Source organism: Ctenopharyngodon idella, chromosome 3 (assembly GCF_019924925.1).
Source record: "Ctenopharyngodon idella isolate HZGC_01 chromosome 3, HZGC01, whole genome shotgun sequence".
Classification (NCBI taxonomy): Eukaryota; Metazoa; Chordata; class Actinopteri; order Cypriniformes; family Xenocyprididae; genus Ctenopharyngodon; species Ctenopharyngodon idella.
Genome location: NC_067222.1, coordinates 9,878,237 through 9,950,325, shown reverse-complemented (window position 1 = coordinate 9,950,325; position 72,089 = coordinate 9,878,237). Strand labels below are relative to the sequence as shown.

Below are 72,089 nucleotides of genomic sequence, written 5' to 3'. Positions count from 1 at the left end.
TCTGAATGATGTCACATCCTGTCACATGATATTGACTGCATGACTCCAAATGACATCAATGAAATTCATTTTTCTGGCCATTCTTTGTCTTAACAAAGCAACGACTTCTACACATAATTTTAATACCATTTTGCACTATGTTGATATATGATGTTATAAAATCATGCCAGAATAAAAAATATATACATTTATTACATTTTAAGATATTTTAATCACAAATGAAATGGCTGTATTGGCCTTTGGACAGTTAAACCAAATGACTTAGTGACTTTGAGACTTCAAAATCTTTAAAATACCTTTATATGTAGTAAAATATAATTAAAACCTTTTGGATTCAATAAAAGTGATCTAGTTGTACTACCTTACATACTTTGGATGTCATATCTTTGGTTTTAATTATTATTGAGGCCTTTGGACAAAAAATGACCTGTCACATCATTGACCCTATACTTGTTTCAGAACGTTCAGAGAACATTCAAAAGTAACGTTCCCATAAAATGGAATGTTCCCTTAACATTTGAAACAATGTTTTAAACGAACGTTCTATTAACGTTACTGAAAGAACGTTTTTTCGTAACTTTGAAAAACCTTGTTAGAACGTTCTGACAACGTTCCCTGTTAGCTGGGATTCAACCAATATGTATCTGAATACGTTCACCCTAGGTCTTCGCTCATTTTATTTGATTGTTTTACATGTTAAGTGTGTTGCACATCATTATAATGGTTTTGTGTTGGACTCGTCCAGCGTTTAAAAGGGAATGAGGTTTAATGCAGTGGAATATTTGAGGAAAAGCACTTTGAACTTTACTGTGAAACTCTGAACTCGAAGAGATGGACATGGCGACATAAGCTGATGTAGCGGGATAAAACGCTCAAGTCTTTAATGTATAAACTAGATTGTCAATCAGTCGTTCCCCCAGACGCTTTTCCTCTGATCGTGCTTGTTTTTCTGGGTGAATCTGATGTGTGTAAATATATAAAGCTGCTGCTGCATGATGGGAATCTTTTACGATCCTTTTCTAAGCGCGTCTTCCCGTTTGAAAATCTTCCAGATGATGTTCTGATGGAGAAACTTTTACTTGAAAGTCCTGAAATGCACTTTATCTTGTCGTGTTGCACCTTCTAATGTCATACTGAAATAAATAAATCTTTATACTGCACTATGTTTGGATGTCTAAGCCCATATTAAACACACCAGCAGATTTTTACTCGAACGGCGACCTCTGGTCGGTAATCACATGACCTCCACGCTTCAGTTAATCATTTGTCTAAAACTCAATTCCTGAAACATGCAAACACACACACTCCTGGAAAATGACCGGATACAACTGCACAGCTGTTCACTGGATCAGCCTGTGATTTACATAAAACTGCTGAACAATATAGAGCTTGAGTCAGAACATCAGCTGAACATTTTAAACAACATCAACTACTATAAACTACACATACACACTCACACAGTGACTGCAGTTCTGTAATCTCACCAGCAGATGGCGCTCAACACTAACTTGTTATGCAAAAAACCTGACACTCTAGCGCCCTCTGCTGCTCAGTGATGCTTTCTACAAATACGCACAAGCATAGATTAAAAAGAATTAAATAGTATAAAACAAGGTAATAATTATAAAGTACTCATATATAGCACCTTTTAAAAGAAAATTAACAGAAAATTAATATTGATAGAAATAGTAATTTAGCACATTTTAAAAGTTTACAGAGAACAATATAATAATGACAACAATAAATATATTAAAAATTAACACACAAATATTAAGCACATTATAAAAGTTTACTGAGAATAATAATGATGATGATAAATGATAAAAATAATACAGAAATTAAAAATAATAAATGCAAATAAATAAATAATATTTAGCACCGTTTAAAAGTTTACAGAGAATAATGATAAAAATAATAAAAAAACAAAAAAAAACAAACAAATAATATTTAAGCAAAATTTACAGAGAATAATAATGGAAAAAAGTAAAAATAATAAATACTAATGAATAAATACGTTAATAATAAGAAACTTTCCTGAGAAAAATAATAATAATAAAGAATTAATTTTTTTTAATAATATTAATAATGTCACCTTTCAACAGTTTACAGAGAATAATGATAATAAAATAATAATTTTAAATAATATAACAAATAAATAATATTTTTACCACCTTTTAAAAGTTTCAAGAGAATAATAATGACAATAATAAATAAATAAATAAAAAGAATAAATACCAATGAATAAATAAGTTAATAACAACAATAATAATAAGAAGAAACTTTCCAGAGAAAAATAATGGTAATAATAAAGAATTAATATTTTTTAAATAATAATTATAATAATAATAATGATAATAATTGTATCACCTTTTAAAAGTTTAAAGAGAATAATGATAAAATAATAACAAAAAAATATAACAAATAAATAATATTTTAGCACCTTTTAAATGTTTACAGAGAATAATAATGATAAATAAAAAGAATAAATACCAATGAATAAATAAGTTAATAATAATAATGAGAAACTTTCCAGAGATAAATAATGATAATAAAGAATTTAAAAAAAAAATTAAATAATAATAATTGTATCACCTTTTAAACTTCATCTCACAACCATCAACCACCGCATGTCATCATAGTTAATTCACTGGCATTAAGATCACTGCTCTGTAAAATAGCAGCCTGTAATGCTGGTCTGAGATCAGTTTCTAATGCCATAAACCAACCGCAACCTTATTATCAGTGAGACTGAACGCAGCCTCCAGATCAGCAGTGACGGGTGGCTGGCTTTAACTTCTGAAATCATTATAGGTCAAAACAATGAACATCAGCGTTAAACTTGAGTTTATCAACGTTTCATTCATCTCCACATATTAACCTGTTTATTACACCTGCTTCCACTAATTAACATCAATCAGTCCATTAGTAGGTTGAACGTCTCAGACAGCAGCAGAAGAGAGAAAGAGCAGCAGTTAAACAAGAGATAATCAGTCTTACTTCTCAATATTTTGTTTTTATGCAACTGACTTAAATTTAAAAAAAATTGACCGGTCTTGAAGGTAAAAAAATGAGACGACTAACATGTAATGTCTAAGCAGGTTATGCAGCAGACCCCTGAACTCTTGCCCCTAACCCTGACCTTTGAACTCAAGGTTTAGGAAAAAGATTGAGAGACAATAACGTTTCTTCATTGTTTTTCTTTCTTTAATTGAAATGTTTCAATCTAAATGTGTTTTCTTGTGAATATTCTTTTTCATTTACACGTTTTCCCACTTTCCATCCCGCTAGCCTTTTGTAAGGCTGCTTTAACTGTTTCTTAATAACATCAGGCACAGGAAGTGACATCATTTGATGTTTTCTATAGGTAGTTTGTCACTGAAAACCAGTGACTAACTTCAGCTGTTTATGAACATCCATTTTCTGCTCATGTAAATAATCAAGTCAAGGTTAAGTTGTCTGAAACTAAAACTAAAACCATAAAAAAAATGTTTCTTGAAATAAAATAAACATTAAGTGAAATAAAATGTACAAACCTCAAACATATTTTATTTCAGCTAGTTGACAAAGAAACGTTTCTCATTATTATTTAGTATAACTTGATGTACTACAATTACTAAAACTTATAAAAAAAAAAAAAAACCCTACTTATAAAAATGAGGAAAAACAACACGATAGACATTTCCGGGTTTCTCAGAAGCGGAAGTTGTCATAGTTGGGTAAACTGTTTTAGCGGTAAATGAGAGACTTAGATAAATATATGTTTTGTGTTTCCATTTGCATAAATAGCAAAATAAAAACTCCACAATAATGTTTTCATGACTTTCAAAAAGATGAAAAAAATAGAGAGCGATTGATAACAGAAGTCAAAAGACTTTTTTTTTTTTTTTGTAATTTGATGCAAAGGTAATATAATACAATGTATAGTGTTATAAATCTACATACCTTTATTTAAAATGAAAATATAAAAAACTTTGCAGGATCTACGATATTGATGACCGTTAAAACGCGCCATCACAGTCTGTGAAAAGGGTCTGTCAGGCTACTGTAACTTTATAATTAAAAAATAAAAATATTAAAAATTTTAAAATATTAATAAAAACTATAGGGCTAATAAGATCTCACTTATACTACAATACTAAAACTGAAATAAAAATGAACAAATAACTATATCTACAAAAACTAAAACTTTTAATTTAGGCCTAGTAAATTAATATTAAAATATAAAAATTAAAACATTCAAAAATGATAAAATATGAATAAAAACTATAACATTACCTCAATTATAGGAGGATAATCAAGTAAGCTAGCTAGTTATGCCGAACTATCGGTATTAGGCTATTAAACGGTAGAATCCGTTGAATTTACTGTCCGAAATTAAATAAAGCGCCACCCTGACTAATATCAATTAATAATGTTTAGTAGTGACCAGAGTAGATTTTTAATATACACTTTTATTGAAATATATCCCACTAAATGACAACACTTTATTTTTTAACGTTAACGAGGTAAAAAGGCAGAGCGGGAACGATATGGACAAAAACCTGTCTGATCATCATCACAGACGGTCGATTAACCTCTGCAGAACTTCTGACGGAGAAGGTTCTGGGAGAGAGAGAAGTTTGTGAATACATGCCTGAGGGAGACAGAGCTTATTACTGAGTAAAAGAGAGAGAGAGACAGGCAGAGTGAGACAGGCGTGATGAAACTGATAGTGCAGTATTGTGTGGGTCAGTAACAGAGGCTCATTGTCAGCGTTTACTGCCCCCTGCACTGCTAATTATGAGCTGTTCCCCTCACCCGCGTCTCTCCGTCCATCCATCTCTCTTTCCTTCATCCCCATTCTCCCGAACGCTCCTTCCTGTGTCTGTAGATCATCTCTTTCTCTTCCTGTAGATGTAAACATGCGTCGCTAAATCCGAAGCTCTCCTCTATAGCTAACGATTTAAGTTTTGATAAACGTTCTAGTTCTGTGAGATTATAGGGAACTCCACACCACAGCTAAATCAATAAAGACACAGAAGAAATATATCTTTGAAATCATTTTCAGAGCGTTTTTTTTTAGCTGACAAACGGTTAAAAACATTGACAGCCAATCAGAATCCATCCTGCTTTAAAGCGCGCGAGGATTTAAAGCGGCAGACGCGCTTTTAATAAGGTCCGTTATGGTCCGTTGGTGTGAATGCTAATATTGTTTTTTACATATTAGCATTCTTAGTGTATGTAGTGTATCATTCCCCCCATCATTTTTGGGTGAACTATCCCTTTAATAGCCTACATTTTGTATTACTTGATAGCTGGTGTGGGTCAGAACCGCTTCAGCGGCGCCATCTGCCTCCAGAACACTGGAACTACAGCACAAACGGGACATTTATTCATTTATCCAAAGCGACTCACAAATGAGTAACGACTACCACAACACAACTCATCTGAACTGAAATTTGATTGAAATTACTGAATACTGATTGAACAATTTTGCAATGTTGACGCTGCTTTTTTTTTTTTTTACTACAGTGAATCTGTAGCCTATTGTTAAAAACGCATTTTTTTTTTCTCTGTGTCTTTGTCTTGTTTTACAGTACATTCTTAGGCTTAAATCAAGATTTATCATAAATAAGATAAGAAAAAGTCTTGTTTTCTGAGAAAATGTATCAAAAAGAAGTGAGTTTAAACATAATTCAAAAAGAACATGGTGTGTTTTTGGCTCCATTGGCAGATATTTGATCTTGTTTTAAACAAAAACTATCAGTTTAATATTCAAGACAATTCATACTAAAATTGGATTATGAAAAAAACAAAAAAAAACAATCAACAACATCCAAACAGTAACATATTTGGGACTTAAACACGAATAAAAGTGATTACTATAATAGATAAGCCACACAGTTTTGACACTAAATGACAGACTATACTGGACAGAAATGAGACACGTTTGTTGTTCTATCTGTTATGAGGAGATTCTTTGTGTCACTGGAACTAAACACACACACACACACAATAACAATCATGACAATGCATCTATAACGCGTTACTCTGAGTGTCTGACGTGTGTGTGACGTAGATCTGGTTTAGTGTCAGTGCTTCTGAAGGTTAAAGGTCATCAGTTATGAGATACCAATGTTCTGCGATCACATTTCACTGCAAATAATCATCTTCACCCAGAACTATATGAAATAAAGCCACTGGAGGACAGTCGTGCGTTCATTTACACACTGGTCTATGGTGAAACACAGCTGCCGAAGCTGCTCCAACAATTCAATTCATTTGTGTAGCGCTCTTCAGAAAATGTTTGTTTCAGTGTTATAGTCTAAGGGAAGTATTCTGTTACAGTCTTAAACTCATAAACCTGATTCCCATGTGAAAAAGAAGTACACTTCAGCATACTTTTACTTAAAAAGAATATAGTGAACCTAGATGCTTTCGGACACTTGATTGCATGTTATTTGCAATGAAATGAAAATGTATTACAGTTTAAATTCATATTAAATCCATTAGCTGAACTTAAGTACATCTTGTAATCCATTATTTATTGTCTTTGAAATAGTTAATTAATGTACTGACATTTATGGTAAACTTGATGTCATTTCTGTTTACATTTACATTCATGCATTTTATGCACAAAGCAAATTATAAAACAGGAACAAAGAGTAAAAAACATTTGTAATATATCTGTTGAAACTTGCATGTCATGTATTTAAATATATTTGTCATTTTGCAGTGATAAAGTTGCAATTTAGTTCATTTTAAATGTATTAACTTTAGATATAATATCAAATAACACATTACAGTAAAAATTAGAGCTATAATCAAGTATTTTACATGTGCTTTAGTATGCTATCAACACATCAAAACAAGTGTACTTCTTTAAAGCATGACAGAAGGTTATTAAAACAATGATTTAAAATGTGCTTTGGTAACTTTACAACAAGATTTCATTAGTTAGCATTAGTTAATGTATTAATGAACATTATCTAACAATGAGCAATACATTATTTGTTACAGTATTTGTTAACGTTAGTTAATAAAAATCCAGCTGTTCATTGTTTGTTAGTTCACAACTAATGTTAACAAATACAACTTTTGATTTTAATAATGAATTAGTAAATGTTGAAATTAACAAAGATTAATCAATGCTGTAGAAGTATTGTTCACTCTTAGTTCATGTTAACTAATGAAACCTTAATCTAAAGTGCTACCTTACAAAGTATTAAAACTTTTAATTTGACATTATTACTTTCTAAATGTGTGTTAAGAAAGTGCACTCTCTTTAAGTAGCCTTTTATTTCATTAATATTTTTTATTTCATTAATATTATCTGCAAATACAATTTTATTTAAAAAAAAAATACACTTTAAAGATTTTAAGTGCACTTAAAGTACACTATATCAAAAACAACACATTTGACAACAGTAAGGTTAGATTTTATGAATCTTTCACATCATGTGTGTGTGTGTGTGTGTGTTTGTCACAGTGATTTCTCATCCTCTCTGTCTTTCATCTCTCTCTCTCTCTCTCTCTCTCTCTCTCTTTCATCTGTCCATCCCGTCACCAACAACGACTCCTTTCATTCGGGCATCTCCGCCTCTCCACCGCTGTAATTCAATGTTCCCAGAAAAACACATGATTGGAAAGTCAGTCACTCTTTACTGCCTCACACTCTTCCTCTCGGCCCTTCCACAGTCTTCCTCAAACACACACACACACGCACACACTAACACACAAACATGAAGAAACATCAGGAAACATGCTGTACTAATAACTGTAATTTATGTCATTTTCTTGTTAATTTATTATTATTATTATTTTATTCAATTATTGTGTTTATATTTGTACATATGCTGTAGGCCTATGTATATATGTTTAGGTATATGTATATGTCTTATTATTATTATTATTATTATTATTTAATTTATATTTTTATTTGTTTAAAAGTTTAGTTCACCTATTACTTCACTTCAGAATTCAAATTTCCTGATAATGTACTCGCCCCCATGTCATCCAAGATGTTTATGTCTTTCTTTGTTTGGTCAAAAAGAAATTAAGGTTTTTGAGGAAAACATTCCAGGATTTTTCTCCATATAGTGGACTTCACTGTGCAGCTTCAAAGGGCTCTACATGATCCCAGGCGAGGAATAAGGGTCTTATCTAGAGAAACGATTGGTCATTTTCTTAAAAAAAAAAAAAATCTATAATTTTTAACCACAAATACTCGTCTTGCACTGCTCTGCGATGCACCATGCATTATGTAATCACGTTGGAAAGGTCACGTGTGACGCAGGCGTAAGTACCGATACAGTGTTTACAAAGTGAACGTGCAAAGACTAAGTCAAAAAAGGTAAAACAACGATATAAGACGATTTTGAAGTTGGAGGAGAAAATGAGATTGAGTTTTTCACCCTACCGCGGTACTTCCGCCTCCGTCACGCATGACCTTTCCAACGTGATATACGTAATGCTTGGTGCATCACAGAGCAGTGCAAGACGAGCATTTGTGGTTAAAACGTATATAAATGTTTAATTTTCTTTAGAAAATGACCGATTGTTTTGCTAGATTAGACCCTTATTTCTCATCTGGGATCGTGTAGAGCCCTTTGAAGCTGCACTGAAACTACAATTTGGACCTTCAACCCATTGAACCCTGTTAAAGTCCACTATATGAAGAAAAATCCTGGAATGTTTTCATCAAAAACCTTAATTTCTTTTCAACTGAAGAAAGAAAGACATGAATATCTGGGATGACATGGGGGTGTGTAAATTATCAGGACATTTTAATTCTGAAGTGAACCAATCTTTTAAAATAAGAAGAAACATCAGGAACATGTAACTGCAATGAGATCAGCATCATGAGAAAGAAACGAAACACTAATGAGATCTCTATCATCACTGCCAAAATATCAGTCGAAACTCTGAGATCTCAATGTGAACTCAAAGATTTCAGGAGAAACATGTTCTTAGATTAAATGTAGCGAATCAGATTGTCTCTGAAATGAGCGCTTTAATCTGTGTGAAGTTTCAGACCGAGACACAAACATCCATCAAGCCCCAATCATTAAGAGACCCTGATGATCATGAGGTTACAGGTTCATTCTGAAGTCAAAAGCTAGTTAGTTACTAAACTTCATGAACTTCACGACATGTCATTCAAACAGGTGCCTCTCCATTGTGAAAGATTTCAAACAATGAACAAAGAACCTAGCAGTTCACTTTCTGAATGGATGATAGGGCTGGGTAAAAAGTATCCAATTCTCTATTTTAATTGATTTTCATTTTTTATGAACAGATATTAATTCTTAAATCCCAAGAATCAATATTTCAGGCTATTCTGTTTTCAGCAAATTTTCATAGCACGCCTCCCATCCAAACAAATCGCAATAAGCTTTGTGTTACGTTTGTCTCAGATTTCAAAATTATGAAATTCAAACAATAAATACAGTTTTTGCGCTCTTTAAAGTGGCATGACAGATCGCTGTTTAGGTGCCTCAGATCAAGCGAAGCGCACATGAACTGATCATCTCGTCCTCTTTACTAGTTATAGCACCAAATAAACATGAACATAAGAAGGTATGTTGAAACAAACAGTACAACCTACTAAAATGAATTATGTCTCATGTAATTGCTCAGTCAGTGTTTCAACTGCGGAAAGATGTCAATAAAACAGCTTGAGAACAATATGTCACTTAACATCACATTTACCTCAGAAAAGCCATTCAGTGACCATAACTTGTTAGTTAGCCAGAAAACTAACTCTAGAGAGGAGCATTTTGCTAAATATATGCACCATATTCATTCATTTGGCTTGAGAAAGCCAACTTGCTGAAATGCTAATAAACTTCTTCTTCTTCTGACCCTAAATTTCTGACTCTAACTCTTCCTAGAGCTTTTAAGCTAGATCCTCCAAACTCAAGTCAGACCTTCAGACTGTTTTGACTGTAATATATATTTTCTAACTGATCCGACTTATGGTTTTCCTAAAAATTAAAATTAAAAATCATAAAAATCCAATAGACTTACATTGACTGTTTGATCTCCAACTGTCAAAATTTCAAATTTAAACTGCCAGAAGCCCTTGATACTCATTTAAGCTTTAAGACATCTATCTATCTATCTATCTATCTATCTATCTATCTATCTGTTTTCTGATAGACTGTATTGCCTTCAAGCTTTACGAATCTTTTGTTTTGAATACGTGGTTCGGAGCATGTATCAAACTGCCAAAGTCACGCCCCCCAGTGGTGAACCATTGAAATTTCGAAACACTTATGACACTTATGAAATCACATGACTTTGGCAGTTTGATACACGCTCCGAACCACTGATTCGAAACAAAAGATTCGTAAAGCTTCAAAGCTTCATGAAGCAGTGTTTTGAAATCGCCCATCACTAGATATTGTTGAATAAAGTCAATATTTTGTTTTTTTGCCGCATAAAAAGTATTCTCGTCACTTCATAACGTTAAGGTTGAACCACTGTAGTCACATGAACTGTTTTAAATATGTATTTAGTAGCTTTCTGGGCATCTGGAAGTGTTAATTATCTTGCTGTCAATGGAGGCCTCACCAAGCCATCGAATTTCATCAAAAATATCTTAATTTGCATTCTGAAGATGAACGAAGGTCTTACAGGTGTGGAACGACATGAGGGTGAGTAATTAATGACAGAATTTTCATTTTTGGGTGAACTAACCCTTTAAAGTCACTGTTTGCTCATCTGTAAATGAGGAACACAAAGGCACCTGTTTGGTTAAACGACCCGCATACAGTTTCTGAGACTTTCGATCTCAGGTTTCTACTGAACTACTTTAGCTGCATTCATGCAAGGGGGTTTAAAGTATAAGGAGGCGAGAGAAACATGTTGTTCCCGCAGGCCTGTGAATGATGTGAGGTCACATGATCAGAGAGGCCTGGTCATGAGCGCTTGACAGCCGCCGTCTGTTTGATCTCACAGAGAAACACAGTGATCTGCACAATCACTTTAAAGATCTGCCTCATTATGAGTCGTGTTCACTTATCAGTCATCACTAGTGCTCATACCGATCAAACCTTCAGTCTTAAAGTTCAGTGTGTTTGTTGTCCTGCTGCTCAAATAAAGTGTGTTTATGTGTTTATGAGGAGAGTGCGCTGCTACTCAGTGATCAGATGCACCATTTTCACCTGCTGGACCAGAAAACAGCTGAAAAAATCCCACCGGGACAAATATACAGATAGCATCACCCTAGCAACCACCCAGAACACCCTAGAAACTGTATAGCAGCAACATCCTAGCAATGGCATTACAAATTCTTGCCAAAATTCTTTGTGTTAGATTTTTTATTATAATATCTCTGCTGGTGAAGGAAAGACTGACAGCTCCAGATCAGATCTTCATGTTTATCAATCCATGAGGTGATTTCAGTGAAGTTCTGTAATAAAACTCATTTGACAGAGTCACAGTTTGACGATTTCTGCTCTCATCACAGAAACCGATCAGCAGGAACGGGGCATGAGAAACCGACAGCAGAGTCTGAGAAACTTCTGCATCCTAGCTGAAGCTTCTCAATCCGCCGTGACCTCAGAAATCAAGAGGAGCGTCACGAGGCCCGCAGCAGCCCGAGGGCAGAGGGGTTTACGAGCCCGTCCTGAGAACGGAGAGACACACACAGAAAGAGTCTTTTGTCGTCTGAATTCTTCTGCATCGTTTTCTGCATTTCATCAGCTGTGACTCAAACTCACCCACAAATCTCATTCCTTCCCTCTCCATCCATCTATCCATCCATCACTGACTATGTGTGTGTGTATGTGTGTGTGATGTTTGTTCACCACAATAACACACAAACATACATAAAAACAAAAACATTTTATCAGGTAAACTAAAATGTGCTTCAAGCGGAAACAAATATCAACAGGTTTTATACAACGACTGGATCAACCTGACTGCATTAAGTTAAAGGGATCTGAAAGAAGTATGCTAATGAATGAAAGAAAACACAATGCAAATAGAAAAACACAAGCAAATTAAGAAAACATAATCAGTTTGACAACACATGTGCCGCAAATATTTACAATGCAACAAAATACAGAAATGTGCTGCAAATACTCACAATGCAACCAAATACAGAAACACACTGCAAATACTCACAACACAACCAAACATGCTGCTCATACTCACAATGCAACCAAATACAGAAACACACTGCAAATACTCACAACACAACTAAATACAGAAACGCACTGCAAGTACTAAACACAAAGAAATCAAGAAACGCACTGCAAATACACACAATTAAATACAGAAACGCGCCTGCAAATACTCACAACGCAACCAAACAGAAACACGCTGTAAATACTCATAACACAACCAAACATGCTGCAAATACTCACAATGCAACCAAATACAGAAACATGCTACAAATACTCACAACACAACTAAATACAGAAACGTGCTGCAAATACTCAACGGAAAGAAATCAAGAAATGCGTTGCAAATACTCACAACACAACTAAATACAGAAACGTGCTGCAAATACTCAACGGAAAGAAATCAAGAAATGCGTTGCAAATACTCACAACTAAATACAGAAATGCGCTGCAAATACTCACAACGCAGCCAAACAGAAACACGCTGTAAATACTCATAACACAACCAAACATGCTGCAAATACTCACAATGCAACTAAATACAGAAACATGCTGCAAATACTCACAACACAACTAAATACAGAAATGCGCTTCAAATACTCAACGCAAAGAAATCAAGAAATGCGCTGCAAATACTCATAACGCAAAGAAATCAAGAAACGCGCTGCGAATACCAAACAGAAACACGCTGTAAATACTCACAACGCAACCAAATACAGAAACACACTGCAAATAATCACAATGCAACCAAATACAGAAACACGCTGCAAATACTCATAACACAACCAAATACAGAAACATGCTTCAAATACTCACAACACAACCAAATACAGAAACACATTGCAAATAGCACAGATCACAACAAAATTTTTTTAAGGGGACCACAACAAGTGATGAACCTGGCTGGGACATGCTTATTGTTCAATGTCTACTTGTCAGTGGTGTTTTGTCGATGACCTGAAAGGTGAGTTTTTTTGTATATTTTATCATCCTGCTTGTATGTTTGTTGTATTTGCAGCACGTGTTGTCAAACTGATTAAGATGTTTTCTTAATTTGCTGGTGTTTTTTCTATTTGCATTTTTTTTTCAGTTGTAGCAAGCCACCATAGATATCATATATATACAGTATCTCACAGAAGTGAATACACCCTTCACATTTTTGTAAATATTTTATTATATCTTTTTTCTACACTGAAGAAATGACACTTTGCTACAATGTAATGCAGTGAGTGTACAGCTTGTATAACAGTGTAATTTTGCTGTCACCTCAAAATAACTCAACACACAGCCATTAATGTCTAAACCGCTGGCCACAAAAGTGAGTACACCCCTAAGTGAAAATGTCCAAATTGGGCCCAAAGTGTCAATATTTTGTGTGGCCACCATTATTTTCCAGCACTGCCTTAACCCTCTTGGGCATGGAGTTCAGCTGGTGGATGTTAGAGACCTTGCGCTCCTCCACCTTCCGTTTTAAGGATGCCCCACAGATGCTCAATAGGGTTTAGGTACCCTCAGCTTCTTTAGAAAGGCAGTGGTCGTCTTGGAGGTGTGTTTGGGGTCTTTATCATGTTGGAATACTGCCCTGCAGCCCAGTCTCCGAAGGGAGGGGATCATGCTCTGCTTCAGTATGTCACAGTACATGTTGGCATTCATGGTTCCCTCAATGAACTGTAGCTCCCCAGCTCGCCCAATTAGCCTTTTTTTCTCCCCGGTGTCATGTGACTCGTTAGTGTTACAAGGTCTCAGGTGTGAATAGGGAGCAGGTGTGTTAAATTTGGTGTTATCACTCTCACTCTCTCATACTGGTCACTGGAAGTTCAACATGGCACCTCATGGCAAAGAACTCTCTGAGGATCTGAAAAAAAGAATTGCTACTCTACATAAAGATGGTGTAGGCTATAAGAAGATTGCCAAGACCCTGAAACTGAGCTGCAGCACAGTGGCCAAGATCATACAGCAGTTTAACAGGACAGGTTCCACTCAGAACAGGCCTCGCCATGGTCGACCAAAGAAGTTGAGTGCACATGCTCAGCGTCGTATCCAGAGGTTGTGTTTGGGAAATAGACATATGAGTGTCCCCAACATTTCTGCAGAGGTTGAAGGGGTGGGGTGTCAGCCTGTCAGTGCTAAGACCATACACCACACACTGCATCAAATTGGTCTGCATGGCTGTCCCAGAAGGAAGCCTCTTCTAAAGATGATGCACAAGAAAGCCCGCAAACAGTTTGCTGAAGACAAGCAGATTAAGGACATGGATTACTGGAACCATGTCTTGTGGTCTGATGAGACCAAGATAAACTTATTTGGTTCAGATGGTGTCAAGCGTGTGTGGCGGCAACCAGGTGAGGAGTACAAAGACAAGTGTGTCTTGCCTACAGTCAAGCATGGTGGTGGCAGTGTCATGGCCTGGGGCTGCATGAGTGCTGCCGGCACTGAGGAGCTACAGTTCATTGAGGGAACCATGAATGCTAACATGTACTGTGACATACTGAAGCAGAGCATGATCCCCTCCCTTCGGAGACTGGGCCACAGGGCAGAACTCCAACATGATAACGACCCCAAAGATGACCACTCCAAGATGGACACCTCCAAGATGACCACTGCCTTGCTAAAGAAGCTGAGGGTACCTAAACCTTATTGAGCATCTGTGGGGCATCCTCAAACGGAAGGTGGAGGAGCGCAAGGTCTCTAACATCCACCAGCTCCTTGATGTCGTCATGGAGGAGTGGAAGAGGACTCCAGTGGCAACCTGTGAAGCTCTGGTGAACTCCATGCCCAAGAGGGTTAAGGCAGTGCTGGAAAATAATGGTGGCCACACAAAATATTGACACTTTGGGCCCAATTTGGACATTTTCACTTAGGGGTGTACTCACTTTTGTGGCCAGCGGTTTAGACATTAATGGCTGTGTGTTGAGTTATTTTGAGGGGACAGCAAACTTACACTGTTATACAAACTGTACACTCACTACTTTACATTATAGCAAAGTGTCATTTCTTCAGTGTTGTCACATGAAAAGATATAATAAAATATTTTAAAAAATGTGAGGGGTGTACTCACTTCTGTGAGATACTATATATATATATATATATATATATATATATATAATCACCAAAAAATTATGTCTTAATGCATGTATTCACATGGGAATCATGATCTCAGGAAACAATGTATCAAACTCAAATGTCACATTTATTATTGACTAGAATCATGAGGAATCAAACTTTCCTTCATCTTTTGAAACTACAGAGTTTGGTGAGCTCTGCTTTGGATTTATTGGATAAAACTGTCTCATAAATCAATAAATGTAAATGTACTACGTAAAATGCTGTAACATTAAATCCAAACTCCAAACTCAAATTGAATCCACCCAGAACATTTAATGAATCTTATAGACGAGTCCTACTCGAAAGAAGTTGATAATGTCAACAGGTGTGTGTTTCCAAACCTGTATGACTTATTTCTTCAATGAAACACAAAGGTCTGTGAGAAAGTGAGCAAAAATTTCAATGAATCCTCTCTGTTGTAGCTCTTCAATTTCATTTTCATTCAGTTCAGATATTTTGTGTCAAGACACATCTTGGCAGGTTTGCTGTCAATCATCATTTCCCATGTTAATACACTGGAAGAAACACCAGCTGTGGTTTTGCATTTTGCAAGTTAAGCATTTTTAAACTGAATTAAATTTAAAAAGACACGATAATATCACTCACATGACACATAATGAGGTCATGTGACAACAATACAGCGGGATGCTAATTGAAGCGTTTAGCACGGAGTAATTCTCACTGCACCGTGACTCACACTTTTTGCTAAACGTCAACAGAACAATGCCATATTTGATTAGTGAAATATATCTTGTTGAGTTGTTTATATGGCGAGCACACCCAGCTAAGACAAAAATATACTCTAAGAACGTTTTGCTACCATTCCCATAAAGTTATAAAAAAGTTATTTCTGAATGTTCTCTGAATGTTTCTGAATCAAGTGATACAATGTTCTAAGAACATTTTGTTAACATTTTGAGAACATTATTAAAGACCAGATAACATTGAACGAACGTTCTATTGACGTTGCTGGAAGAAAGTTTGTTCAGAACTTTGCCAGAACGTTTTTAGAATGTTCTCTACTAGCAGAGATATTGCTTGAGAAGGATTTACGCATACCTGGAAACCAGGTAACCAATTCTCTCTCTCTCTCACCCTCCTCCTCCACCCCAAACCCCCATTAAACCCTCTGAAACCCCATATCAGCTTCCTTTAGATGTTTCTCCAACACAATTGGGGTAACTGGACTCTTGGCGGAGGCAGTCGGTGCAGATATGAAGTGACCACACAATGGTGCATTCATGCTGCCCTCTCTCTCTCTCTCTCCATCCATTCTTCCCCAGCTGCAGAGGAATCCTGTCCAACTTTTTGCCCCCCACCACACAACTGCCACCCGTCCACCAGCAGAAAGAGAGAAAACACAAAAGCAGGATTCATCCCATAGAGACGGGGAGCCATTTAAGCGTTACGCAGCTGCATCGATTTATTAAAAGATGGGTGGAGAGGGAGAGATAGAGGGGGGTCAGCAGGGGTCACGGACCCCCAGACTCTGAAGATGATGATGACATGTTAATGAGCGTCAAGCATTAATATTCAGCAGAGAGTGGGAGAATGTACAGAATGGAGGGATTGATGAGAAAAAGAGAGAAAAATTTCAAACAGCTCATACGATGAATTAAAGTTAGTATGTGTATTTCAGTCCATGTTTATTTGTATAGCACTTTCATCACATATAGATTTGAAGCAGAAGTGCACGTTTTAAATGTTACGTTCAAGATGCGTGTTGATTGTAACATTTGAAATATGATTGTAACATCTGAAATGTCTTGATTCTTTTCATGTATTATGTTTACATTCATTCATTTCGCAAATGTGTTTGTCCAGAAATCTAATGCAGCTAAATAAAGGAACAACTGCAAATGTAAACAAAGGCCTTTCTACATTTACTGTATTTCGTATGTCCGTAATGACCAAATGATCAACACACCTGTGTGTGTGTGTCTCTCTCTCTTTCTCTCACACACACACACACACACACACACACACACACACACACACACACACACACACACACAGTCTTTGTAACAGTATTTCTACACCTGGAGGATCTGAGTGCAGGTGCAGATGATTCACACAGAGAATGTCTACAAACACACTTTAATCATAATCAATCATCTAGAGAAATATGTCATATAAATATCTAAATGAAGAAATCCATTGCCAGCATTCAAACACACTGAATCACAGCCTATAGCTGATCTTCAACAACTGCCAATTTTTTTTTTTACCTCTTTCCATAATCATAGTAATAAAAAAATAATGAATTAATTAAAATATTGTTTTAATTCCGATTTTTTAATAATATGATTAATATAATTTAATTTTGATTAATTAAAAATGTAAAAATAAAAATTAATTATTAATAATTTATTTATTATTCATTTACTTTTATGATAAATAAATAAATGTAAAAAAGTAATTAATTAAAAAGTAAATTTTATATATATATATATATATATATATATATATATATATATATAATTTACTTTTATAATAGTCATAGCCAGAAGAAAGTTATAAATAGATTAATTAAGGCGAGACACTACAGGTGAATAGGGATTTTTTTTAAATTAGAAGATATCACTGTGAAACTTCTCCAGTTTATTACTGGCATAAACATAAGAAAAAAATGTATTACAAGTTTTGAATAAATTTATGTTTTAATATGCAAATGAGGCCTTATATACTTAAATATATGCTAATTTGCATACATTTCCAAAAACAAAATCTGGAAATTGGAAAGGTCCAGGTTTAAAATTCTTGGTTCTATTTGTTGACATGTTAAATGAAAGGGCTTTTACAGAGGGGATTCTGGATATCTTATTTTGTGCTTTAGTAAATTAGAGAATACTGACAATAGCCTTAAAAAATCTATTTTCGCCATGTTTTTTTTGAGTAAAAGGACCTATAACTCAGGATAGGAATGATATATCAACAAATCCCTCTGTAAAAGCCTTCAGAATATAGATAGGAATAAAACTGTAAAGTTTGGTGTATATAAGTTCTGCTGAAGTGGAGATTTCGGACTCAGAGCAGGAGAAAAAACTCATTTTGAGAAAACGGCCTTTAAAGATATTTACTGTAATTGAAATCTATAGACGCAAATAGATAAAGTGCTATAAGATATACACTTAAAAATGTATTTTGGATGTTTTCTTTCCACCAGTCTGAAAAAACACTTTATGAAAAGCCAAAAAGTGCAAAATCTCAAAATTGACAGGTGCCTGAAAAAACAGTGTTTTTGCCTGTAGTGTCTCCCCTTAATTAAATGTTAATTAAAATGTAAATAAAATGTAAATTATATATATTACTTTTGTCAGTCATAGTAATAAAACACATTAATAGAAAAATGAATTAATTCATTGATTAGAATTCATTATTTAAAAATGTAAAAAATAAATTAATAAAATAAATAAATTATTAATTAATATATATATATATATATATACACATATGTACATATATATATATATATATATATATATATATATATTATTAATAATTTATTTATTGTATATTATATATTTACTTTTATGATAGTCATAGCCAGGAAAAGTAATAATAAATAATAAATAGATAGAAATAGAAATAGAAATAAATAGATTCATTCATCAAATATTAATTAAAAATGTAAATATGTTTTATATATATATATATATATATATATATATATATATATATATATTACTTTTATCATATTCATAGTAATAAAATAAATTATAGAACAAATTAATTAAAAAAGATTATTTAAAATAGTAAATATTTAAGATAATAAAAATAAAATAAATGAAAATTTTAAATTTAAAAAGTAAAATTATTATTATTATTATTTGTTACACACACATGAATTAATTTCATTATTAATTAAAAGGTAAATCTCTCTCTCTCTCTGTATGTATGTATGCATGTATGTGTGTGTGTGTGTATATATATATATATATATATATAATGAATAAGGCAATCCTGTTTGCAGCTGTTTGTTAATAGAAAAATGGAAGTGAACCGAACCCTGACTATATGTACAACACACTGCAGCATGAAAGTGTCTGAAGTTCAGCACATATGAAAGATGAAGCACAAGCATCCAGTAAACGTGTGTGTTTCTGTGCCAGAGTCGTTTCTCAGGCCCTTCAGAGTGTAAAGTGTCAGACAGGTGAGTCTCGTACAGGTGAAGACGAGGCTCCGCCCACAGGAACTCAGATCCATGGGGATTTTCACCAGTTCCACCTCGACCAGCGAGGAAAACAACAACCCTGGATGCATGAGATCATCCCATCAGTGTCTGACCTTTCCTGAAGAACAACTTCATCCGCATGCAGGAATTCCCCCAGGAATCTTCGCCATCATTACCAAAACGGACAAAAGGGCAAAACCTTTCGTTCTCAGAGGGAAAATGATAAATGCTCCGCCCACTCTTGCTCTCTCTCCGTGGCTTTTGTTCGCTTCACTTCCTGTTGTGCCAGAAACTCGCACACATGCAAAATGCCATCAGGTGTGTGTGTGTGTGTGTGTGTGTGTGTGGAAGCCGGTCATGAGACAATCATGTACTCATATTGACCTTTTGACCTCTGCTCTCACAATCATCTTCTCCTGACATCCCAGCCACCATCTCCAACGGCAACCAGCACATCATCACTGTCACATGCTGCATGACTGCACTAACACACACAAACATACAATCACATACACACACATTAACCAATTAACTGTGCTCAGAATTAAATAACAGCCAGAAATGTGTTAGTTTGCTGAGAACATCAGTTTCACCCAGAATGAACAGTTGAAAACACTGAATCTGTTCATTCACTTCAGTTTGGGGCTCATTTAAAAAATGCTGTTGTATGACAGATTATTAATTGCTGCATACATAACGTTTTCACAAATATGGATTGATCCAAATCATTATTTAGTTTGGTTACTCAGCGTAAATCATTCACGCGCGCGCAATTTTAATGGTTCTCAGACTAAAACATTCACGCGCGCGCAATTTTAACGGATATTTATTCTCGCAGTAATGCGAATTATAATAAAACTCGTGATTAAATAACTAATGATATTATCGCGCGAATTAATAATAAACCAGCGATTCATTCTGACAATATCCTGCTTAGAAATTATTTCTGTTTGTCTTGATGCAGATGAGGTTTTATAAAATGTAGAAACGAAGTGAAACAAATTCAGCTAATTTGAACAAACGTTAATAAAATCGTGAGTCGAAGAGAGAGTGAAAAAAAAAACTAAAATAATAATAATAACAATAAGAAGAATTATTACTACCATTGGATGTTTAGTAAGAATTTGAAATGGAAAAACAGGATAATTGTAATATTATACATATTATTCGATAACAATTTTGTCCATATTTTAGCTATAATTTGTAAGAAACCCGAATGCAAGAAAAGCAAGGCGCGCGTTAATTATTAATAATTAGCCCAGGTAGCCTAATGACAAACGTCTCGCGCACTTTAGCTTATTTCGAATGAATAACTGATAATATATAATAAATTCAATTTCTGAACTATGACAATTAATTAATTATTATTACTAATCGATCTGTTTCTTATTTACAATTAAAACAAGTCCTTGCTGAGCACGACTGTATAACAGTAAACTGCTCATTTATGATCATGTAAAATTATTACGTGAAACAAAACAATCGACGTTAGCGCAAATTAATTTATAGAAGCAAAAGCCGTAAAGAAGTGTCAATTTAACACGATACAGAAACGCAGAACAAACCCGTCCTGTTTTCAATCACGATCATCAAAAATAACAAATCACTCGCTTAATCAAGCACGATGAAGACGAATAACAAAACAGTTTAACAGCTACACTTCAATTCAATTGAATACAATTTCCTTTGAAACGTTCCTTGAGGATAAACACATCTCCAGCTCTGCGCGTTCATGTTTTAAACGCTTGGAGACAGTCATATTTCTCTAAACGCGTTGGTCTGTCTCCTCGCTTCCCAAACTTTCCCTAAGAGCAACAGGGAGAAACTCACATCAAAGTGTGGCGCAGGCCTCAGATCCGCGCGCGTCCGCCCGCCCGCCCGCGTACATCCACAGAGCCGCGCGAGGCTTTCCCTCTATATGTGTACGTTTGAAGGGACACGGAGAAAAAGACGCTCTAAAGGGAGACACACGTCTTTTCTCTTTTCTTTTCTTTTTTTATATACACAGAACTGCTTTTTGTTCCTTCATTTTTTCATTTAAGAGGGTAATGGAAGGGGGGTGTTCGTTTGATCACATGATTACAATTCACCTGAGATAAAACAAAGGACGCAAAGAAAGGAGCGGGAGCGCCGGAGACCGAGACAGAGAGATGCTCTCATGGTCAGGATCCCCTTATCAGAGTCAACATTCATGGATAATGAAAAAGGCAATGATTTTTTGGCTTGGGTGGGGGGGCGTCGCGAGATGGAAATACAAGAGGTTATTGTTGACCAGAACAGCGCGCGTGTTTGTGTGCGTTTGGCCCGCCGTTTGCCTCGCTTCTCGTCTTGCTATATTTTCTGTTTAAACGTGTTAAATGCGCTCTCTGTGTGTTTATGTGACGGGCCGCTGATGCAATTATAAAACTAACGCATAGCACGACATGATGCTGCAGGAGCTCATTCCAGCGCTGCGCGCGCGCGCGCGCGGGTCAAGACTGCAGGCCTGCGCGCGCACCATACCACATATACAATTAACTATTCTACAATATTAAAATATACATGAATAAAACTAAGGCTTAGTGCTGTATAAAATTAGCTCACAGAGGAAATCTTTATTGTTTTAGGCTATTTTAAAGATATTTTTACCATTTTAGCCATCCAAATAAAGGTTCTTTATTGGCATCTATAGTGAAGAACATACACTCTAAAAAATGCTGGGGTAAAAACAACCCAAGTTGGGTTGAAAATGGAAAAACGCAGCAATTGGGTTGTTTTAACCCAGCGGTTGGGTTACATGTTTGTCCAACATGCTGGGTAGTTTCATCTCAACTATTATTTAAAAAATCCTATATGGCTGGCTTAAAATGAACCCAAAATATGTTGGAAATTAAAAATCAGATACACTTTTTAGAGGCAACAATAATAATCAAAAGGTGAACATTTATTAATAAGAAATGTAATACATGTTTATTGTTTAATTATCCATTAAACTTAATAAATGTTAATTTATTAAACATTAATAAATGTTCATTCCCAACACACTTTGGGTTCATTTTAAACAAGCAATACAGTACTTTTTAAACAATAGTTGAGTTAAATAAAACAACCCAGCAGGTTGGGCAAACATTTAACCCAACCGCTGGGTTTGTCCATTTTGGGTTGTTTTTTTTTTAGAGTGTAAAATAAAGGGGGTTTTCTCAGTGATGCCACAAAAGAACCATTTTTGGTTCCCCAAAGAACATTTCAGTCATCAGTTCCAATAAGAACCATTTTTTCTTAACGTGGAGAACATTTTAATATTCTAAAGAACGTTTAGAACCTTTTCCCCCTACAATAAAGATCCTTTTGTGGTTCCATGGATGTAAACGGTTCTTCATGGAACCATCGATGCCAATAAAGAACCTTTAATTTTAGAGGAAAGATGTTTAAATGTTCTTCACACTAAGAAATAACTGTTCTTTGGGGAACCAAAAATGACTATTATTTGGCATCTTATTGAAGCCTTTATTTTTTGTGGGTTCCATGTAGCTACCTATATTATTACACGAATGTATAAGGGTGAATTCAGGTTTATTGGGACATCTTTTGCCATTGAGGTGAGTGAGAAAAAGTGTCCTAATTAACCCGAATTCACCTCTACATATTTTGAAGGGGTACCGCCACCGGTGGCAACAAGTACATGAATTTGACGTACATGAAAATCATAATAGATCGGCTATTCTGCACAACCCTTGACCGCGCCTCGCGCTGAAGTAAGAAGGAAGACGTTATTGCGCACAGCAGGTGCGCAGAATCCCGTCAGGCTAATGGTGCGCGAGCTGCTGACGGGACCGGTGGCGCGCGGCGGGGTGGAAGGACCTCTGATTCACCCTGAGGCACAACCAGGCCAACAAACAGGGCAGTGTGATCGGAAAGAGGTGAAAGAGAAACCCTACAACCCCCGGGACACGGCGACACTAATGAACGACCACCTGTGAAAGTCGTTTAAAATCACGAAACTGCATCAAATATAGACTAACGTAATGGCATTGAAATATTACAAATTAGTATAACTAATGTGAGAACTAGGCTACTTATACTATTGCGGTGCTTCCCAAACAACTTTGAGCTAAAATATTTTTGACGCCTCCTTGAAATTGTAAGTTAATATTTCAATAATTGAACATGTTCGCGGTTCTCTAATGACGTTAATGCTCACGTGAGATGCAGATAAACAAATAAAATAGGCTAGTATTTTTTCATAGGCCTAAGAGTTTTATTTTGATTGTTTTTTTATCAATTAGTTATTTATTTTAATTTCACCTTTTCCAACTAGAATTTGGTTTATTATATAATGACAAAGACATACAAAACTAAATCAAGAATATGAAGTTTTAAATATATAGATGCATGTATATATATATATATATATATATATATATATATATATAAAAAAGTTTAAAATCACAAATAAAAGAGGCCGAATATTACTGCCGTTGATTTGCAGCAGAAATCGCCGCCCTCTGCTGAGAAACTTAAGGGCGAAATCCGGCAGCCAATCAGAGAAGGACCCGATGGGCCTCTGCTGCTCCTTTAAGAGATTTTTTTCCATGAATTGATTTTTTTCTCGCTCTTCACACAACGAGGCTCTTTAAGCCCCGGCGCGCGACACAGAGCAGGCATTCAGAGCGCGAGCGAGGGGGCTGAACCGACGGACTCTCGCGCTGGGCGGGCGACCTGCTTTCAGTGCAGTAAGACGCTTGACATTATTACCTCTCTCTGTCTATCACTTACTCTGTGTGCATGGGAATATACTGCATTGCAATGTCTAAACGGAGAAATTCTTCTACTTATTACTATTATTACTAACAATAAATATACATCGAATTGAACTTATTCGCTGTATACTCATTTGAATTCGTTTTCTGTTCGGTTTATGTATGCTGTAGTTTGAGTTATAATTGTAAAAAAAGAAAGTTTCTCATCGAAATGGATTAAAATGCATGCGATTATTTAACAAACACTTTAAAACTAAGTTGGTGTCACGGGGTGTACATTTCGAGATTTGCGTGAATGTGTAGATCAGTGTTGGGTTAATCTGTCTTAACTTGGAAAAACGGCTTAATCTATCCTATTCGAAATATACACTTCGATATTTTAGTAAAGTTACAGCTGGATTTGAATACTTTGATTTGATACGTGTGCATAATATGTAGCCTATTTTATGTATTTGCAGTTATGTTATCAATGTTTTGTTTTTTGTTTTTTTGAATATTGTATATATTCTGTTTTACTTGCGTGTTTGTGAGCAATAATTGCTATCTTTGGCCAAAATGCTCGTAATACAAGCACTTAAGTACAAAATCCGTTAAATCTGGTATATTCCTGTAACAATATACTTCTGAAAATATACTTCAATGTTTTGAAGAAAACACGTATATTGATCAAACGATTCCGTAAACGAATCAAATCAATGGCGTTTCACATTAGTGGAAGTTCGAATCAATTTTTTTTTTGTCACATTTGTTTAATTGTGCCATTTAGGAAATGTTTTGGCATGAGTGAATTAGGGGCAAATTATTGCCAAACCAGGCGTTATGATCCGCCCTACTCTAGGCAAAGACGAACTGAATCAAATTTGAGCAAATAAGTGGGGGAAATAAAAACGAGCTGCAGTAAATAGTTGCGAGTGGTTAAAATTAATGAACAGAAAGTTTATTAAGTTCTCTGACTTTGTACGAGAAATGTGTTGAATGGAAAACAGCAAACTCAGAAGCGCAATTAGCCTGCTATGAAATGGACCGTGTTGCTAAAAACAAATTGCTTTATATTTTTGTCCCACGAAACTACTTCACACAAAAGTAAATAGGACACAAATGATTAAACATTTGTATTCCCGTGACCCTAACAAATGGGACTGAATATTAAATCAATCTGGTTCTGTTGAAGTTAAGTCACCTGTGTCTGATCTTAATTAATACTGGTGTCGGATGGTTTGTTCTTGTGTTCTTGTGAGATTCGATCCGCAGTAATTCAAGCTCAGCTCTGGCTACAGACTTTTTGCCGTATATAAATCAATATCTGGTGTTGATCTTCAGTAATTAGACCTAGTAGCCTAAGCCATAGACGCAAAATGAATTATTTCGCGTATATTCACTGTGCCGGTTGCTTGAGTTTTCATAAACACACTGCTATGACTTTCTGTATTTTCCTGCTGGTTATGAGTCGTCGCTTGTGCTTTCACCAACAAACACTGTGTAATTCAGCTGCCCACAGCAGCGCCGCTCCGTGTTTATCCAGCAGCAGGGCGGAATGAAGCCGGTATTATTCCAGCACTCTCTCTCCCGGGAGCTTGAACAAACCGCCAAACCTTCAACAGTAGCTTGTTAGCAGGAGTGAAGCTAAAATAACACACACGCAGACCGAGGCGAACTGACGCCACCGTATGATTGGCCTGGAAAAAAGACGAATTCTAAATAAAGTCAAAGCCTTAGTGTTTGTAGCCGTTTTTCCTGAACAGGTTTGTGTTGTCCGCGAGGCGTTTGAGTGAACAGCGAAGAGGTTGTGCGGTAGGGAACGTTCCCACAACTTTCAGTAATGTTTTGTAAATGTTAAAGTAAAACGTTCAATAAATAACATATTTAGAACGTTTTCATAATGTTCTTAGAAAAACGTTCTTGGAACGTCTTTATGATGAACGTTCTCATAAGTTGAGAAAATATTTTTCTTTGTTATTTGTACATAATGAATGCTGACCTTTACATTCTTGGAATATTACAGATAAATATTCATAAAATAAAAATAATTGTGAGTAAAACTAAGTTATAGGACGATGTAGGCTACTAACATTAAAGTAACCTTTTACATAACGTTCTAATCACGACAAGAAAACTGGACGTTTAAGAAACATTGCAAATCATTGTTCCCACAACGTTTTTAGAACATAAATTTATTAGCTGGGATATAGCCTATATTAAAACGCGAAAATAATAGCCTATTATTGTACACTGAGAAGAAATGCTTTACAGAAACATGCAAATGTAACATAAAAACTCCAGACCACCTATAATATTGAATAAAATTACCTTTGTGTCTACTTTTTTGCAGGTTTTTCAGCAGATCTATATCCTGAGGAAGACGGCGGATGGATTCATTCTGACAGAACATATGAACGTATGAAAAGAAACGTGTTAAAGTTTCACTTGATGACCTATGATATAATTTTAAAAAACACTGGCAATTGTTTTAGTGAAAATAAAATAGTTTTTAGAGAACAAAGAGGTCCTTTGAGGAAAAACTAGACCTACCGAAGACACCTGTGGCCGAAGAGCAAGAGCATCGATGTCGGCGGAGGAGCACAGTATGTCGGAGGTGGAAATGAGTCCCGGGGTCTCGGAGGACGGTCACTCTATGTCCCCCGGACATTCGTCCGGAGCTCCCGGAGGGCCGGACTCCCCTCTTCCCGGTCAGCCGTCTCAGATGCCCGGCGTCGGTGATGATGGAGCCGGAGTCTCTGCAGGTGTCTCGGTGAAGTCCGACGACGACGACGACCGGTTTCCCATCGGCATCCGCGAGGCGGTCAGTCAGGTGCTCAACGGCTACGACTGGACTCTCGTGCCCATGCCCGTGCGCGTGAACTCTGGCAGTAAGAGCAAGCCGCACGTGAAGCGGCCGATGAACGCGTTCATGGTGTGGGCGCAGGCCGCGCGCAGGAAACTGGCGGATCAATATCCGCACCTGCACAACGCCGAGCTCAGTAAAACACTCGGAAAACTCTGGAGGTGAGAGCAAAAAATGAATTTAACGTGTACTGGCGCCACCAGTTGTGCATATCAGATGCCATGGCACTACAAATTTGCCATGTCATGGTCTAATTAATATCATATAGTCACAGATAGGCCAGGGTAAGGCAAAGCTTTGTTTATAGGCTACAGAATAGAAGAAAAAGCAGAATAATAAAAACTATTGTGCATCTCCATTAAACCATGGTGATCAAACTGTCCATCTGAACATTCCCAACCATAACCCACTCAAGAAACAGCCACCATCAATTCATTACTTTAATTCTATCGGTTAATAACTGATGCTCCAGTTTAATTTGTTTTGCTGTAGATCTAGTCAAATCTGATGGCCACACCTCACTGTAACCCTCATATTAACTGCACACTGCTAACTCGGCCTCTGGCTTTGAGTTTCTCAAGGGCTTTAGCTCAGAATAATCATTCCTTCAACATGCCAGATTAGAGGGACAAATCCCTTCAGGAGCTGCTGTGGAAAAGACATGCTGTAAACAGCGCCATTAACCTGAGCTAGTATGCCAACGGCAGTTATTACGTAGTGCATTTATCTAAAATGGTTTATTTTCATGAGGGAGTGAGTGTTTGGTTCTGCTGGGTTTCTAGATGCTCAACTAAACTAATAAAAACGTCTCGCTCTACAGATGACAGCATATATAACAGGTGGAGAGTCAAACCGCAGAGTTGGTTCATACACCAGCTGGAAACTGATCGTCTGCTCGTGTTAAACTCTCAGAGGAGAAATCTGAGCCAGTCTCAGTATTTAACAATTCAATAATCATAGTTCATTCGACACTTAACTTGATAGTCTGTAGATATTCTCTTGATTTAAATAAGATTGTTGTCATTCGAGTGAGGTTATTGTGATGGTATGTTTATTTGTCCAGTTATCAGGTTACAGGACCTATTTCTCTCTGTCACATTTTGGTATTTTGCACGTTTTTAAATGTTTTTGTGCAGAAGGTTATATTTTTTGCATGTGTATTTCAGGCTGCTGAACGAGACGGATAAGAGGCCGTTCATCGAGGAAGCCGAGCGCTTGAGGAAGCAGCATAAGAAAGACTATCCCGAGTACAAATACCAGCCACGTCGACGCAAGAACGGCAAACCGGGATCCAACTCTGAGGCCGACGCCCACTCCGAGGGCGAGGTCAGTCACAGCCAATCACATTACAAGAGCCTGCACCTGGAGGTGGCGCACGGCGGGGCCGCGGGATCGCCATTGGCCGACGGACACCACCCTCACGCTACAGGTGAGTTACACCTGCCTACACTAAGAATTTATTTAGAAAGAAATGAATGTTTATTCAGTGAGGACAGGATTCATCTGAAGTCATTTACAAAGATTTCATTTTCAAATAAATTCTTGAACTTTCTATTCATCAAGGAATCCTTGATAAACCAAATTTAACACTGTTTACACAAAAATACGAAGTACAGCTGTTTTCAACACGTTTCAAACGTTTTTTGAGAAGCAAATCATTATTTTAGAATGATTTCTGAAGGATCATGTGACACTGAAGACTGCTAAAAATTCAGCTTTGCCATCACAGAAATGATTTCCATTTTAAAGTATATGCACATGGAAAACAGCTATTTTAAATTATAATAATATTTCACTATTTTTACTGCATATTTGGTCAAATAAACGCAGCCATGGTGAGCATAAGAGACTTCTTTTTAAAAAATGACCTCAAATGTCCTCTAAAACGCTTCCATTTGTTCCTTCAGGTCAGAGTCACAGTCCTCCGACGCCCCCTACCACTCCTAAGACGGAACTACAGGGGGGGAAATCCGGGGAGGGGAAGCGTGAGGGCGGAGCCTCCAGGAGCGGTTTGGGGGTGGGAGCAGATGGAAGCTCCGCCTCCTCCTCCGCCAGCGGTAAACCGCACATCGACTTCGGTAACGTGGACATTGGCGAGATCAGCCATGATGTAATGGCCAACATGGAGCCGTTCGACGTGAACGAGTTCGACCAGTACCTTCCGCCCAACGGGCACCCGCAGGCGTCGGGCGGCGCAAGTGCCGGGTCTTCGGCTTCTCCGTACGCTTACGGCATCTCCAGCGCTCTGGCGGCCGCTAGTGGTCACTCAACCGCCTGGCTGTCCAAGCAACAGCTGCCGTCCCAGCAGCACTTGGGCTCGGATGGCGGGAAAACGCAGATTAAGAGTGAAACGCACTTCTCCAGCGACGCGGCCGCTGCGGCTAGCGGGTCACATGTCACGTACACGCCTCTCAGCCTGCCGCACTACAGCTCCGCCTTCCCCTCGCTGGCGTCACGCGCACAGTTCGCAGAATACGCCGAGCACCAGGCGTCCGGCTCGTACTACGCCCACTCCAGCCAAACCTCTGGCCTCTACTCCGCCTTCTCCTACATGGGCCCCTCGCAGAGGCCCCTGTACACAGCCATTCCGGATCCCGGTTCTGTGCCGCAGTCGCACAGCCCGACTCACTGGGAGCAGCCCGTCTACACCACCTTATCTCGACCGTGACACGCGTTACGGAGGTGACGCGACGCTCTCGTTTCATTTCCAGTCACTGAAGGTCCAAACTAAAGTGTGTATGTGACCGAAAATCATCAAAACACTCGCCTGCACCACAATCTACACAGACATAAATCTGCGAGAAAGGGTGTGTGGAGATCTGCAGGGAAAATATTCTCACGTTGCCTCTCAGGCTGATAAAACCATCGCGACCCGTTTCACAGAGATCTGCTCGTCCGCCAATTTGACACCAGTGGTATTTCATGAGACTTATTACCAAAGTACTGAGACCAAAACATTAAAATGAGCAAAATGGGCGTAGTTTCTGAACTCTGTATGGTTTGGCAGTGTATCAGATCACAAACTTCTTCCAACACATTCACACAAACTTACACCTGATGCTATTACCCGTACATCCACATGTTTTTTTTTGTTTTTTTTTGTATGTATGAATAATCTCTTTTTATTAACCAAAATAAGGCCATATTGTTTTTATCTTGGAAAAATAATGACGTGTTTTTATTGTTGTAATCTTTTCTATTGTTGTTACTCTTGTGTTGCCATAACTACACTGAAAAGTCTTCACCACTGTCTAGTGTTTGTTAATGACATTTGTGTTTTATGACTTTCAGCGTGTGTAAATATCAGTGCCAGGGCGCAATAAATGCGTCTTATTACTCCAAACACACAAACGGAGTACTGTAATGCAATATGTTTCCGTCACATCGGAATTAACGTAATTATGAGTTTCTGGTATAAAATGACCTTTTTTTATTGTTTTAGCTAACACCGCTAGTGCCTCAGTCCAACGAAAACGGTTCGTAATCGCTGATAAATTCAAATTAAATCACGTGAACTCTTTTCAGGGCGCGAACTTTCAGCCGTTTGCCAATTCGAATTTTATGCCCAACATATGCGAGTTTGAAATAGTGCCGATTTGTATTTTGTGGAAATAATGTCCGTTTCAGAACATTACCCTTGGTTTTATTTCGTAAAGAGAGTCTAGTTAAAAAGATGCTTAGTTATTCAACGTTTTTCTCCCTTTGGTACTTTTATAGTTTTCGCCCTTTTTATTAGAACTATTCTGAAACAACTGAAACAAACAACATTCTTGTTATATATTACAAAATATTATTTATATTTGTTGTTTTTGTTCGTTTTTTATCAGTAGCGTTTTATTCTGATGTTGGAAACTTTTGTCGTGTAATTCTGTGGTGGGTAAAAGTGTTGTTGTTTTTCTTTATCAGTGTAAATAGAAGAGAGCAGTGACTAACTTCCCTCACTCTAAATAAAGCTGCAGTCTGTACAATCGCGTCCTCGTCTTCATACACAATCACTTGATTATTAATCTTCTTCCTTTTCTTCTTATCTGCTGTATACCAGATCTTAACATATCACCCACAATATATTAATTTTCTACACTGAATATATGATGAACAGCAGGGTAAATGATATCGGAGTAAAGAAGTTGAGGGAACATTCTGGGAACGTTAGTGGAACGTTCTTTAGACCTAAAAAAGAACATTATCTTTTCGTAATTAAAACTTTCCTGGCTTATCTGAAACTAACTTTATAAATGCATGTTTTGGGAACGTTGAGAACATTCTAGGAACCAAAAATTGCTAGCCGGGACATTTGTCAAACTCCAGTAGGCTACACACTGCGTAAGATATTGTGATATTTGACTATTTCCATACTTGGACACGTGACAACAATATAGCCTAGTATTAATGTTTAAAATATTCACTATGCTTATTATTCCTAAAAAAAACAGTATGTTTTTATGAAGTGTATCTGAGCTTGTAGGTTCATTCTGATTGGCTGAAACCAATGTCATGACAGCGCACATCTCTACATCCTCTGCATTAATGTGTGTGTGTGTGTGTGAATGCTGCCCTGCATATCTGCATGTGTGTGTGTGTGTGTGCTGAGAGCTGAAGCTGATTTCTAATTCCCCTGATTTAATCATCTGTGTGATACTTTGGTTAAACAAAGAGACTCATTCAGCTCCGGCTGAGCGAAGGGAGGGAGGGGGTCTGGCCTGCAGTTTCACTGGATACAAAGAGACTCACACACACACACACACACACACACACACTGCAGGTCTCACTGCAACAGGATTTGCACATTCCTAAACAGTGTGTATGAGAGAGAGAGAGAGATAGTGTCTAACCCAGCATCTGAAAACATGGTTCATTTTCTGTCTCTGTATCACCATACGACTGTGTCTACACGTATCATGAGGGCAGGACTCATTTCCCATCAGCCACTGCGAATCTTTGGTCAGAAGTTTTTTATTTATTTTTTTAATTATGATTGCAAACATTACAAAGATGACAATAATGATATACAATTTTGTACAGAGTACACAACATATATCAACAATATGTCTAATGTCAACTGAACATACAGAACAGAGAAAAAAACAATAACAGTAATTGTTGAAAGAGAAAGATAAAGAAAAGAGAAAAATAGTTAAAACATGAGGGTAAGATATTAATTTACATTTCAATTAGAGTGTACAAATTAAAGTCATTACAAATTTAGGTTGTTGTTCTCGCTTTCTTATTTATAGAGGATGAAATAGTATTAAGATACATTTTAAATTCTTTCAAAAGAAAAAAAAAAAAAAGAAAAGAAAAATTGGTTTGTTGTTGGTGAATTTACATTTATGGATATAAAATTTGCCAAGGAAATAAATTAAATTTATAAAAAAGCAAGCTTTGTTTTTAATAGGGTCAGAATCAAAGAGTCCAAAAATAAAATCTTTAAAAGTTACACATATATCTTGTTGGATATTATTTTTAATAAATGTTTCAATATTTTTCCATAGTTGTTCAGTATAGTAACATGACCAAAATAATGATAGACAGTTTCTGTGTGAACTTGGCAGAATGAGCATCTTATATCAATATTGGTTTTATATTTAATCATAAAATATTTAACAGGGTAAAATGTATTTAATATTTTGAAAGACACTTCTTTAACTTTATTAGTAAGAAAATATTTTTGTTGTAAGGACCAAATCTTATTCCACTTTAAATTTTTAAATAAATTATTCCAGTAAAAGATTGCAGGAGATATTGAGATAATATCTTCAAGAAACAATGATAACTTTATTGTTTCTATCCTTTATTTTTTTCTCTCTCTCTCTCTCTCTCTGAAAAACATATTTTGTGTCTATTGGAGTGTCTATTGGCTCAGGGAAAGTAGTGTTTATAGTAGGAGGGTGAACGTAATTTTTAAAAATCATACAGATGCCCATTGCTATCGCTCCCATAACTATGGCAAATTCTTTGGGAGTAATATTGTATACTGAAAGAAATTCTGTGTAAGTCATTAGTAAACCTTTGTTGTTAAATAGCTGACAAACTAAAAGTAAACCGTTATTAAACCACTGATCAAAAAATAAAGTTCTATTTTTGTATAAAATATTTTGATTGTTCCAAATAAAGAATTTATGTTTATATATTAAAGCCATACCAAAAGTAAATTTGGTGGAAATTTGAAAGTTTGATAGGAATTTTTGATAAATTGTAATTGCACATCAATAAAAATCATATACCTCCAATATATGAAAAGGCTTGTTTTGGGAAAATATTCCAGATGGAATTTTGATTTTTCAAATATCGATGAAGCCAATTTATTTTGAAAGCGTAATTTAAAGAACTTAATCTGTGAATCCTATACTGTGCAGTATATACTGTATACCGATAGACACCCAATTACTTGACAACTTGATTACTTGATATCATAACAACCAAGACATAATTATAACATTTATGACATTTAAAATTTTAAATTATAGAGAAAAACTTCAACAAACTCTCTAAACAGTTTTCCAGTTCTTCAGAAACAGGTCATTACTGTGGAAGGACAATACCCATCAATTGCAGCAAAATTAATTTTTCATCTGCACACCCTCAAAAACCACATGCTGTCTTGATTAATATAATCAAATACTATCCATGTACATACATTACAGTATTTAGTTGTTGTTCTTGGTAATGGCATTAGCTGGAGTGCCCAGAGTTACCACTAGAGGGCACTCCTTCCCTCACAATTGCCATGCTGTTATGAACTTCAATTCCCATTATCCTTTGTACCTGCATTTGCAAGTATAGCTTGTGGTAGATTTTCCCCTATGCACCTGACTTAAGTTTACCTGGGTCAACTCCTAATCGACACCCCTATACGTCTCCTAATTGACACTTAAATAATTTATACTCCGTCTCCTAATTGAGGTCGACTGAGTCGGTCAAGGTCTTGACCCTTTTGAACACTATCACTTTGCAATAAGGTCATTAGTGTTCCCTAACTTTCTGCTCAGCAATAACCAGACTATGCCTTAGAATATACTTTAATCATGGCCGGAGGACCTCGTATAAATCACAGAGAATCCCACCAGCAAAAACAATACAACAGTTTATATAAGATAGGAGAAAGGCAAAGCATTCTACAATACAATTGGTTCTTTATATGTCAAACCCTTCTGTCAACCTAAAATTGCCCTTACATACCATATACAGAGACAAACTAAGCATAAAAAGACAATTCAATATTCATATTTTCTGCAGTTCTGGTTGAATTGCATGATAAATATTTCTGTTCCAGACTTATTTCAGTCATTACATGAGAAAATCATCTTTAATTTTTGGAAATGAATCATACACACTGACTAACTCATTTTCATAGTTGTGCATAAAAAACAAAAAACAAAAAAACATTACAATACAATCAGAACAAAGCATTATGTATACAGTAGATATTACAACCTATCACATAGGGCCCTATTTTAAGGAGCGCACGGAGCAGGTGCACTTAGGGCGTGTCCGAATCCACTTTTGCTAGTTTAACGATGGGAAAAAATGGTCTGCGTGCCAGGTGCATTGTCCAGAACGGTTGTCATGGGTGTGTTTTGGGCATAACGTACACCAACCTGAGTCTTATCTCTAATTCCCTTTAAAAGCCATGCTATTGCTATTTACATGGAGAAATATAGACACCCTCAACCGGACCAGTCAGTTTCAATACATACGTGTATTGCCACGATTGTTCAAATAATTAGCCAGTTTCATTTGTCATTACTGCAAATAGGTAATTCTGATACATGCAATGACTATCCATTATGAGATGTATAGGCATTTTTATCTTTATGCACAATAATAATCTTTTACATTGTAATCCTTTTATTTTTAATATTTGGCATGTTTGTGTGCAGCTGTGCATCCCTGTGTGTGTAACAAGCAGAGTGTACGTGCGTTGTGCACCCGCATATAGGTGCATATTATTGACGCGCTGTTTAAATAACAACAACAAAAAAATAAATAAATACTGCGTCATTGACTTACTTATACATATAAAACGAGGGACCAACAAGACATCTAATTCTTCTTATGAATCATGTGTATTACACAAAGTTGTACAAATATACATCACAAACAAGTTCACAAGACACCAAAAAAGCAATAAGCACAAACATGGATCATGAATCATGGAAAACAGTAAGCAAAGATTCACCATTCTATATGAACACATATATTCTGTATGTATGCTTGGGCTGGTGGAGAAAGTATAAAAAATTGCACAAACAAAAATGATGATACAATAAACTATAAATGTGCACAAGGTAGCTACAAGTATTATGTGGTTAAATGTCAAAACAACTTCAATACCATACACTAGATTTTGTGGGGTGGTCAAATTTAAGCGCAATCTGCTGTGACGTTGTATTCTGAAGTGTACATATTCAGCAGACTTGCCGAGGGGCCGAGGGTCGAGGGTCTGTTCAAATAAACTTCCCTCGTCTACTTGACGAAGTTGAACGCACTTCAAAATGGCGGTGGGGATTCCCCCGAGGGGAAGTGCTTTGTGAAGTTTGCGAGTGTATGTCTAAAAGTGGAGTTAAACACAGATAGAGGATAGAGCATTAACTTCCTACTACCTACTTCTTCTTTACACCTTAAATGGGTGAATCGGCACCTTATTTGGCTAGAGAACCCCCTGATGTACATGTGACTAATGACAGTTTAATAAAGAGAATGTAACTGATACAAGGCAACAGTAAAAAAAAAAAAAATTACAATATGTTATTAAAGCTGCAAGCAGCGATGAAAGGGCCCTCGCACCCAGGATCACCGCCATCAGTTGGCCTTAGGAAAACAGTGAACAGTGGGCTACAAGGGAAATATGGCAAAGTCATTTCAAAGTGCCATGTAGATGTCTTCAGGCCAGGACTATTATCAAACATGTGAAGTTTGGAGCAGATCGAACATTGTATGCCTGAGTTACAACAACTTCCTGTTTTGTGGCGTTAATTGCAAACATTAGCACTTAGCCAAGTGTTGCATGATTTAACATGTTTCTAGTATGTTTGCCACTTCGTGGCATATTGAAATGTGTTTCTGGTAGTGAATTACAGTGTAAAGCATGCCATTTCCTGTTGCCAGCAGGTGGCGCTATGACTAACTGAATATTGGCATATAGATGTCTTTAGGTCAGTACTCTTATCACACATGTGAACTTTGAGGCAGATCGGACACTGTATGCCTGAGTTACAACAGCTTCCTCTTTCATGGCGAAACATCAAAATTTGTCAGGCCGCCATGGACACGCCCTTCAACGAAAACTCAAGATCTTCGCAATTTAACATCGCTAAGGCCTTACGATTAGACTGACCAAATATGATCTTGATCTGGTAAAATCTCTACAAGGAGTTAATCACAGTGTAAACATGTCATTTCCTGTTACCCACAGGTGGCGCTTTGACTGTAACTGAATATTGCCATGTAGATGTCTTCAGGCCAGGACTCTAATAAAACATGTGAAGTTTGGGGCAGATCGGACATTGTATGCCTGAGTTACAACAACTTCCTGTTTCATGGCGAAACATCAAAATTTGTCAGGCCGCCACAGACACGCCCTTCAGCGAAAACTCAAGATCTTCGCAATTTAACGTCTCAAAGGCCTTTAGATTAAATTGACCAAATATGACCTTGATCTTATTAAAGCTCTAGGAGGAGTTCATTAAAGTACAACGTCTGGAAATGGCAAAAATTGCACAAATTTTCCAAAGTTACTTCAAAATATTTGACTTCTTGTCGGTTTTCAGATTATGGTCCAAGAGACTTTTTTGTAGGTATCAGACTGTTAGATGTGTGTACCGAATTTCATACTTGTACGTGAGACGTAGCGTCTGGGGCACTTCGTTGAAGTTTTGTAGGTGGTGCTATTGAGCCATTTTGCCAAAATTTTCCAGAGAAAAATCAAAAAATTCCTGTTGGGTTTACAGATTTTGCACCCAGGGGCTTTTTTGTAGGTATTGGGCTGTTACATGTGTCTACCGAATTTCATAACTGTACGTGAAATGTAGCGCGAAGGGCGCTTAATTGAAATTTTGTAGGTGCCGCTATTGAGCCATTTTGCCACACCTAATTCTGAAACCCATATCAGAAATTTTCACCACTTCTGACACGTGTGCAAAGTTTCATGAGTTTTCGAGCATGTTTAGGCCCTCAAAAATGCGATTAATTTCAGAGAAGAAGAAGAATTAGCCGAGCAATTACAATAGGGTCCTCACACCATCAGTGCTTATGTGTTTCAAAAGATTTACCTAAATTCAACCTTCAATTTGACTTTGGGCTTGATGTTTAAATTTCATTTTGCCAATGCACTGCACAATGTCTTCAACACCACCGACAGCTCCTCCAGCAGCTCCTCCAAGAACAGGAATATAGTAATTCCAGTCACGAGCTCGTTTGGCTGTACATGGTAGTTTTGCTTCAGCTTCTTCTAAAGCTTTATTCACTTCTTTCATAAGTTTTTCACTAAATTCACATTCTGCTTGTTCTCTAGCTTCATGTTGAATTTTCTCCTGAAGATTTTGCTTGTCCTTCTCGTGTTTTTCTTCCAGGAATTTAATGAAGCTCTGTTGCATTTCTCCTAAAGATTTTTCCTTTCTTTCATTCTCCTCTTCAATTTGTTTCTTGTGCTCCTCCAGTTTTCTCTGCATCTCATCTCGAAGGGTTTCATTGGTCTCTTTCTTGATCTCCTCCTCTCTCTTTTTGAATTCCTCTTCAGTTCTTCTCAGTTCATTCTGCATCTCTTGTCTTTCTCTCTCTTTTTCTTTCTTCATTTGTTCTATTTCAGCTTCATATTTGGTTTTCAGCTCTTCTTCATTTCTCTTGATCTCTTCTTCTTTCTCTATCAGTATTCTCTCTTGTTCCTCTTTGATGTTCTTCTCCACCTGCTGGAACATCCCATTGGTGTAGAAACTCCCTCCATTTACTGTCAACATCCAGTCAATCTTTTTCAGAAGAGCAGAAACCTGTGTGTAATCTTTATTCTCCTTGTTATTGAACACATGGTATCTGTTTCCAAACTGATGGACGAGGTTCTTTAAGCTGTCATTTCGTTGAACATAATCTTCAATTGTTGCTCCTCTAAGTTCATCTCCTCTGGTGAACAGTACAATGGTGTACATTTTGGATTCCTCTCCAAAAGCCTCCTGGATCATCTTCACTGCATCTTTCTCCTCTCGAGTGAATCGTCCCAGTTGAATCACCAGCAGAAACACATGTGGTCCAGGTGCCGCCATTGAGATGCACTTCACAATCTCCTTCCAGGTCTCGTCATTATCAACTCCAGTATCAAACAGTCCTGGAGTGTCGATCACAGTTATCTGTCTTCTGTTGAACTCAGATGTTTCTTTCTGACACTCTCTGGTCACTGAGGATGGATTAGGTATTGATTCAAACATGTCTCTTCTCAGTATGGTGTTTCCTGTTGCACTCTTCCCCACACCCGTCTTTCCCAGCAGCACAATCCTCAGATCTTCATCATGTGTTACATCTGCTAACCACAAAAGAAACTGTCATTACATTTACATTTAGTCATTTAGCAGACGCTTTTATCCAAAGCGACTTAGAAATGAGAATAGTAGAAGCAATTTGGACCAACAAGGAACTACTTGGAAGTCGATCATTTGTTTTTATAAAGCATATACATTTACATTTTTTTTTGAAAATGACCGATCGTTTCACTAGATAAGACACTTATTCCTCGTCTGGGATCGTTTAAAGCCCTTTGAAGCTGCACTGAAACTGTAATTTTGACCTTCAACCGTTTGGAGTCCATTGAAGTCCACTATAAGGAGGATAATCCTGGAATGTTTTCATCAAAAACCTTAATTTCTTTTCGACTGAAGAAAGAAGGACATGGACATCTTGGATTACATGGGGGTGAGTAAATGATCAGGAAATTTTATTTTAAAGTGAACTAATCCTTTAACATACGTATGTTAGAACTTCTGCATACACTGATTGATTTTTTTGAAACTTCAGCTGTATGTTCATTTAAAGAGGCAAATCACATGGATGTGTATTGTTTTGGATGCTTTTGAGACTCTTTGCAAGCTTCAAATTGCATGAATCTCAGCACATGTCAGGATTGTCATCCAGTAGACATGGGCAAAGCCTTAGAAACGGGCGGGGAGGAGGGCCTCTATAGCGCCATCTTTTGACATAAGCGGGGGGTTAGCTAAAACTACAGTCACCAAACTCGGTACACTTATTGTTTTCATTAAGCCGAACAACTTTCTAATTTACAATTATTAGCTCTGACCAACAGTAAGTCCGATATTTTGGTTTGAATGTGGATTTTTCACACCCTCTCTCTCTGTCCCCCTCTCCCCCCTCCCCTCTTTGTTCAAATTTAATTTTAAAATAAAAATAATTCAATAATTTAAATTTAAAAATAATTAAAATTTATTAAAAATCCCTATTTAAGTAAATTTCACTGCATTTTATAAAAGTGGCTGTTATGTTTAAGCGTTTTAAATGCCTATTGCCCGCTGTGCACAGTTGCCCTGAAGCCACCGAGTTGGCTTTGCCACCAGGCTTGGGCCCACCATCGCTGCTTGCAGCTATATATTTGTTTTTAATTTCTTTTCTATGAAAATCACTTTGAATTACCATTGTGTATTAAATGTGCTATATAAATAAACTTGTCTTGCCTTTTTTGAAATGTTACATTACGAACAAAATGAAACTGTGAAATTATTTTAAATTATAATATTACCAGTTAATACATCACGCACTTTTATGAATTCATACCTGCTGTTGATTGAGTTTTCATCACAATTTTTTTTTTCAGTTCCTCCATTTCAGCTCTGTGTTTGTTTCTTTCCAGTTCTAATCGATCCTGAAGGTACATGAATGTTGTGTAGGAACTTCCTTTGTTCTCCTGTACCATATCCTCTACATCCTTCAGTAGATCTGGAACCTGTGAGCTGTTCTCCAGAACAAAATTATGACCTCCAAGTGTCTGGATAGATGTCTTAGTAACTGAAGTGTGAAGTATATTCAGATTGCTAATCATGCTCTTCTCTTGGATTATGAGAACCATGAGGTGTTTGTTGATTCTTGAGCTGAATATCTTCTTGATGTTCTCCATTTCTGCTTTGTCTTCATTATTAAGTGGACCAGCAGGAATAACTAGGAGGAAAACATGAACTCCTGGATCACAGCGAGACACACAGACATAAGCGTGAGACATCACTTCCTCCTCTGAGAGCTGACTGAGAGCAGGAAGCTCCACCAGATTGATCTGAAGATTTGTCTTTTTTTCTTTTCTTATATATTTGGATACAGAGGCCTTCAGTGTTTCATCACTTCCACACAGCACCAAGTTCAGCCTCTGTTGTCTAGTGTCACTTACACCTCCTAAAACAACAACAACAAAGTATTTTACTTGCTCTTTTTAAGAATGACATTTTATTATTTGTAGAATCAAATGGAAACTTGCATATACTAAGTTTATGAACTTACCCTTTGGCTGATTTTGCTTTGGACTTTGTTTTGTGTAACCCACTGTAATTAAGAAAAGAAAGAAAAAAATCAATTTAATGGTCTTAAACTCATGGTACATACAAGACTGCAGTACAAATGTCATGATTCTATCGACAAGCATTTCATAGAAGCATATGACCACAGTAAAATTAAAATGACTGAAATTTAGCTGTCTATTTATGACATGCTTTTCCATTATTTAAACTGTGAGAAATTATAAGTATCCTACATTATACTGTTTACATTACACTGCCAAAAATTAATTTTTGTCTTGTTTCCAGTCCAAATATCTAAAAATTCTTAAATCAAGAAGCATTTTCTAGACAAGTAAAAAAAAATAGTCTGTGAGTTTTTGCTTAAATCAAGCAAAATAATCTTGTTTTCGGTTTGCTTGTTTTTTAAAAAAAAAACATACAAAACAAAAAAAAAAAAAAAAAAAAACCACTTAATTTTGAATTATTTTTTATGAAAATAAGACAATCATATTTACTTGTCTAGAAAATGCTTCTTGATTTAAGAATTTTTAGAACTAGAAACAAGACAAAAACTGTGTAAAAAAAAAATCATGTTTTTATACTTTTTATACTGTCCCTGATGTTCAATAACCTGGTAAAAAGGTTATGAATATGTTGTTGTTTTTTTTTAACTTACTAAATAAATCAAATATTGGTATACGATGAAAAAACTTTTTTGATTTCTTCATCTCTGCATGAGTATCTTGGTGTTGTTCATCATCCTTTGAATCAGGATCTTTCTCTATTCTGAGAGAAGCAAAATATCTGTTGCTCTGATCTTCATCCACTGATGATCCTTCTGCATAATCATTTAGTTCACATTTGAGAAATTCCTCAGGGTTTTGTTTCAGAATCATCTCTAACCGTTGAGCTATTTCAGACAGCCATTCCTCTGTTTCATTATTAAGTTGAATATGTCCTCCTCCACATTCTGCAGATAATTGTTGAATTAATTCACTAACTTTCAAAGATGCCCGTTTACCACCACATGTTGCTTCATCAGTTGTGATCACGATGGTGCATTTAATCGCCTCGTCACTGAATTCTTTTAGCACATATTTCACTCTTCTCATGTCCTCCTCAGTGAAGTCATTGTGCTGCAGTACGAGTATGAATGCATGAGGTCCTGGATCAGACAGATTCACACACTCTCTCACTGTCTGTGTGATGTGACGGAGTGACAGATGTGTCTGGAGCAGCTGAGGACTGTTGATGAGCATCACGTGTCTGTCCTTCAATCTTCCTCCGACTCTCTCTACAACATCTGGAGGAGCTTCACTGTCAAACGCTGATCGTCCCAACAGGAAGTTTCCCACTCCACTGTTTTCTGACACGCTCTTACCCAGAAGAACAATCCTCAGATCACTCACTGAAACACACAACATGTAATATGTTATGACACTAGGATCTTTACCATTGTAATTTCACAGATAACTCACGAGCAGGAGATGCTTTCAAGGTCTGAATTTCACATTTCTCCGATGGAGAAAAACTGCCTATATTTGTTGCATGTTGTTCATCATGGTCATCAATAATCATCTATGGACTTACTGTTGGGTAGATGGTCCATGCTCTGTCTTCTCCTGCAGACAACACCTGCAGAAACAAAAACTCTTTGAATCTTGAATACAACACAATAACTAATAAATGAACTATAAAACCACAAAACACAAGAACAGTTTTTAAAAAAAAAAAAATAAAATAGATTTAATGATTCTCTAAAGGTGTTCCCTTTCAAAGGCTACACTCAAGCTGCACTGAGAGTTATGGGAACGTCTTTAGTCGTGACCAGCTGTGAATATGTCTAAAACAACGTCAATGAAATTGACCTATCCGCTTGTTAAGTCGTGATGTAAGGAACGCCATTTCTGGGTCCAAGCCTCGACTCGTTTCACTTGAGAATGGCATCTCCACGGCTGTTTATGAGCGCTATTTATTCATATTTAACATTTAACATTTTAAAGTTAAACATTAAAAATTATTACAGTCTACACAACAGTCTCCGTGCTCACTGCAGGTCAGGCTGGTGCTGCGCTGCACACTATGGCAGTGTTACAGGCGTACCAGGCTGATCTGTTGAAGGATCTGAGTGCGGGCACTGCCATCACAGAGGAAGCGTTCACAGAGCTTCGTCGAGCCACAGATCTGTCTCTCCGTGCCACCAAGCAGACGGCAGGCGCCTTCGGCCGTTCTATGGCTGCTATGGTCAGCACGGAGAGGCACCTGTGGCTGAACCTCACGGGCATCAGGGATAAGGACCGAGTGTTCCTCCTTGATGTCCCAGTATCACCTTCTGGCCTGTTCGGTGACTCGGTCAACACAGTCGTGAGCAGGATTCAGGAGGTGAAAGAATCTGAGGAAGCGTTTGTGAAGTTCCTTCCTCGCCGCACAATAATATGTATAATATCAAATCTAATTATAAGTAATTCAGCAATTCATTCTTTTATACGCTTTCACGTATGTTAAACGCGCTTCACTGTGCTCTCAGGTGATTCATTCATCTTTATGCGCGCGGCGGTGGGAGGGGTCTCATACCTGTGGTACTGGGTGATATCCGCCATGTTTGTGCGGTTTGGAGTGGACACGAGCAAAACAATGGATTATTTACCAAGAGATATTAATGTTTGAGGTCAAGGAATCAAGGAACTTTGCTGCCGTACCATGGGTGCAGCAGGCGCAATGATATTACGCAGCGTCTCTCACAAATGTCTCCATGGTTGCAAGGCACGCTCCCTGTGCAAGCAGGGGGTCACACGCGCTGCGTAATATCATTGCGCCTGCTGCAGCCATGGCACGGCAATGAAATGAGCCTATTTTTTTGAAAATAGGCTCATTTTCCAACTCCCCTAGAGTTGAGTTTTACCGTTTTCGAATCCATTCAGCCGATCTCTGGGTCTGGCGGTACCACTTTTAGCATAGCTTAGCATAGTTCATTGAATCTGATTAGACCGTTAGCATCTCGCTCAAAAATGACCAAAGAGTTTCTATATTTCTCCTATTTAAAACTTGACTCTTCTGTAGTTACATTGTGTACTAAGACTGACGGAAAATGAAAAGTTGTGATTTTCTAGGCCGATATGGCTAGGAACTATACCCTCATTCCGGCGTAATAATCAAGGAACTTTGCTGCCGTGCCATGGCTGCAGCAGGCGCAATGATATTACGCAGCGTCTCTCACAAATGTCTCCATGGTTGCAAGGCACGCTCCCTGTGCAAGCAGGGGGTCACACGCGCTGCGTAATATCATTGCGCCTGCTGCAGCCATGGCACGGCAGCAAAGTTCCTTGATTATTACGCCGGAATGAGGGTATAGTTCCTAGCCATATCGGCCTAGAAAATCACAACTTTTCATTTTCCGTCAGTCTTAGTACACAATGTAACTACAGAAGAGTCAAGTTTTAAATAGGAGAAATATAGAAACTCTTTGGTCATTTTTGAGCGAGATGCTAACGGTCTAATCAGATTCAATGAACTATGCTAAGCTATGCTAAAAGTGGTACCGCCAGACCCAGAGATCGGCTGAATGGATTCGAAAACGGTAAAACTCAACTCTAGGGGAGTTGGAAAATGAGCCTATTTTCAAAAAAAGTGGAGTGTTCCTTTAAGGTAACTTCAATTGAGTTAAAATGCAAGTTGTGTGACGTCTCCTCAAACAGACAGACTTGACTTGGTTTTCTACATCCACTGTTGGTTATACACTTGTGTGTTTTTGGTTTTCTAGGTTTGTGCAAAGTCAAACGATATCACTGAAAACGGCACGCATCAACGAGATTTCAGAGACTCTGCGTGACATTTTAAATGTTTATGTTTTTCAGGTGAGTTGAAATTTGTCAACACTAACTACCTCCATCACTGGCTTCACTGTATATAAAATTAAGTTGGCTTGCTTTAAAAAGACTAATTTAAAAATCGTCAATTGTACAGCTGAAAGTTTATTTATTTTTATTTTTAGTCTTTTATTGTTGTTTGTTTTTTTGGATTAGTATTTTTATGTAATGAAGTACTGCAGAGGTGCCCGCGGAGATCTACCTGCTTGCAGAGTTCAGCTAATTATTCAGCTAATTATTTTGCAAAGTAGAAAATGTGTTAAACTTCAGAACTTTCTCCATTACCAGTGTGTTATTTAAAACACTTTTTAAGTTTGTCTATACTTATTACATTCTACAGTCTATAAGTAAATACAAGTGTATTTTTTTTCAAAATGTGGTAAATATTTTATGTACAGTACTGCAATTTGTATAACAGCTGCTGTTATTTGATGTATTATTGTTTTGTAAATAAAACCAGCTCAAGTGAGTTCTTTATAAATGGACATAAAATTGCTTTCATAATATTGTGTTGTTTGTACAGATTTAAGTAATGTTATTTATGTATTATAGCTTATATAATTAAAATGTAAGTAAACGTTTTCGCTGGGTATCAAATTTAAATGGAAAAATTAATGAACAGTAGCCTACAGTAGATATCTAGAAACGGGGCTGGCCCGTGTCGGGCGCGCTGTGCGCATTAGCGACGGCCCGATACCGGCTGGATTGCGGCAGTGTCGCGTCTGATTCGTGAGTGCACAAGCATCGCAGCAGACAGAAGCGGGCCGAGTGGTAAGTCTCCGGTAGGCAAGAATCTAACAGGAGCTGGCCCGAGTGTATTTTGCTATCTGGGCGTTGCCTGAGGCTATTAATATGTTTTGTTAGTTTCTTTGCTTTTTAAATAAAACGAAAAGAGGCAGAGAGGTGTTTTATAACACATTTCGTTTTATTGTTGCCTAAGATATAGCCTACATACAGAGATAACCGGAGAAGCCAGAGCGAGCTGAGTGACATTATCAAGTATGCTACGCCGCTGTTCCATTTGCACAATCACCGGATTGCGTCCTCCAGTCCACAGGAATCTGTTCTCCTGAGTCGAGCTTGCCAAGTCCGAACTAACAAGGACGCAAGTCCGAACTTAACGAACTTGGTATTGAGAAACGATTTTGTTAAAATAGCTTTTATAATAGCAAAAATTTAAAATAGCATTTCCTCACGATCTACAAATAGTTGGAAACATTTGGGATATTGCAAGCCTACTCAACGGAACAAAATATATAACACTGGCCTAGTTTTGGGATATTTTGCTGCAATAATCTTACAAATTGCAGCTTTAAATAGCCAGATGTATCAATAAAATATCATTGATAGGCTAAATATGTCACAGTAACATTCACAGCACTCAGGACTTTAAATAAATAATACTTTTCTGTTGCTGCCAAACAAGTTAATGACTTGCTGTTTGGGCGAGTCATTAACCCCCCCCCCCCCCCCCCCCCCCCCCCCCCCCACCAACTTTGAATGACCAACCTGAAGTATGTCCAGCGTTTCATGATCAAAGTGAGACGCTTAGTTGTTTAAGACTATATTAATATGGATCATTAAAGACACTAACATATTTTATTCAAATCTTACCTGCACTGTACGCCATTTGTCACTGCGTTGGTGATATTTATTAAACTGAAAGTAAAAATACGATTGAAGAGCTCCGTTACACCCATAGGAAACTCAACTATGGCCCCTTGTGGAGACTTTAAGAAAGTATTTACTTTTTTTTCTTTTTGACTGATTAGGTGGAATAGTTTCTTTCCAATTCCAATCATATATTAAATTAGAATTTATTTTAGTGATTGTAATCAATTTCATTTTGTGGCTGTCTTGAGGTTTTCCGCTGATCTGCAGTAGGGGAGAGTGGGGTAAGACGAGCCAGTGGGTAAGTTGGCTCACCCCCTGTATCTTGGCAACTGTACCATTTTATTGTCATGTGACCATATATTTTAGAACCACCCGTCATTTCTGCCAGATTCTGAAAAGGAGAAGCACATGGGAGGAGTGGAAGTCACTTATTTACTTTAAAAACTGTTTTTGGCTTGTCAAAGTAAGATTTAAGCATAACAGATGTAATGGCTGTTTCATCAAAGCAAATTTGTCCAGGTCTAAAAATATTTATGATGCATATTGGTGATTTAGAAACATAAAACCATGCAAGTCATTTAGCTAAATATTATTCTGAATTGATAAGCTAGCTAGCTTTTCCTAAAATGGCAGCTATGGGGCAAAGTGAGCCACATGCTGTGGGGTAAATTGAGCCAGTGTTTTAACTTACCCCACCATAAGACAATGAATTTAAGCTAAATCTGAAGTATAAACTGGTGTCATTTCAATGTAATATTACGCATCTGGTTTAGTTTATCTTTATTTTTGAGTTTATTTGATAAGAATAATGTACATCAAATCCTTCTCTGATACGAACTAGAAGATGTTTAATCATTTATATCTTTCCACCTGTAGTCTCTAATGGCCTAACATGGTTGATATTGCAGAAAAACTACCATGTCAAGAACCTTTTGACTAAAATCTTTATTAGTTTCAGTAACATTTATTCATTTTTATTTAGTTTTTTATTTAATTTTACTCAAACTCTCTGTTTAGTCTGTTTATATGAAGGTTACAACTTTGATGTTCAACATATTATTTCAGAAATGCAAACAATTAAAGATACTGAAATTTCAACTTCATTTGGTTGGTTTTATGTTGTTAAATTTAGCTTTAAAAAAAGAAATATTTGTAAAATATTTTAAAATAGGTACATTATCTTTAAAATTATACATGGGTTTGATTCAGATAGTTAGATGGTCAGTTTACACCCACCTACTGACTCGGCTCAACTTACCCCTAAGATGGGGTAAATTGAGCCACAGGATCACTTTTTTATAAGAAGCCATATTTTAGAACCCTTTGTCATAGATGTATTCTGATCACTTAAAATTACAGGAAATATCCTGAAATTACTTCAAATACTTTCATTGTACTTCTGCCTCATTTCCCCAGTAAAAAAATGGCTCATCTTACCCCACTCTCCCCTATACATTTTATATAGGCCCAATTTTTATGGGCAGGTACCATCTAGAGAAAAAAAAAAAATCCACAGATGGTTTATGTATAGATTTTTAAGATTATCTCAGCATAAAAATAATAATAATGAATGACTAATGCACACTTATGCTACTACTGCACTTTAAACAAAACTGAACATTTGGAGTTCTTCTGCTTCAGACACCACATCGGAGAGTCAATAATAATAATAATAATAAACGGGAAGTAACACGACACAGATGCTTTTGAGGTTTAATGTGTGTCTCATCTGTATCTCATAGAAGACCTGTTTGCATCAGCATTTCAGTCTCTCAGGAAATATCAGAAAAAGAATATTTGAAAACAGAAACCAAAGTGCTACTTTTTAGCTGCAGGTATTTACTATGGTAAAGTTTTCAGTCCAGTTAACCACATGAGAGTGTGTAACAGATCTTTAAGGCATATCAGTCCTTCATCAGGTTGTAGAATGCGGTTGTCACTCCGGAATTACTGAAGTGTGTGTGAACAGAACCGGATTAAACACTCAAAGGTGAATTGGCAACTGAATTAAGCTGTGTACGTGGCTATATAGGGTATATACAGGTGCTGGTCATATAATTAGAATATCATCAAAAAGTTTATTTATTTCACTAATTCCATTCAAAAAGTGAAACTTGTATGTTATATTAATTCATTACACACAGACTGATACATTTCAAATGTTTATTTCTTTTAATTTTGATGATTATAACTGACAACTAAGGAAAATCCCAAATTCAGTATCTCAGAAAATTAGAATATTGTGAAAAGGTTCAATATTGAAGACACCTGGTGCCACACTCTAATCAGCTAGTTAACTCAAAACACCTGCAAAGGCCTTTAAATGGTCTCTCAGTCTAATTCTGTAGGCTACACAATCATGGGGAAGACTGCTGACTTGACAGTTGTCCAAAAGACGACCATTGACACCTTGCACAAGGAGGGCAAGACACAAAAGGTCATTGCAAAAGAGGCTGGTTGTTCACAGAGCTCTGTGTCCAAGCACATTAATAGAGAGGCGAAGGGAAGGAAAAGATGTGGTAGAAAAAAGTGTACAAGCAATAGGGATAACCGCACCCTGGAGAGGATTGTGAAACAAAACCCATTCAAAAATGTGGGAGAGATTCACAAAGAGTGGACTGCAGCTGGAGTCAGTGCTTCAAGAACCACTACGCACAGACGTATGCAAGACATGGGTTTCAGCTGTCGCATTCCTTGTGTCAAGCCACTCTTGAACAACAGACAGTGTCTTGCCTGGCCTAAAGACAAAAAGGACTGGACTGCTGCTGAGTGGTCCAAAGTTATGTTCTCTGATGAAAGTAAATTTTGCATTTCCTTTGGAAATCAGGGTCCCAGAGTCTGGAGGAAGAGAGGAGAGGCACACAATCCACGTTGCTTGAGGTCCAGTGTAAAGTTTCCACAGTCAGTGATGGTTTGGGGTGCCATGTCATCTGCTGGTGTTGGTCCACTGTGTTTTCTGAGGTCCAAGGTCAACGCAGCCGTATACCAGGAAGTTTTAGAGCACTTCATGCTTCCTGCTGCTGACCAACTTTATGGAGATGCAGATTTCATTTTCCAACAGGACTTGGCACCTGCACACAGTGCCAAAGCTACCAGTACCTGGTTTAAGGACCATGGTATCCCTGTTCTTAATTGGCCAGCAAACTCGCCTGACCTTAACCCCATAGAAAATCTATGGGGTATTGTGAAGAGGAAGATGCGATATGCCAGACCCAACAATGCAGAAGAGCTGAAGGCCACTATCAGAGCAACCTGGGCTCTTATAACACCTGAGCAGTGCCACAGACTGATCGACTCCATGCCACGCCGCATTGCTGCAGTAATTTAGGCAAAAGGAGCCCCAACTAAGTATTGAGTGCTGTACATGCTCATACTTTTCATGTTCAAACTTTTCAGTTGGCCAAGATTTCTAAAAATCCTTTCTTTGTATTGGTCTTAAGTAATATTCTAATTTTCTGAGATACTGAATTTGGGATTTTCCTTAGTTGTCAGTTATAATCATCAAAATTAAAAGAAATAAACATTTGAAATATATCAGTCTGTGTGTAATGAATGAATATAATATACAAGTTTCACTTTTTGAATGGAATTAGTGAAATAAATAAACTTTTTGATGATATTCTAATTATATGACCAGCACCTGTATTATTGACATTACATATATAAATAAATCCACTCATGTTGATGAACACCAAACTTGTGTATAAAGGAATTGCTGATCTTTACTTTGCTGGTTAAATAGCTTAAACCTGTTCCTGATTCACAGATGTCTATTAATGATTCTCATTTCTGCAAAGAGTCTGAAACAAAAACAGCAACATTTATTTTATGTTTGCTTTCTTAAAAATTAAAAGTGCATGCAAACAGCATGTGGTGTTTTATGAAATGTTTGGGGACATTCAGGCTGATCCGCATGTAGAAAATGACTTGTCGACTGAATTTGGTCTGTGCCTGCTCAGTCTAGCAGGAACTGCTCAATTCTAATAAAATGACACCAAACTCTTTTCAGAGCGCGAATTTTATCAACCATTTAGCTGATATTTTTGCACCCACATCGAGAACTTAAAATATTTCTGCATCAAGATTAATTTCAATATCGTAAAGACAGCCTGTTATATATTGAGTTTAAATTGTATTTAATTCGTTTATAAACCTTTGTGATATTTCACTCAGTTTCAACTTTAAACAATGAAGCAATTCAGTGAGAATCGACTGACATCACAGTATTTTCACAACAGAGAAAAACACAGGGATATCATTAACTACAAAAAGGTTTAATTATGCATGAATAAAACAGACAAATAAAAATTAAATAAAGGATTCAGAGTCTGAGTGTTTATGGTGTGTTTGTGCTGCCCTCAAGGGGACAAACACCAGAACTGCAGGATGAAGTGAAACCTCCACACTATAAACCAGAGCAGAACAGATGAGACCTGCTGTAACACACATATCTGACTTCTGACAGTGATCACGTGATCTGAGCGAGTGTGTGGATGTCAGTCAGTAATGATGAGCTCGTCACAGCCCCAGTCCTCATAACTGCCGTCTGGAAGATACCGGCGGATGATGATGGGGATCTTCCTGCTCCTGAGGAACACAGCAAAACACATACATCAATAACACAGCAACATATTAGAACACAAGGAATTATTCTGAGAAATGTCTGTTTTTATCCATGCAAGGGTGGAAGCATGATTAGCATGTTGCTAAAATGATTTAACATGTTGATAGCATGAATTAGTATGATTTAACATGTTGCTAACATGATTTAACGCATTAAAAGGATGATTTAACATGATGCTAGCATGCTTTAACAGATTGCTAGTATGATTCAGCATGTTGCTAACATGATTTAACACATTACTAACAATTTAACACAATGCTATTATGATTTAACATGCTGCTAGCATGAAATAACATGCAGCTAGCATGATTTAACACATTGGTAAGATGATTTAGCATGTTGCTAACATGATTTAACATGCTGCTAGCATGAATTATGATGAATTATGAAAAATGTTGCTAACATGGTTTGTATGATTTAACATATTATCATGATTTAACATGCTGCTAGCATGAATTAACATGTTGCTAGCATGAATTAACATGCAGCTGAAGTGATATAACATGTTAGCATGATTTAACATGCAGCTAACATGATATAACACGTTAGCATGATTTAACAAGTTGCTAAGATGATTTAACGTGCCGCTAACATGATTTCACACACTGCTAACATGATTTAAACATTGCTAGCATGATTTCACACACTGCTAACATCAATTAAAATGTTGCTAACATGGTTTGTATGATTTAACATATCAACATGATTTAACATGCTGCTAGTATGAATTAACATGTTGCAATCATGAATTTACAAGCAGCTATCATGTTTGATATAACATGTTAGCATGATTTAACATGCAGCTAACATGATATAACACGTTAGCATGATTTAACATGTTGCTAAGATGATTTAATGTGCCGCTAAGATGATTTAACATGCCGCTACCATGATTTCACACACTGCTAACATGATTTAAACATTGCTAGCATGATTTCACACTGCTAATATGATTCAACATGTTGCTAACATGATTTATCATGTTGCTATTATGTTTTAACATGTTACTGCCACATATTAACATTGATAAGATTTCATATAACAGTAGATAGAGAGATATTGTGAGATAGGCGGACAGACAGATGTTCTCAGCTGTTCTCATCCATACTCTCTCACCATGACCAACACATTTACATTTATTCATTTAGTAGATGTTTTTATACCACGAGCAATCAATTTTTAAAGGTCCTCGAATGAAAAATGTTGTGAGTTAATGATAAAATATGCGTTGTCATACTTGAGCTCTTTCATGGCGATCTGCAGCGGATCCGTCTCTCCTTCCAGCTCCACCATCACTGGCGCACACATCCTGTCACACAGGAAGTGATGTCACTGATAATTAATGCAGCATTAGCATAGCAAATCTCAGCTCTATAGTGCTCGATGTGACTATGAGCAGTAATATATCAGAAATATCTTCTGTACAGGGGTCAGAGGTCACTCACGCGATCTGCAGCGCTCGCGTCCCCAGCACTCGCGCGCGCTCGTATTTGGTCATGTAAGGAGTGGTGATTCTCTTCTGATTGGCCTGCTGTCCTTCACCCGCCGGCAGGATCTGGACGTTCTCCTGATCCTCCTAAACAAACAAGAGACAAAACTGTCAGGACAGACTGGAACTGATGAGCCTCATCAGCAATCAACTGAGATAAACCAGAGAAACAATACTATTCTCGTTACAAATACTTCCTAAATTCACATGTGACAAACTGTAATACAACAGTGAGAATCAACCTATTTTACAATTTGAGTGTTAAGTTTGCATTACAGTAATAAAAACGGGAGTTTTGATACAAAAATATCACAGTGTAATAAAAGAAATCTTAACTGTCCTTAAATAGATTACTTTTATAAAATGCGACTTTCTCGAGGTTATAAAGACTTTATTCTATTACAATAGAATATACTGTATTATTATCTCTAGTCAAAACCCAAAACTATCAGCAGGAATCACTTTAAAAACAGCAGGTTTGTTCTTACATCCTCCACGTTCTCCAGATCATCCAGAGGCTCTTCATCTTCAACATCATCAAAATCTCCATCATCAAAACTGAACGAACAAACAAACAAACATCGAAATGAATAAACAAACAAACACACGGTCGGTCTCACAATGTGAGCTAATTTCCTAAAGGCTTTTCTGAATCACGATGAAGTAACTCGTGTCATTACATACTTCCCAACTTTCTAAGCTATAAATTAGATACACTACAGATTTATTATCATCTCATAGTGCAGTTTACCCTGACAAACTTTAAACTAGTAAACATCTCAAAACGACTGTAGCAGACGCACTCGGAACTCACTTGTCTTCGTTGTCAGACATTATTAGTGTCTCGTATGTCGTAAAAACGATCAAATTCTTTGATATTTTTTGTTTATTGTGGCGTCTCACGCCTGACCGTCTCAAAGCGTGGAACGAACTTCCGGCTGTGCACCAGTTTCACGGTCCGTGCAGAAACACGAGCACACTAACTGTGACGTTCCCAAAACACAGCTATTGCGTTTGAAAGCACTCACTGTTGAACAGTTATAAAAAATGACCTTTTAATAGCATGTTTTACATAATATGTACGTTAAGCATAACTAATGCGGACTGCTTCCGACACTTTTGTTTCGAATCAGTGCTGCCGCTCCATTTCACAAATAGTTTCGACGATGGATTGAACAATAAGCTAGTTCAACTGTATGATTAAAAAAGTTGATAAAGTGGATTTTGCTGATGCTGCTGCAAACTTTTCCCCCCTAAAGAGCTACATAAATTGGGCTACAATTTACAATTTAAAGATAAGGTTTGCAGTTTACCTTATTGCAGATATTTTTGAGGTGCATTTACTGTTTAACCAACAGATGGCGATAACTATCAGCATCTGTCTCAAATGTACGCCCTGGTCCAATAGTATCTGCAACCTAAATAATAAACTACTTAATATCGGTTATATTAAGTTATCGGTTGCGTCTTATCGGTTGCGTCTTAAAAAACGTTGTCTTAGTTAAATGTAGGCTACTCTAAATCCATGTAAAACTGCACGTTGTAAATCACATTCAGATAATCTATTGGACTGTTCATTATTTATTTAATGTTCATCTTTCACAACATGAAGTATATCAATAATTTTAACTCAACAGGCAAATCTACTTACATTTTTAAAATGTCTGCCTGTCATGGTTTGAATGGGAGGAGTTTAATGATCTTACAGAAAGTGAAACCAAATCTGAAAGGCTTCTCAGCACAGGCTAAATCAAATGAGAAAGGTTGAAACAACGTCTTAATACACAAGTCTAATGGGAAAAGATTTTTCCCACAAAATTTGCGGCTAAACTCTAAAGAGCCAAGAAGAACAGAGAAGGTAAGTGAACAACCATGCTAACAAACATGCTGCTGTTCATGAACAGGAAATCTATGATTGAAGAAAAATAGGCATATATATTAAGAAAGGCTGCTGTACATTCATGTCTCACACTGTAGCTCGTTTCTAATCATCTTATGTTTTAAAATGTCCACGTCGATCCTGGAGTGCCACTGTCCTGCAGATGGGGTGGGGGACATTTTTTAAAGGATGCAAATAACGTAATTAAAACATTCTGTCAACCATGTTTTTCTCACAATATTCTTGGTATATTTATTTATAATACTCTATTGATATAGCAATGTTAATCATACATATGGTGGATAAGCAGTCACATGACATAAAAGCATCAATAATATGGTGCTTAAATCCTGTGGTGCTTACCCAGCTAACAAATTTTTGCTCTAAGAGAACATTTTCCAAACATTCTGTTTTGGTTATGGAAATTTTGAAATATCCAATTTTCTTGATGTTAGAAGAACATTTTTTACAGTACGTATGATGTTCCTGAGACATTCTTTAAACTTCAAGGGTTAGTTCACCCAAAAATGAAAATTCTGTCATTAATTACTCACCCTCATGTCGTTCTACACCCGGAAGACCTTCATTCATCTTCAGAACACAAATTAAGATATTTTTGATGAAATCCGAGAGGTATATGTCTCGTCCATAGACAGCAATATAATCAACACTTTCAAGGTCCAGAAAGGTAGTAAAGACATTGTTAAAACAGTCGACGTGACTACAGTGGTTCAACCTTAATGTTATGAAGCGACGAGAATAATTTTTGTGCACAAAAACAAAACAAAAATAACGACTATATTCAACAATCTCTTTTCTACGGTGTCATTCTCATACGCTGTTCACATTCAGTGTTTCCAGGGTGCGTTCAGCCCAGACAAAACGTTGCAAAACGTTTTTTAAATGGAAACGGTGGTGCGTTGAACACCCTGTTCTGATGACGCAAAAGTTGCAACTACGGCAGCTGAGAAGGCCATTCTTTTTGAAGAATTTTCGGAGCCTGATGAAATCAGTATAAGTACGTGTTTAATACTGCAATATACACTCGATGTTACAGTCACTGCCCTTGCCATCCAGAATAAAAGAGAACACATTTGTAAGCGACTTTACTTGGACCCATTGTGCGAGCTGTCTCTTTAATACCGTGTTGTTTATATACATGTTGCTGCTGATTGGGTTGACATTTCTGACACACCCACCAAACAAGAGAAAACGTATCTCAAACCCGTTGCACACTGTTTCCAGGAAACGTGTCGTTCAATCCAGAAACCGTAGCAAAATGTTGCGCACCGGTTTGAGCTTGAACGTGCCCCAGGTTCTACGTCATTATTGGCCGACGTAGTTCACGTGAGCAGGACGCATGCGTGTGATGCTGACGCAGGAGCCGTACAATAGAGCCGGTGTTCTGATGTAGAACCTGGAAGCTATGAGCGTTTTAGCCTATTAAATACTTTTTCACAGCTTTACATGCTGTCTTAAAAACTTAAAAATATTGATTTATAAAGAAACTGTTCCTAATTCTGAGTATGTGAATTTTTGTGTCGTCCACTAATAGTGTACATAGAAATTTACATTAAATATGCTTAAAGTACAGTTAAAGGTATATTTTTTATGTATAAAATTTATACCAAAATAGGAACATAGTAGTAAAGTGCAAAAATAATATAGAAACAATAAACTATAAGTATATAGTATGAGTATGTTAAACTAAGCATGTTATTTAACTAGTAAACATATCAGTATACCTATAAGTTCTAATATAGTTGCAGTACAAATGAAAAACATAGTTGTAAACTAGTTGTGTACTCAACGTTTACTACTGTTACATTAAGTATACTAAAAAGTATACTTTTATACAGTAAAAGTGGGTCAATTTAGTCTCAATTAGTACTAAAATAGTACACTAACAAGAAAACTACTTGTATATTGATATCAGTATACTTACTACATAAAGTATATGCCCTTAAAATGTGCTTAAACTTTACTTAGGTATACTTAATAAAATAAACCAGAAGTACAATTATTTTTTGTAAGGGTAGGTCATATTTTACCTACACTTCCTTTGGCTTTGAGTTGTGAAATGGCTCCATAAAAACAACTTAAGAGTTTTCATTGCCTGAGGTCTCAGAATTACCATATTGGTTCAAAATTAGCAGGTTATTGCATTACATTTTGCCTGATAAATTTAATGCAGGGATATGCAGCATTGGTCCTGGAGTGACACTGTCCTGCAGAGTTTAGCTCCAACCCTGATAAAAAATTTTTTAATTTGCCTATAACCTTAGTAGTCCTGAAGACATTGATCAGCTTGTTCATGTGTGTTTGATTAAGGTTGGAGCAAATCTCTGCAGGACAGTGGCCCTCCAGGACTGACGTTGCCTCCCCCTGATTTAATGTAAAACAAGTTGAAATAAATAACCAACCAAACCATCTGATCACATTTTGTCTTGTTATTTAGTCAGCAGCCAAAGAAACGCTAATGTTAAAAACTGTCTTTAGTCAAATTAGTCAAACTGCCCAACTAAAGCAAATACTACCAAACCAAACTAGTACTTTCGAACATACATCTAAATCTCTGTTAATCTCAATAAGACCTTCTGTAGATGTGTGACAGAAATAAAGCAGACCTGATTTGATGTAAAGCTGGTAATGCTGTTTATGTACCTGATTTTAATTTTCAACCAAAATTTGAAACGTTTAAGTGAAGTTGGAGTGTAAGTTCAGTGCACGCCAGGAAACTGATAAAAATGCTATTTGGTTGTTAAGTCTGACGTCACGCGGCAGCGCTTCCGGGTCCAAACGCTCTATCTCATACCACAAGAAAAACAACAAATGGTGCTAATATACACACACAGTGTGGTGTAATACTACAAAATAATTATAATCATAACCTTTATCTCCATACCAAAATTCCAGATTGCCAGATAGTGATTCATCTTTTATAAATCGTTAAAATATTAATGTCTGTGATGCTGTGAGCACGGAGACTGTTGTGTAGATTGTAAGTATTTAAAATGTTTAACTTTTTAAAATGTTTGATGTTTAATATGAATAAATAGCGCTCATAAACGGCCGTCAATGCCATTTGCAAGTGAAACGAGTCGAGGCTTGGACCCAGAAACGGCATTCCTTACGTCACGACTTAACAAGCGGATAAGAATGTTAGGAGATAATGTTCTAATTAAACATTTTTTTAATGTTTTTTTTTTTTATAGAATGTTATCCTACCTTTCCTATCCAAACATTCTGGGAACAAAAATAAAACTTGCCTCTGAAAACCAGATCATTGCATCATGTTTTCAGAACATTTTTAGAACAATGAAATTTCTAGCTGGGTTTTCAGCTGTTTTGTAGCTGTTGTTTAGCTGTTCTACCTGTTTTTTTGTTAAAAAATAAATGCATATAAATATTTTCCCTCCTCTGATGTTTGTCTTTAGCATGGATTCAGTGGGAGTGAATGTGATTGAAACAGCAGCTCTTGGGAGACCCTTTCAGCTCGGCATGCTGTATGACTGCAGAAAAGAAGCTTTAATACCAGGTACAGTTTTTGAAAATATGTTGAAGTCAAAGTCAAGATTATTTCTAGAGCACATTAAAGACAACTGATATACTGTATGTGAATAATCAAATAAATATTTAAAACTGTGAACTAAAAGCAAACAGAGAATAAAAGACTATTGGTGCTTTTCCACTCTGTGGTACAACTAGGCTTGGCTCGGCTTGCTTTACTGGCTCGGTTTGTTTTTCCACTGCATTTTAGTACTGCTTCAAACTGGGTGGGATTATAGACTTATCACTATAGTTGCGCATATTGATAGAATGGTGTTCTAGATAGAATGGTGTTGATTCTTGGCATGTGGATGTTTTTTACTGCAAGTAGTGATGTGACGTTTGACACCGAAGCTTTAAAATATTAATGTCTGTGACGCTGTGAGCATGGAGACTGTTTTGTAGACTGTAAGTATTTAAAATTTTTAACTTTAAAATGTTAAATGTTTATTATGAATAAATAGCGCTCATAAACGGTTGTGGAGATGGCATTCTCAAGTAAAACGAGTCGAGGCTTGGACCCAGTAACACGTTCCTTACGTCACGACTTAACAAGAGCTTAGAACCCAAGAGGCGACACTTTGATACTTTTTGGGTTACAGCCACTAGATGGCGCTTCAGTAGCGCGGCCGCCATTATGGGGTGAATTTTTTTTTTTTAAATGAAGTCACCATTAAATTGTATGGCTCCTACAGTAGCCAAAATGTTGTATTGTCTTATATATGTTTTATTTTACCAGTTGTGGAATGCAACCATTCAACCATCCGAGGTAGCATAGTTAGCCTACTTTATTGAGTATTTCCATTTTATGCAACTTTACACATTTATTAATAGTAAATTTAATATCATCATGTTTGCAGCTAACAATATATTTTAGACCTAGTGGAGTAATAGTAATAATATCTAGGTCTGATTTGAAATAGGCTATATTGCAGTGGCGAGCGGTGACTTTTTTAACCGGGTATGCCGAATGGTGCATCATGTAAAAAATGTGGTCAATGCAGTTACGTTGAATGGTATTGTTAACTTAATAATAGGGACATTCTAAAACTCTTAATGTGAAAAACACTTAACGTGGCTAAATGTACAAAGACAATGATATTAACAGACCAAACTCAGTACACATCATACTAATAAACCATACTATGACACTATACTAGACACTGCTAAGTGTATTACTTCCCTCCTCAGGTCAAAGTCTGAACTAATTGTTATATACTTGCAGTAGCATATTGTATATGACAATTTAGTTCAAACTTTGACCTGTGGAGGGCAGTAATACACTTAGCAGTGTCTACACTGCTGGAATTCTAATAGAGAAGAAGAAGAGAGCTAGTTCAAGATGAGCATTTATGGTTAAAATTTAAAAAAAAATTTTTTTTTTATAAAATGAGTGATGGTTTCTCTAGATAAGACCCTTATTTCTCGACTGGGATCATGTAGAACGCTTTGAAGCTGCACTGAAACTGTACTTTTGACCTTCAACCGTTTGGAGGCCATTGACTAGAAAACTAGAAGTATTTCGCATTTCGTGGAGAGAGAGAATGATTGAGTACAGAAAGGTCTTAAAAACTGCTAGATCTGCCTATTTTTCTAAACTTTTAGAAGAAAATAAACACAACCCTAGGTATTTATTTGATACAGTGGCTAAATTAACAAGAAATAAAGCTTCAGCTTCTGATGTTTCCAAACAGCACAGCAGTAATGACTTTATGAACTTCTTTACTTGAAAGATTGACAATATTAGAGAGAAATTTATAACCATGCAACCGTCTACAACAGTATCATGTCAGACAGTGCATTGTAGTGTCCCTGAGGAAAAATTCAATTCATTTACTGCTTTAGGAGAAGAAGAATTGTCTAAACTTGTTACAATCAAAATCAACAACATGTATGCTAGACCCTATACCGACTAAGCTATTGAAAGAGATGCTTCCAGACAGGCACGTGCACACATAGACATAAAAAGGGGCTTGAGCCCCTGCCCTTTTTCTTCCTCGAAAGGAAGTGCCCTTTTTTCTGGGGTGCTTTTTAAAAAAATAAATAAATAAATGCATATATATTTCTGTTTACGCACAGCTTCCCTGTCAAAAAATATATTTACTGAATTAAAAAAGGCTATATATCAGGTCGGCTTTGTCGAGTTCAGCAGCCCTCCCTCCGCGACACGCCATTCATTCCCGAACGCGCGCGCGCCACGCCCCACTTCATGTTTGCTGCTGGCTGAAAACTTGTGACAACTATTCCCGGGAAAATACAACTGCTGTTTGGCGATGAGAAACGAAAAAGAAAAAAAGCGCTAGATGGATCCATCCCGTGCATTTCTTTCAGGTAGCCTATGTATGTTCACAAGAATGTGAAATTTGTGAAACTATTGTGAAACTATTTATGGGTGAGATTATTTATACGTTTAACGCCGCGTTAATAGTTTGACCACCAGCAACGCATCTGCCTGATTTGATACTAATGTAATTTATGTCATTATAATTTCAATTATTTTAATGCGTTGCGTTTTGAACCATGTTAAAGATATCTGTAGGGATGTCAATACCAAAAGAGGAGCATCTATCAACTGCATTATTAGACAGTTTTCTAAGGATGCACGATTTATTAAAACTATTTAAAAACCATAATACAGCATTACATAATTCTACTATTAAATCTACACTTACACAGGATAATACATCAATAAAAGTTTAAACCCTTGCTCTGTCTTTGCATGTTTGATGTCCATATATTCTTGTTGAAGAAATTACAGTGGCTTTAGCATTTCTATAAAAAAAAGTGTCCGAATATTATTATTTAACTAATAATATATTTTTAATTATGGTGGTTGGCTTTGATCGTGGATTTGATCGTGCTGTGTAACAACAAAAATCAGCAGGCTTTTGGCGCCCTCTGCAGGCATTTGTTATAATATATAATGTATTTATAACATTTCAGTGGGAAAAAACTCTTGATGTGTTTAAATATGCATATTAGCTTGTTTTGGTTAATTTAAAAGAAATCTACAGATGCAAACAGATGGAGGGTAGTAGGCTTAAAACAAACACCATCTAAATGTGTAGGGTTAGGGTTAAGTTTTCTTTCCATTAGAGTAAAAGAAGACATTAAAGCAAAAATAGACCAAAATCTTAAAATTGTCCACTACATGAAAGAAGTATTCCAATAACACCAAAAGAATTAAAATGATTTGATTTGTGCAAAATAAACAAATTATTAGTGAAACTATGTCCCTTTCCTCTGTGCAGTCATTTATTCTAAATATATAGCTATTCGAAAATAGTTGCTGTTGCCTTCTCTTGTGATAAACCTATTGAACACTAAAGAAGATCATAGTCTCTGTGTGAACTGATTATTTTGTAGAAATCTGTGGAGTATGAAACAATTGCGTGAGTGAGAGGGAATTAAAATAAATTGTTAAGGAAGTCAGAGTTGTCTTAATATATTTAAGGGTTTATTATTTTTTTAAATAAATATTTATGAGAAGTGCCCTTTTTTCCACTTGAGCCCCTGCCCCCCAAAATGTCTGTGCACGTCCCTGGTCATATACACCTAGGATGGCTTGAGGGTGAGTAAATCATAGGATAATTTTAATTTTGGGTGAATTATCCTTTTAAGAATTAAATGGCACTTTTGGAAAAGCAAGAGGCAGGTTGGAACAGAAAAAAACAAATGTCTTTATTGATTTTCAACACTACAACATATATTTCAATTATTACAAAATTACCAAAGAGTTTACTTTAGAAAACAGAGCGTACTACAGTACTACTAAAGAAGTACTGTAATGTATGACCAACCCAGCTACATTTCTGATAGTAAAAAAAAAAAAAAAAAAAAAGAAAAGAAACCTATCCATAATGTGAATTTTAATATCCAAGTAGAAAATGTGTGTCTTACATGTGATTTAAATATATGGAAAAAATGCATGACAGAAAACATCTGATTCTGTTTTGCAACAACTATTGCACCCTTTCTGGATTGCATTTTTAAGAAACATACTGTGTAATTAAAGTACACATTCTTAGTTGAATTCCTTCATAGGTGAGTATGATGGGTTTTCTCTGTGTTGACGGAATCGATTTGCAAGACGTATAAAAAATTTAATGAAACTTTGTCGGAAACGCTTAAATGCTGATGTTCTTGCACGGTCAGAGTATTGGCTTTCTCTATTCCTTCTATCCTGTGGTACAAATCTCAGTGACTCCGAAAATAACGGATTGTGGTACTCTACGCTATATTCTGCTTTCTCTATATTTCTTCTCTCTTCTTCTCTTTTTATTTTCTCTTCTTCCTCTTGTCTGAATCTCTGAGCATCTTGAAACATCTGATTACTGTAGTATTCTCCTTCATTCTGCTCTATCATTGTGTCAATCTTCTGCAGTAGATCATTCACCTGCTCTCTGTTATTCTGATCTTTATTGTTGAAGACGTGATACCCCTGACAGCTCTTAACAATTGGTCCTAATATGTTATGCTCATTTACCTCTGACTTAAATGTCTCTGGGTCAATATCATCCCCATTTGTGAAGAGGATTATAAGATATTTCAGTACATCGACACCATAAATGTTTTGAATTTCTGTCAGTACTTCTTTCTCCTGCTTTGTGAATCTATCTACAGGAAGTGCAAATAAGAATGCATGAGGTCCTGGTGCAGACAGAAACACACTCTTTGCCATCTCTTCTGCCATCTCTTCTTCTGGAAGTGTTGTGTCAAAAAACCCAGGAGTGTCAATGACAGATACACATCGGCCTCCAACAACTGACTCCCCAAACTTACATTGCTTTGTTACAGAGCTCAAACTTTTTTTACATTCAAATTTGTTCTCTCCCAGTATAGTGTTTCCTGTTGAACTTTTCCCAACTCCAGTTTTCCCCAGAAGGACGATCCTTAGTTCAGTGTTCTTGATGTTGCTCTGTGCCTGCTCTCGCACTGGTGAGAAAAACAAGAAACTCTTGTTGGTATACAGAGCATTTATGTTGCATTTCCTTGCTTGTAAGGATCATAATAAATAATAGCAAAACCATTTCATGGCTTTGTAATGTCACAGTCTTCATTAACGGCTGGATTGAGTATACAAAAAAAAAAAAAAAAATATATATATATATATATATATATATTAAATGACAATGTTTAGGCTTATGTCAGAAAGTTTAAAGTCAGTCAGTCTGACGTTATTTCAACTGACAATCGGGGTCCCTATGGAAAGCGCCACACCCACTGAACTGTGTTACATCTTGCAATGCAGATGTTGGCTGTAGTGTGCCTGTTGGCAACTGCTTTTGCTAAGCCGACACTATAATAAAACAAAATTAAAGCTGCAAGCAGCATTTACCAGGGTTCAAGCATTGAAGCCTGTAAGCACATAAAAAGGTATTATATTTTATTTAGCAAGCATGTAAACATTTAGATCATAGACAGAAAAGACCATTTACAGCCAACACAGGCAATTTAGTAAGGAAAAATGTGTTTTTTAAAGGTTTTTTGACAGTTATTGCCACCTATTGTCCGATCTCCACCACATTTTGGGTGTCCTCAGAGTGTATGTGTTCACTTAATTTTGTGGAGTTCTGAGTTTTTGTTTAGGATTTATAAGCTTTTGAGTATATTTTGCCACGGTTCTTTTTTGATAATTATTGATCTAGAGAGTCCATAGAATTGTCCTGCACTGGTTTCAGTGGCGGAGCCAGGATTTTTTCATAGGGGTGGCCAGACAGGGGCCAGCAACCAGTCTGGGGTGGCACAGAAATATTCATTATTTCAACATAAAAATGAGTCTGAGACTATAATGTATTGGACTGTGCCTACCTCACAACTGAATACAGTTCATTTGTACTTAATTGTAATTAAGATAGTGAATTAGATCATGGAATGCTGAGTGAATTTGACCTTTTTTCTTTCTCTTTTTTTTTTTTCTTTTTTTTTTTTTTTAAATCATTCCTCACTTGCAGGCATATTAATAAAGGGGCTCACACTATAGCTGAATTGTTCAGTCAGTTCTGGTTCTCAAAACCCCAATAGCTTGTTCTCCATTGTTGCATCTCCATGGATGAGACATGCAGATAACTACATACTGTACTTCAAAGATTATTCAACCTTCATTGAATTTTATGTATAATCAATGAACTTCAACAATTCTGAGTTTGTCTGTTTCAAAAACTAACCAAAAAAGTAAACACTAAATGTTTAACTTTCTATATTGTCAAAATAAATAATTGTAACAGTTTTATCATACCTAAATTAAACTCAGTACAAAGAAAAAAAATGTGTGCTCTTTTGAATTCCCATTTGCTGATGCGGAAGCGGAAGTCAACAGCACATAAATGCCAGAATGTAAAATTAATTATGCATTTAAATGTGATACATTTTTGTTTGTATTTTACAAATTAATGCAAAATTAGCATCTTCTAGTACAAATGCACAGTTCTCACATTTATTTATACATTAAAAACTTACATATCAGCTTATGCCTTATATAGTGATCTCACATAGCAGAATATTTTAGTCCAGTGACATGTGACGCATATATATATATATATATCAAATAGGCCTACATGCATGCACAGTTTTGACGCAGCTTTAATCGCCATTTTGGTTATTTCATGACTTAATAGACCACAGAACTACGACGTTGCATGCTCGTAGTTTCTTTTGCGTTTTATTTATAGTGAGAAATTTAGGCTACAGCACGCCGTATTTGCGCGTGATTGAAAAGTGCGGGGTCTTGCAACCCACCAGTTGAGAAACATTTACGTAAGCTATATATAATGTTTGCCATTCACAGCTCATTCGGCATCTGTATCATTTCCGCGCGCGTTTGACTTGCGCCTGGCGCTGAGGCGAAGTTGAAGTGCGCGTCTGAAAAGTCTCCCGTTTTTGTGGTCTTAAAGAGACGGTTCTGCGTTTAAATAAACGCAATTCTTGTCAACAAAAAAGTAGACAGAAACAGCAGTTGTGAGTGGGGTGGCCAAAGGGGTGGTCAAGCTTGACCCCCTGGCTCCGCCCCTGACTGGTTTGGTTCTGATCGGGTAAAAAACCTAGGACTAGTTCGTAAAAGTAGGTTTTTCAGATATTTGGGAATAATTAATTAACGATTTGATTGACAGCATTGGTTCTTGAAGCAAAATTGTTCAGCATGAGGAGATCTATCAAATGATATGCATATATAACCTCCGTTAACCTTGTCTAACAGGTGCTCAAACTTCATTGGCTGATGGCGGCTGTGTTTCGAGATACGCCAATGTCCTTATATACCATCATGCCCCCTTGGACCAAGACACCACATGCCAAATTTCAAGTCGATCGGACTAAGTGTTGCATAGTTACAGCCGTTTTCATGTTTTTTCAAGTTATAACGCACCCAAAAAAATTGGTGGAGATCGGGCAATAGTTGGCACTCTAACTGTCAAAATAACCTATAAAAACCATGTTTTTCCTTACTAAATTGCCTGTATTGGCTGTAAATAGTATTTCCATCTATGATCCAGGTGCTTACATGCTATAATAAAATATAAATATAATACCTTTTTACACATGTGCTTAAAGGCCTTAAAGTGCTTGAACCCCGATAATTGCAGCTCGAAGCTATATTTTTTGATAATTATTGATATTCAGACTCCAGAGAACATTTCTGCACTGGTTTCAGTTTCATTGCCTTAGCATACCAGACAGCTTGGAAGACCTCGATGTTGCAACAGAAACTATTGCCTCTGTCTTTTCCAGCACATTAGACTCAGTTGCTCCTTTGCGTTTAAAAAAGATTAAGGAAATTAATCCAATGCCGTGGTACAATGAGCACACTCGGGCCCTAAAGGTAGCAGCCAGAAAAATGGAGCGCAGCTGGAAGAAAACAAAACTGGAAGTATTTCGTGGAGAGAGAGAATGATTGAGTACAGAAAGGCCTTAAAAACTGCTAGATCTGCCTTTTTTTCAAAACTTTTAGAAGAAAATAAACACAACCCTAGGTATTTATTTGATACAGTGGCTAAATTAACAAGAAATAAAGCTTCAGCTTCTGATGTTTCCAAAGAGCACAGCAGTAATGACTTTATGAACTTCTTTACTTGCAAGATTGATAATATTAGAGAAAAAAGTATAACCATGCAACCATCTACAACAGTATCGCGTCAGACAGTGCATTGTAGTGTCCCTGAGGAAAAATTCAATTCATTTACTGCTTTAGGAGAGGAAGAATTGTCTAAACTTGTTAAATCATCAAAATCAACAACATGTATGTTAGACCCTATACCGACTAAGCTATTGAAAGAGATGCTTCCAGAGGTCATAGATCCTCTTCTTAATATAGTTAATTTGTCTTTATCACTAGGATTCGTACCAAAAACCTTTAAGCTGGCTATTATTAAACCTCTTATTAAAAAACCACAACTTAATCCTAGAGATTTAGTCAATTACAGGCCAATCTCAAATCTCACTTTTCTGTCGAAAATACTAGAAAAGGCAGTTTCATCACAACTATGTTCCTTTTTAGAAAGAAATAGTATCTGTGAGGATTTCCAGTTTCAAGTTCAAGTCTCTACGACTTGCGGTTTGGTCTGCCTGATCACTTTTAGGGGAGAATGCTGATCCTTGGAAAATTTAACAATTACAATAGGGTTTCAATGCTATACTCTTGAACCCCTAATAAAAGCTGACACTGAATATTTGGAAAATGTTCTCATAACAAAAATCTGTTATATGGGGACAACAAACTAAAGCCAGGGACACACTTAACAACTAGCTGAAGCATTCTAAGACTGAAGTAAACACACTATATGATTTTAAATGCTGACTGTAAAGAATGTCTAAATGCAACTGGCACTGACCTGGCGTTTTTGGGCATGATCAGTTGTAAGTATCAAATTACATTCATAATCAGCCTTACAATCATTAAATTTGTCCCTGGCTTAAGAGTCCATAAAACTAAGAATAAACAACTGAATAAATGTGAAAGTGTGTGTGTGTGTGTTTGTCTGTGGAAAGTACATCATTTAAATTATGATTATTGTTGGTTAAATTACCTGCATTATTTAAAGGCTGATGAAATCCTCTTTGACGCAGATGAGTATCCTATATAAGATTATTAGATTGTCAGACATATTTAAATATTGTTATCATTTGTCTAGTTCCAAAAACATAAAATGAACAGGTACGTCTATAATATATAATTGAGGTTTCTATACCTACCATTGTCTTCCTTTGTTTTGTTCTTAGGTGACCTTCAAGACCTGTAAAAGAGATCCACTTTAACTTGATTCTATTCAAAAACTGAATAAATTGTACAAACAATAGTCTGCAGTGTTTCTCTGCTCTAAACTAAGTTGTTTGAATTAGACTTATTTTATCATGGTGTGATTTAATCTGGTTTGTCTTTCACATTATATCTGACACCATTATCCCACTTTATAGGTAATAAAGTCAGACATACTGCAATATTTGCACATTAAATCACACAGTGCACAGGCTTAAAACATACTTTATGCAAACAAAGGCATTAATCTGATTTTTTCAACAGGAAAAAAGAAATCTGTAATCACAATGTACAACTTGCTTGATTAGTTTTGAAATGTTCGACATTCAACAAAAAGTGTAAAATGTGACAGATTTCTACAGAAACTGCAGCTGCTGTAAACTGCAGTCAGTTAGGTTCTCCAGACCCTTTTAATTACATGTAATCTTCCTCATTCAACTCTAACTCAGCTAACAGGGAACATTCTTCTAATGTTCTGGCAAAGTTCTCTCAAACTTATGAACAAACATTCATCCAGTAACATTAATAAAACGTTTGCTCCGAGTTGATGTAAAAATAATAGTAATCCAAGGCACTCAAATCTTGTTGAAAAAGTTATAAAAAGCCTTTATTGCATCATGGCTATGGGCCAGATTTACTAACAGCTTGCACCAGTGCAAACCCTCTTTTAGTGATAAAAAACTACTAAAGACACACAGTGCAAAATTAGTGCTGAAAAGGCGTGGACTGAATTGTTTTTGTGGCTGACCTTATTGCATAGCTATGCATTTGTAGGAGATTCCCTTTCAGACGCAAAATTTATGGGAGGAGAATATTTAAATGAATCACGTAATGCGATTTACTAATGTTTACGCTCGTCAATTTACTGGTGTTTGAGCCATTATTTAATGCCCAAAAAAGCATGTCTTAACCCATTTTGCGACATGGCTGCAATTGTTGCTGATAGGAAGAGACACCGCAGAGAACAGAGAGCACGTGGTAGAAAGGAGAAAATATTTTCCACTTATATTCATTTCTTTGGAATGCCAGAGGAAGACGTTATCTGAACATATGTTTGCAAAGCCATGTTGGTATATATTAGGGGTGAAATGGTTCTCGGTAAAAAAAAAAACAACCGTACCGTTCTGCACACTCGGTTCAGCACGCACTTGCACCGCGGTTCATCTCTATCTGACGACACATACGCATCTATAATATGGTTTGTAAAAAATAAATAAAACAGACAGACAGACAGAGTTAGGCTAATGCTTGTTTCTGTCAATGGATACGTATTCAGGCTTCCCCTAAACTTTGTTCAATGCAAGTGCCGTATGCTCTATATGACCAGTCAATTCGCCGTCATTACCCGGGTGTTGATAGCGCGCGAGTGCAGGTGAGACTTGAACAGCACATGTTGCTATCCATCTGCATTTAAACTAAACTCATTTAAGCCTTGTCAATTTAAACATTCGAGTGCAAGTTGCGAAAGAGAACGCATGCGCTGTGAGAAGATATGTGCAATTTTCATGAAAAATGCATTTTACAAAATGGCTGCTGCAAGGTTTCAATCCACATGTTGTCAATCATGGTATACTCACAAAATTAAGTAATTTAATCCATTTGTATTCTAGTTTTTTTTTTTTTTAATTCCCTAACAATAAAGTAGGTCATATCAGTGACTTCAACTAAAAGCTTCATATGAAATTATGATTTTCTAATTAAAATTTCTGATAACTGAAAAGAGGTAGTGGACTTTCCATTGGCCTTTCTTAATGAATCTTCAGGAAATAGGAAGAAGGAAGTCAAGTGATGTCATCAGTGTGATTTTTTATTTCAAAATAAGAGATTTTTGTTAAAGGTAGGTAACAACAGTGAACACTACATTTATTATATATTTTATAATATTTATTCGGCATTTGGTTTTTTCATGTCATTTACATTATATACTTGATAGTTATGCATACATTATTATATTTAAAATGGTAGAAAAACCTGTTTCTGAGCTCAAAATAAAGCACTTTCCCTCTGTACATGACTGTGGGGACGAGCACTTTTGTGGCGCTTGGAATTTTTATAATTAATTAAAAAACAAATATTGCCACATTGATGGCTCAAGAAGGTTTATTGTTCAAATAACATATTGTTTCATATTAAAATATAAAAAAATTGTAATCCTAAAGTGTTTTTCAAGTGTAATATTTCTGTAAAGTCTAGGGACAGAAAAGTGGACATTTCTGTATAATGACCCTATAATTCAGACCTAAATATTATTACTATTACTCCACTAGGTCTGAACAGGGGCCCCCAAGGGGTGGCCTGTGGTGGCCACGGCCACCCCTGTATAAACTCTGGCCACCCCTGTGACCAACCCAGTATGATTTTGCAGTGGGTACTATTAATTTAAATGCATAATGTAAATTCACGACTTCATGAAGTGAAAGATTGTAGATTGATTGGCGCCACCAGAGTAGCCTATCTGTTTCACTGCCCCCAAGAGTCTAAATAGAAATATATACAGACCTGAATTTCAAATATTATTAATTACTGTGAAGAGGGTAGGGGTGTGCGATATATTTAGCCTGTGATTTTATAATAATTGTTGTTTTAACGATGCACAATTGATCTGACATCCCTGTATGTGATGTTGTCTTGTAGTGTCGGTGCGCATTTAGAGTGCATGCTTTCACTGTGTGACTTTAATATAGTTAATAAATATCACATGAAGAGTGCCGTTTTTCTCCAGATATCAGCATGATAATAAATGTTATATTAATTTTATTCATGTTTACATTTTAGACACCATTGTCTGTTTTTCCACAATTTCGCCAATGAATATCAACATTTGAAGTGGATCAAAAAAGTTAATCAAAGTTGTCCTAAGAAGAAGGTTTTAGGACAACTTTGATGAAAGGTTTTGATCCACTTCAAATGTTGACTACTAATTCAAAACAAATCCACGGCACTGTAATTGAGTCCCTGAGCAACAAATGGCTGTGTTTGTTTACTGAATTAATCAGCTTTTTGAACGAATCAGTTGAATCAATGAAAATGGGAAAAGGTAGGCTACAGGTGACGATGAGGGAGCTTCAGTTGAACAACAGTGAACTGCGTGAACAGATGAGATGTTGTCAGGCTATGTCAGTAAAATTCAGAAAAATGAACTTGACTGTCCAATCAGATGTTATACTGTGCTCACGGCACACACTCAAGAATTGCATGCGCAAATGCGGCGCGCACAGCATATTAGCCTACTTTTTTATAGCTTAAATGAAGCGCAAAAGAAACGTCTCGGTTACGTATGTAACCCTCGTTCCCTGAAGGAGGGAATGGAGGCATACGTCAGTAGTGACCGACGAATTGGGATATCGCTAGAGAGCCCTATCAGCTTCGAGAGAACTAAAACAGGCCAATGGAATTGGCGTGCGATATTTGCATAATGCGCACCACCTCCGACAGGTGTATATAAATAGGAAGCAGATACAATCGCACTGTTTTTTGCTGAGGAGACAACCAAGTCTGCACTACAACGAGGGTACAGAAACTGTGGCGACGGGACGTACGTCTCCATTCCCTCCTTCAGGGAAAGAGGGTTACATACGTAACTGAGACGTTCCCTTTCAGTCGGTCACGTTCGACGTACGTCAGTAGTGACCGCCGAATTGGGATCCCAAATAAAGTGCCACAGTTATAAACCCCTTCCAGTGCCCAGCGCAAGCTCTAGCCACACGGCGCACCAATGGGACGGGGAAGGGGGCAAGCTAACGAGAGAGTCTACTGCTGTTCCGAAATACCCACTAAGTAAACTAGACTACACTGGGGAAGCGAACCCATAGGGGACGCTGCGGAGACCACTACCTACCATGCAGGGGAGGAATTTACACATATGGACTGGCCGTGGGCAGTACGCATATGGAGTCCCTGGGATGGCTCCACCTGGCATAGGGGGAGACTCATCTGACAGGTGACAGCAGAGCTGGCTCTGTTAAGGGAAAGACACGGGCTCACCGTGGGGGAGTTAACCGTGGACAATACACATATGGGACCACTCACGTGGAGGGGAGGCAACAAATGGAACCCAGCCAACATCAACGTAGGTGACGGACGTTGGCCTGGCATCAGACACTCCTCAATGTCCGAGCCGAAAGGGGAGGCGGAGTAACTCGACAGGGTTCGCCAAGCGGGGAACTCGACTGGACTAAGAATGCACGTAACCGGCCCAGGGGGCAGGAGTGACATTGCAAGCCGACACTTAGAACAGGCACTTTGCGTCTAACGGCTGGTGGAAGCGAGTACACGGGAAGATACCGGTTCTACACAAAGGCTATAGAACCTAGCAAACGTGTTAGGTGTCGCCCAGCCCACAGCTCTACAGATATCTGTCAGCGAGGCGCCGTGCACCAGCGCCCAGGAAGAGGCCACTCCTCTGGTGGAGTCTCCCTCCCTCAGGAACCTGACGATCAGATCGTGCTTCCCCAAAGACTTGCCATCAACTGCATAGTGATGTGCGGCGATAGCGGCAACATACACCTTGAGGGTGGAGGGAGACAGCCTTCGCTCCAACCCCTCTTGCAGGAAGGAGAGCACAGATCTGATTGAGCATGATCAGGGGTCCTCTCGGTGAGAGGAGCACCATTCAACGAACAGGTTCCACTTCAACGCAGGTTTCTCATAGAAGGTGCTCTAGCGGAAGTGATAGTGTCTACGACCGCTTGCGGGAGATCACTCAGAACCTCCGCATCCCGTCCAGGGACCACACGTGGAGGTTCCACAGGTCGGGACGCGGGTGCCACAGGGTGCCCCGTCTCTGAGTCAGAAGGTATTTCCTCAGAGGAATGGGCCAGGGAGGGGCTGTTGCGAGGAGCGTCAGATCCGAAAACCAGGTCCGAGTGGGCCAATACGGAGCCACTACCAGGACCTGCTCCTCGTCCTCCCTGACTTTGCACAGGAGCTGTGCGAGAAGGCTCACTGGGGGAAACGCATACTTGCATAGACCCGGGGGCCAGCTGTAGGCCAGGGCATCCGTGCCGAGCGTGCCGTCGGTCAGGGAATAGAACCACTGGCAATGGGCAGTCTCCGGGGAGGCGAACAGATCTATCTGAGCCTCGCCGAAGTGCTGCCAGATCAGCTGGACCACCTGGGGATGGAGTCTCCATTCACCCGGAAGTAGAGGCTGCCGTGAGAGCTCGTCGGCTGCACGGTTGAGCACACCTGGGACATGAATGGCACGAAGCGACCTCAGATGCTTTTGACTCCATAGTAAGAGATGGCGGGCGAGTTGCGACATGCGACGGGAGCGTAGACCACCCTGATGGTTGATGTACGCAACGGTCGCTGTACTGTCCGAGCGGACCAGTACATGCTTGCCTGTCAACAGCTCCTGGAAGCAGT

General features: G+C 37.1%; 4 protein-coding genes across 6 annotated transcripts; 1 reads left to right on the top strand and 3 right to left on the bottom strand.

Moving 5' to 3' along the window:
* Nucleotides 1-23,969: 23,969 nt before the first annotated feature.
* On the top strand, nt 23,970-30,938 carry LOC127509937 (transcription factor Sox-10-like). Its single transcript, XM_051889310.1, has 4 exons — nt 23,970-24,101; nt 26,458-27,131; nt 28,137-28,399; nt 28,878-30,938. Exons 2-4 carry the CDS (start codon nt 26,692-26,694, stop codon nt 29,636-29,638), a joined length of 1,464 nt encoding a protein of 487 aa, XP_051745270.1. The 5' UTR covers nt 23,970-24,101; nt 26,458-26,691; the 3' UTR covers nt 29,639-30,938.
* A 2,866-nt stretch (nt 30,939-33,804) lies between these two features.
* LOC127509885 (GTPase IMAP family member 8-like) lies at nt 33,805-42,324 on the bottom strand. 2 transcript variants are annotated; one of them, XM_051889102.1, is made up of 5 exons: nt 42,042-42,324; nt 41,128-41,859; nt 40,456-40,497; nt 39,742-40,350; nt 33,805-38,482 (listed from the first exon to the last, which is right to left on the bottom strand). In XM_051889102.1, exons 1-5 carry the CDS (start codon nt 42,058-42,060, stop codon nt 37,248-37,250), a joined length of 2,637 nt encoding a protein of 878 aa, XP_051745062.1. In that variant the 5' UTR covers nt 42,061-42,324; the 3' UTR covers nt 33,805-37,247. The 2 variants fall into 2 exon arrangements, with proteins under 2 accessions (XP_051745062.1, XP_051745063.1); XM_051889103.1 differs by having other exon boundaries at nt 33,805-38,479.
* A 7,860-nt stretch (nt 42,325-50,184) lies between these two features.
* LOC127510054 (DNA-directed RNA polymerases I, II, and III subunit RPABC2) lies at nt 50,185-53,046 on the bottom strand. Its single transcript, XM_051889569.1, has 5 exons — nt 52,859-53,046; nt 52,533-52,602; nt 52,001-52,131; nt 51,793-51,864; nt 50,185-50,518 (listed from the first exon to the last, which is right to left on the bottom strand). Exons 1-5 carry the CDS (start codon nt 52,876-52,878, stop codon nt 50,428-50,430), a joined length of 384 nt encoding a protein of 127 aa, XP_051745529.1. The 5' UTR covers nt 52,879-53,046; the 3' UTR covers nt 50,185-50,427.
* Nucleotides 53,047-61,291: 8,245 nt separating this feature from the next.
* Nucleotides 61,292-70,110, bottom strand: LOC127509988 (GTPase IMAP family member 9-like). Of its 2 annotated transcripts, XM_051889431.1 has the most exons (4): nt 67,843-70,110; nt 66,659-66,699; nt 66,493-66,541; nt 61,292-62,407 (listed from the first exon to the last, which is right to left on the bottom strand). In XM_051889431.1, the coding sequence occupies exons 2-4, from the start codon at nt 66,659-66,661 to the stop codon at nt 61,497-61,499; spliced, it is 963 nt and encodes a 320-aa protein (XP_051745391.1). In that variant the 5' UTR covers nt 66,662-66,699; nt 67,843-70,110; the 3' UTR covers nt 61,292-61,496. The 2 variants fall into 2 exon arrangements, with proteins under 2 accessions (XP_051745391.1, XP_051745390.1); XM_051889430.1 differs by having other exon boundaries at nt 66,659-70,109.
* Between the last annotated feature and the right edge of the window lie 1,979 nt (nt 70,111-72,089).

Coding starts and splice junctions, on each gene's coding strand:
- LOC127509885 (XM_051889102.1), bottom strand. Junction 40,498..41,127: donor ACCAATATTTGATTTATTTA/GTAAGTTAAAAA, acceptor TCTTAATTACAG/TGGGTTACACAAAACAAAGT. Junction 38,483..39,741: donor GAAAACTCAATCAACAGCAG/GTATGAATTCAT, acceptor TTTTGTGGTTAG/CAGATGTAACACATGATGAA.
- LOC127510054 (XM_051889569.1), bottom strand. CDS start 52,878: ATGTCTGACAACGAAGACAA. Junction 52,132..52,532: donor ATCTGGAGAACGTGGAGGAT/GTAAGAACAAAC, acceptor TTGTTTGTTTAG/GAGGATCAGGAGAACGTCCA. Junction 51,865..52,000: donor ACGCGAGCGCTGCAGATCGC/GTGAGTGACCTC, acceptor CCTGTGTGACAG/GATGTGTGCGCCAGTGATGG.
- LOC127509937 (XM_051889310.1), top strand. CDS start 26,692: ATGTCGGCGGAGGAGCACAGTATGTCGGAGGTGGAAATGAGTCCCGGG. Junction 27,132..28,136: donor ACACTCGGAAAACTCTGGAG/GTGAGAGCAAAA, acceptor TGTGTATTTCAG/GCTGCTGAACGAGACGGATA. Junction 28,400..28,877: donor ACACCACCCTCACGCTACAG/GTGAGTTACACC, acceptor TTGTTCCTTCAG/GTCAGAGTCACAGTCCTCCG.
- LOC127509988 (XM_051889431.1), bottom strand. Junction 62,408..66,492: donor TCAGCCTTTAAATAATGCAG/GTAATTTAACCA, acceptor TTTTCTCACCAG/TGCGAGAGCAGGCACAGAGC.